This window comes from Adiantum capillus-veneris, chromosome 26 (assembly GCF_014529385.1).
Source record: "Adiantum capillus-veneris isolate H3 chromosome 26, ASM1452938v2, whole genome shotgun sequence".
NCBI lineage: Eukaryota > Viridiplantae > Streptophyta > Polypodiopsida > Polypodiales > Pteridaceae > Adiantum > Adiantum capillus-veneris.
In genome coordinates this window covers 118,493,532-118,565,620 of record NC_140956.1, presented here as the reverse complement: position 1 = coordinate 118,565,620, position 72,089 = coordinate 118,493,532, and the positions used below count along the sequence as shown (strand labels likewise).

General features: G+C 40.7%; 2 protein-coding genes and 2 pseudogenes across 2 annotated transcripts; 3 read left to right on the top strand and 1 right to left on the bottom strand.

The window, feature by feature from the left end:
* Positions 1 to 28,472: 28,472 nt before the first annotated feature.
* LOC147424061 (putative RNA-binding protein C660.15) lies at positions 28,473 to 29,423 on the top strand (annotated as a pseudogene).
* A 1,399-nt stretch (positions 29,424 to 30,822) lies between these two features.
* On the bottom strand, positions 30,823 to 35,295 carry LOC147424060 (uncharacterized; annotated as a pseudogene).
* A 12,508-nt stretch (positions 35,296 to 47,803) lies between these two features.
* On the top strand, positions 47,804 to 53,446 carry LOC147424059 (uncharacterized). Its single transcript, XM_086501586.1, has 7 exons — positions 47,804 to 48,148; positions 48,403 to 48,561; positions 48,953 to 49,085; positions 49,197 to 49,259; positions 49,444 to 50,829; positions 51,823 to 52,251; positions 52,338 to 53,446. Exons 1-7 carry the CDS (start codon positions 47,982 to 47,984, stop codon positions 52,422 to 52,424), a joined length of 2,424 nt encoding a protein of 807 aa, XP_086357712.1. The 5' UTR covers positions 47,804 to 47,981; the 3' UTR covers positions 52,425 to 53,446.
* Positions 53,447 to 58,729: 5,283 nt separating this feature from the next.
* On the top strand, positions 58,730 to 61,097 carry LOC147424058 (uncharacterized). Its single transcript, XM_086501925.1, has one exon. The coding sequence runs from the start codon at positions 58,807 to 58,809 to the stop codon at positions 60,049 to 60,051; it is 1,245 nt and encodes a 414-aa protein (XP_086358051.1). The 5' UTR covers positions 58,730 to 58,806; the 3' UTR covers positions 60,052 to 61,097.
* The last annotated feature ends 10,992 nt before the right edge of the window (positions 61,098 to 72,089 follow it).

The window sequence follows — 72,089 nt, the reverse complement described above, 5'->3', positions numbered from 1 at the left end:
CTTTCACATCCTCCCTCCTATCCCTCCTCTTTGGAGGAAGTGCAACTCTATTCTCCACTCTTTCCATTCTACAATCTCTTACTCCATCAACCCAATAAATCATTTGTAGCACCTCAACAACTTGTAAATACATCATGATCTCTCTCATGGTTATGTTAATGATCATGAAATCATCTTCAAAACTTTCAAGTGTCGCAATTCGTGATGGTTAGCCAGCGTCTGTCCTCCCCTTAAAAGGTGTGCGAGAAATCAAGTAAGTGTTCTATTCTCAATTTACCATTGGTTTGTTTCTCCACACTTATTCAATTGGTCTAAAGAAATTTCTCACTCAAACTCTCTTTTGCTTCATTACATATGCATGTGTCTACCTCTCATGGTGATTTTATTTGTATCACGGCATTGCATAGATGGAGATGAGCTCTCTATGCAAAGTGTGTTAGTTTGATGTAAGTGATTCTCTTGTGTGTTTGAGAGGCAAGTCTTGTGCGCATGATTTTTTGATGAGTGCTTGAGAGAGGAAGAGTTTGGATGTATTATGGGTATTCTTATGGGGAGAAGGTGAATGCTATTCCACAAATTGCATATTTCATTTTGATGCACGGCATTGGGTTGCATAATCGTTGATGGTGTTCAAGTGTCCAAAGTGTATATAGAGTAAGGGGGTTTTCAAAGTGTGTTGCTTGAGTGGGTGAGTGCAAGTGTTATTTTGATTGGTTTCCTTCTCCACTCCCAAAAGAAGGTGGTGCCCCAAGTAGTGTGCGTACCTCTTTACGAACATTTTGTGAGGGTAGGCCCATTGGTTTGGGTTTAGAGGCCCCATTTCAAAAAGCTCGCCCTCAACATCCTTGTGGATACTTAGGGAAAGTGTCTCAAATTTAAGTTCAAACCTTGCCTATGTATGCTATAGTAGAAAGGCTAGCTTAATGACATCCTTGTGGCTACTTAGGGAAAGAGGCTCGAACTTAAGTTTGAGCCTTGCCTACTTATCCTAGTATAGCAAGTCTAACTTAATGACATCCTTGTGGCTACTTAGGGAAAGCGGCTCAAATTTAAGTTCGAACCTTGCCTACATATGCTATTGTACCAAGTGATCATCCTTGTGGCTACGTAGGGAAAGAGGCTTGAGCTTAAGTTTGAACCTTGCCTACATATGTTAATATAGCAAGTCTGCTTTGAACTTAAGTTTGAGCTTCATTTGTATATGTTACTTTAGCACTAGGGTGTAAGGTTAGCCTCACGACATCTGTGTGGCTACCAATGCCAGTACACTCAAACTTAAGTTCAATCCTCACTTGCATATACTAGAGTAGCACCAGCATGTAGGGCTTGTTGCTTCTAAGGGCATAGAAGAACACCTTTAGGCTCGATCTTAAGTTCAAGCCTCAAGTGCATATTCTTTAGCACTAGGTTGCAAGGCTTGAATCATGACATCCTTGTGGCTAGCCTTATTTGCATATGCTATTGTAGCACTAGGGTGTGAGGCTAGACTCATGACATCCTTGTGGCTACTAGAGGCAAGAGGCTTGAGCTTAAGTTCAAGCCTCACCTAGATATGTTAGTATAGCACTATCATGAAAATCTAGATTCACTAAGTCCTTTTAGGATTCATGCAAGAACAGAAAAACACTTAGGATTGAAATTAGGTCTAGCCTCATGGCATCCTTTTGGTTACCAATGACAAGAGGCTCAAACTTAAGTTTGATCCCCACTTGCATATTCGAGTGTAGCACTAGCATGGAAGGCTAGCTTGATGACATATTTGTGGTTATCAAGGGCATAGAATAGCACCTTTAGGCTCGAGCTTAAGTTCGAGCCTCAAGTGCATCAGGGAATAAAAAATCACTTTTAGGCTCAAACTTAAGTTTGAGCTTCCTCTCCATATGCTAATGTAGCACTAGGGTGCATGCCTAGCCTCATGACATCCTTCTGGCTAGAAAAATCATAGAGCTTCACTTTTAGGCTCAAATTTAATGTAGCACTAACTTGAAAGACTACTCTCATGACATCCTTGTGGCTAGCAAGGGTACAAAACAACATCTTTTGGCTCAAACTTAAGTTCGAGCCTCGTCTACACATGCTAGTGTATTTTTTAAAATGTACTATTTAACTTAAACATATGATCCTTGTTTAGGTTCTAATATTGTTCTTTTTGGTTGTTTCGGGAATGGAGGCTTCCAATGTACCAAGTATAGCAGAGCAGGCTGCACAAGTCTTCACACTCGATGTTCTTGGAATGTCCACTCACAAAAGAAGAAGGAGTGAAGTGGTTTGTGGATACCTACGATACAGATGCAAACTACAAAGGTGACATCCATCTATATTTGTCACAAGGTGATATGAAATATGGAGACATGGGGATTGTTGTGGGTGTCAAAGATGATGTGGATGCAACATCAATGCCAGCTATGCATGTAATGTAGTGCTACCTATTGGGAGACCACAAAGGCAAACACATTTTTCTTATCATTGGGTACTTTTCATGTAGCATACATGAATGGTAGAAAACTAGGAAAAGAAAATTCTATTGTAAAATTAGGATTAAAGATCTCCAGCTTCACTAATCAAGAAGACTCAGGTGTGGACTATGTGCAAGACCTAGTGAAGGCAGTGAAACATGCAAAGTGAGTCTTGAGCTTACCAAAGAAGATTGTACCTTCAAAGAGACCAATAGGGGCACTATCTAAGAAAGTTGTGGAGAAGACAAGGAAAGCCATAGTTAGGAGTGCACTTGCAGCATCAAGAGGTGCCCGTGAAAGCACTTCAACACATACAGAGAAGATCACTGCCACCATTAATTTAGAGGATCAAGAAGGTTCACAAGAGAAAGATGCCCAAGGACTCAGAAGAAAAAGAAAGGCAAAGGATGATTCTACTCTTGAGGAAGATTGACAAAAACTAACAAAGAGGAAGATGAAAAAGAGTGCAGAAGAAGAAGAGGTTTTTGAAGAGGAGTTGATGGACATGGAAACTCCATCCGAAGATAACAAGGCACTGACCTCCTTAGAAATCAAGAAGGGATTCTATCCTTTTGGGATTAATGAAGTCTTTAGCATTGACGTGACAAGGTGTTTTCCTGCTCCATCAAACTATGTGTACAGAATATTTAATCTAGATTGGGTCAGGATTTTGACTTTAGACTTCATTCAAGAACCAAACCAAGAGGAGATACTGGCAATTTTGATGCCTTGTGATCCTTCCAAAACAAATCCTCTTGACAAACTTGCCAAAGAGGATGTTTGCAATGTTGATTATTGGATCATCTCTGGACAACACTCCATTAGTGCTGCAAAACATTTGTAGGGTGCAAAAGTTACCCCTCAATTGCGTCAAAAATTCAAATATAGACGATCAAAAATTATTCTCAATTGCCCACCAAAGATCTCTTGTGAAATCTCCAAAGATGCGAATCTATATGTTGCAATGTCAATGCAAAAGGAGCCATTTCTTGACCAACTTATGCAAGCACGAGCACAATGGCATGAAAATGGTTGTCCTTCTAAGCCACCACCTGGTGTCAACCAAACCAAGAAGGACTTTGAGGCTTGGAAGGTACTTGTTTGATTATTTGAAAACATGGATGTGAGTCTTTTTAATCAATATCTATTTGTAAACTAGAGTCTATTATAGGCTCAAGCAAGAGCTTCATGTGCTCATTTAGAACTTAAAGTGAGGTTTTAACTTAAGATTTAGTGTCACTTGCATATGAGGCTATATCACTAACAAGCAAGGCTCGAACTTAAGTTTGAGCCCCACTTACATATACCCATGTATTTTGGACTTTACATAGATGTATGTAAGCATATTAAGAAACAATTCAATCTAGCTAGGCTTGAACTTATTAAGTATGCATCTCAATCCCACAAGTTAGAACCTTGTCAATATTGATGTTGGAATTTTGAATTTTGCAGACCTTTGTTGAGACAACAGATCACACACTTCAAAAGGGATTTGTCAAGACCGACTTGCATTTGCTTCTATGCTATGAGCAGATATGGAAGGATTGGGTCAAGATGATGAGACAATATGCTCGAGGCTTGCTACCAAATACAAAGGGAGAAACAATTGACGAAGATTTTGATGAAAATCCTAAATTTCTAACTATGGAGGGTGGTCAGATTCGACAAGCACCTAGCACAGCAACACTGGCTAGGTGCATTTTAGGCCTCGAGAGTAGAGAAGTTCTTGAACTACAAATGCAATCCTAGACAAAACCATCTTGCTAAAGAAGGGCAAGCATACCCCTCATTGAATGGACATGGATGAGATGGCTTGGAAGATAAAAACAGATCGAGTGTTGAAAGAAGCAATAATATCATTCTTCTTTGACTTGACAAGGGAAAATTTATCTTGGGAACAAGTTTGTGAGAAGTACAAGCTAGGAGAGCATGAGTACAATCAAATGACGAGCTATAGCCAGTACTATGTCAAGAACTCCCTCAACAGAGCAAATAAGACTCCACCCTCACTTCCAAAAAGTGTAGTAACTCTCCTCAATCATCTTCATAGAGCTAATATGGGCATAATATCTCAAGATGAGTCTATTCCATGGAGAATCAAGGGGGTGGGCTTTGATATGGGGAAGATCAAAGACTTTTGCAATACAAGCTTCATGGTACTAAAGAAAAGATCTCTATAGATTTTTTTGCAAATTTGGTACTCAATCTAAACACATTGAATGCACAATACGAATATGTGCCAGTGTGTGATTTCATCAATATTGGAATGCTTGTTGAAGGGGTTTCTAGCGAGTCAACTAAGGTCCATATTGAATATGGAAATATCCAAGCAACAAGAGATGACTCATGGATAGATGGAACTGTGGACTCTGCAATGGTTGCTCTTTTTGTTAGCATGGTTGCTAGGTTTGAGGCTATAGGCAAGGCTCATACAAAAAGAGTCTTTTTCTTAAGCTCTTGTGGCAAGGATCATGAATTTATTGATAGAAACTTCATTGATGGCCTTATCACAGGGTTTTGTCCTAAGCAAAGCTATGTTTTGAAATCTTTTTGTGGTGGAGTTGTGCTGGAGCAAATCTTGTCGAAGAAGAGAAGGGAAATTGCTCTATGTAAAGATGATTTTGAAGCAATGGAGTTAGAATCTCAATGCTCTAGTTTTTTGGAGAGCTATCCGGCCTTGCATGAGTGGTATGGTGCTAGTCAAGCATCACTTGCAAGACAAATAGTGAAGCTGGATGATACAGAAAAAGAAGACCTTAACAATCTTGACATCGATGAGCAACAAAGTAGTGGAGAGGATGTTGATGGAAATGAAGACAATGATAACGTAGACAACACGGATGATAGTGAAGTTCAAGAAGCTACAAATTTTGATCATCAAGGGGGGGGGCGAGACAATGTTGCAGGAATGAGTCCAGTTGTGGATGTTGATTGTGCAAAAGAAAATGTTGAAGATAATGAGGATAATGATGCAGGCAATGAGGATGCACAAGAGGATGATAGAGCCCCTCAAGACATTGTAGTAGCTAGTGAAAAATGTACGAATGCTTCTTAGAGTATTTTTGATACTAGGTTTAATGATGCATGCCATTATCATGTACCAACAGACTCCTAAACTGTAAAAAAAGGCAAGATAGTGTATTGAATTGATCAATTGTGATACTTTAGGTCCTTTAAACACTATTTTCTTAATACTATCTTGTGTCTTTATCTAAAAGTATGTATTTTTAATTTGATTTAATTGTTGTTGATTTAAAAAATCATGGGGGGGTTTCAAACTTGAGTTTGAGCCATCACAAAGCACATGTTTTTAAATAAGTTCCAATTCACAAATCATAGCTAATATATATATGTGTATTAAGAGTAAGAAATTTTGGTTTTGGTGAGACAATAATGAAGCATTACCAAACACTAATGAGGCTCAAAATTAAGTTCAAGCCTAACAAGTAGAGCTAGTGAAGCACTTGTGTATGAACTTCAATCACAAAAGTCCTGGCTGAGTTGTTCTAAGTGAGACTTGAAATTCCATATCCTAGTTAGCCTTTCATATGTTACGTGAAATTCATAATGTCTTTGTACCTAACAAGGCATTGAAATTTAGTTGTAGGCTCGAACTTAAGTTTGAGACTTGCCTCCACATGTTAGTGTAGCACTACCATGTGAGGCCAAGCTCATGAGCACTACCATGTTAGGCCAATCTCAAGAGCATTATGGTACTAGAATCTTCCAGATAGTAATACTTACGGATCATGAAGTAAAAAGGATCATACCTTGAAAAATTCATAGCTAAGAGGTTTTTTGAATAGGCCCTGGATGTGTACAATATAATAATTTTATACATAGTGAATGCGTTGAGACTAGACATGGCTTGAGACTTAAGCGTTACACTTGAATAATAAGCTTAAGGTTAAGATTTAAGCCTTAGGCATGAACTTAAGTTTGAGTCTCACCTCCAAATGTGAAATAGGTAGCATGTTAGGTGAGCATCACGTGATCGTGTGTATGAGTTTAAACGACAAAAGTCCTTGTCATAGAATCCTACCTCAGTACTTTCAAGTGAAGCTCACAATTTCATATCCTATTGTAGCAATTACATATGCTAATAAAGAGTCGTAATCTATAACAAGAAACTGAAGTTTATTTTGCAGGATCGAACTTAAGTTCGAGCCTTTCCTTCGTATGTTAGTGTAGCACTACCATATGAGTCCAGCCTCATGAGCAATGTAGCAAAATAATGTTACAAATAACAAAATACTTATAGATTATGAACAAAAATGGATCATACCTTGAAAAATTCATAGATAAGGGGTTTTATAATTAGGTCTTGAGTGCACATAAAGGTTTTCACATAGTGAATGATAAAGACTAAAAGGGGCTTAGGGATTACATTTTAAACTTGAAACATAAGCAAAAACTTTGAGACTTAAGTTTTAGGCTTGAAACAAAAGCCTAAACTTTGAGACTTAAGCCTTAGCCTGGAGCTTAAGATTAAGCCTCACTTTCAAATGTGCTTTAGGTATCATTCTAGGTGAGCATTTTTGTGTTAATGTGCTAAATGGGGCCTTTCTAACACAAAACGTCTTGGTTAGATGATGGAAATGAAATGGATTCTATGGTTATTGAAAATCTACTAGACTATTTTCTAAATAGGTATAATGACTTCTTTCATCTTTCAAATGAAGACAACAAAATAGAAGCCGAAGATAACATATCTCAAGCAGCACAAGTGCTACCCACCATTGTTGGAGAGCTAGACCCAGTTTCATAAAGGTGATCTTGTAGAGCACAAAAGTGATATTGTAGAACAAAACTCTCAAAAAACTTCAAATGACATGACTAAAGAGAGTGAGAACATGCTACCTATGATTGGAGAGACCCAAATTCATGAAAGCAACATTAGGAATAGTGAAGAGGAGATGGTGGTGGTAGAGCATCAAAGTGATTTTGTTGTGCAAAATTCTCCAAAACCTTCACACGACATTAACAACATGCCTCAAAGAGATGAGGATGCAAAGGGTAGTTAGAAGAAGGGTGAAGCCAATGAAGAGCTCCAAGCGACTCTTGCAATCAAGGACATATAAGAAAAAATTGGCAATGGGACAAGAAAAGCGACACCAAACACAAACAAAGTCCAAAGCATTCAAGAAGTTGGTGAGAAAAACAAAGGTACTTATTTTTCCAATGTGATTAGTATCGATATGTCCCTTTTTGGAAGATAATACAAAATTCTATTATGTTGTCTTTGCAGGTGAAATTGACATTCAAAAGCAAGGACCCAGTGTGCCACAAGTAGACATCAACGTTGAGGAGCTACGTCCTGATGCACAAAAACGTAGGCCACTTGGAAGCTTATATTCTTTTGAGAGAGATTGAGATAAACTAGTCTTTCAATTAGAGAAATGCAATCACTTTTAGGAGACATCATTATAGATGAGTATGGGAGTATGAGATATAAATAAACGTGTGCAATTTACAATTGTGTGCTGCAAATATATGGTCCCTTGTTCTGAGATTTATAAGTGAAAAACCTTAAATTGTTATCATTCTTTTGTATCATATGCAAAAAATATTTCTCATGCAATCATCATGAAGAAACATGCACTCGTTCTTGATCTTAATGGAGTTTTACTTAGCAAAGATGACAAGAGGCATCCATGTACAGATTGTGTCAAAATTGACCTTGGTCACACCACAATTGTTGTTCTCTCGGGTTGTTTTGAATTTTTCAATGAGATATGTCAGTACTTTCATGTTGGTATTTGGTCCACCATGCTACAAAATAATGTTTGCACTTATGTGAACACTCTTGAAAAGCATGCACATAAAAAATATCATTTCTTTATGATATGGGGACAAGAAGATTGCTACATCCATAATCTTTGAAAAGTGTATAGACCAGATAAGCCTAATGTTGAGGCTATGTTTAAGAGTTTGGTATCAGTGAAGGAATTTATGCAGTGCAAAGAACATTGCTCATTGCTGATAGCCCTTTCAAGGGATGTATTAACCCAAAAGATAACTGCTTATATCCTGAAAATTTTCAAGGGAGGTCTGGCTATCTTCTTTGCAATGAGCTTCTACCATACCTTTTAAATCTAAATAATACAGATGACATTCGATCTGTTATTTCACTCAATCGGCTAGGACAATCTCCAATCACATAGGTTCATGACCTATTTACAAAGTTTCAAGACATAATGGAAGAATGGAGCCTGTTCAATGCCCAATTTCTAAGGGAAGAACTTGACAACAATTCAGTCGAAGTGGAAAGCTCATCTTGTGCATCTTCATAGCTACCATTGTGCAATAACAAGTTAAGTTATGTTCAAGAAAGTAGGGGCAAGAAAGTAGTAAACTCCTTAAGCAAGGATCCAGCTATGTTGGCATCCAAGTTTGGTGTGCCACTATTATCTTCAAACCAGCTGAACTTGTTAAAATTGTCTCACAAAACAAAAAATTTGAGTGATCAACATGCTATTGCTTATGCTACTAGCTTGGGGTATGGTTGTGGTCATTTCATTAGAGGAGTTGCAGCAAAAGCATACATATCAAAGCTACAAAAGGCCTACTTAAGCTTATGGGTAGGACTCACTTTAGATTTATAAAAAAATGTAAAAAATGAAATCAAATTGTTATCTAATCTAGCATATTTGTTATTGTAGGTGGAAGAAAATAACCAGTAAGGGCTTGGTGTGCGCGTTGACTCAATCACCTGGAATGTTCACATACATCTAGAGTGGTGGAAATGCGTTAAGAAGATTTTGATCAAAACAATGTGCTGGGCTCTAGTATTCCAGCCAAAACAATGTGTTGGGTCCAATTATTTGAACATGAAACAAATATGTAAACTTTTATATTTCATCAACTAGATGTTATTCAACCTTGGAAAAGAAGTCTCTCTTTTATCTTTGTGGTTGGAGCTCTTTGTACAAGATTTCTTTTATGTTCAAATATGTGGTTGGGCTCTAGTATTCTGACCAAAACAATGTGTTGGGTCCAATTATTGAACAAGATTTCTTTTGTTGTCTTCTCAAGGTTTAAGTCTATATATATCATGGATAAAATAAATAATGCTAGTGCACAGTGTGTTAATTGAAAATAATATCTCTTCCATTGACCATCATGCCTTTTTTTTTTAACAGGAGATTCTGAAGCATATAAATTTGATTTTAAAATGTACAAAGCATTTACTATTGAGGTGGCACATGTCATTGAGGACTCATAGGCCTAGAAGGAAACAAAGAAGAGTATTGATCCTTGAACTCAATGGTGTTTTACTTAAGACCATTGAAATGCAACATGGTATGCCCAGATTGGGAAAAACATATGCATCTCGTTGAAGAGAGTACAAATGTGTGGCATTTTATTTGCAAAGATGCATTCATTTTCCTTGATTTTTGCATGCCATGGTTTGAGGTGTGGATTTGGAGCACTAATAGATTGCAAAGGACTCGTCATATTCTTGAGTTATGCTTTCCACAACACCATCAAAAATTTAATGTCATAGCAGGACAGAAAGCATGCCAAAAGACAGATCTTCTGATTGGATATCGATTTGTATAACACAAGAACTTGGATGTAGCATGGAGAATTTTTCATGATTTGGATGGAAATAATACCTTAATTTTTGACAAGGCCCTTGACAGTGTAACATGGAATATGCGTGGAACCTCCTTGATTTTTCAAAAAATGTGGAATCAATCAATAGAAGAGCTTGAATTTTTTTTGGAGAGAACAATCACTCATGGTTACTTGGTTGGATCTATGCAAGGGACAAACGAGAGTATACTTGTAATATGTTGGTAAATGAAGCAGCTTGTGATAGAGAAACCTTGTACGTATTGGAGCAATACATGAGAAAATGCAAAGTTTAATGATGTATTTATAGTCATTGAGCCTCTTGACATAGTATCAATTCCAAGGATGAGTTGTAAAATACTTGGATCCATGTAAATATGTGAATTGGATTTTATTTTCTATCTTGGTGTTTCTAAACACCACACTATTTTGAGGTCCCTTCAATTCTAAAATTTGTTTTTGATTATTGTAGATTCTTTTCATGAGTGTTGATATAGCCAATTCTTTAACGTTAATGTCTCAAATTTGAGCTAATAAAGAACAGTTTCTACATGAATAATGTTGTACAATGCAAATTGAGTTTAGTGACATGCTTCCCTCATGCTTTTGATGTCATTTTAGTTGATGCATATAAGTATGTATTCAAATACACATATCCCTATATATATGTATTAAGGGGTATATGAAACATAGAGTGTAACCATCATTAGATGATAGCTCAAACTACACAAAAATACTAAGTTTTTAATAGCATTATAAGAAATGGGACTTGAATAATTCCCGAAATTCCTAAATAGGTCTTTTGACCAATAAAGATGAGATCATTATCCTGTGGTCCTGATCTCCATGCACCTCTACACAGAGGTATGCAGAGATCGGGCATGGCTAGAGAATGTGAGGTTGTTAGAGCTAGCGACAAAAAGTAGAAAAACCATAAACGGACTTCAGAAACGAAAAGTCTTCAAAAACGCAAATGGACTTCGACAAACAAAGTAAAATAACGCAATCAAACTCCAATAGCGCACACAGACTTCAAAAACCCTAATATATAGTCATTGATCAATAAAGACGAGATTATTACCCTGTGGTCCCGATTTCCTTGCACTTTTAGACCGAGGTGTGCCGGGATCGGGCATGGCTAGAGAATGTGAGGTTGTCGTGTATTGTCACGTAGTTAGTGGTGTGTACTTATAACAAGAGTGATTTAATTATTTGTTGCATCATTGGTAGATAAATTATGGACGATAGGATGGAGTGTCCTTGTGCGCATTGCAGGCATCAGATCTTTTGAAAACAAAAAGTTCTACAACCAGCACATATGCAATAACAATCTCTTTCTCATAAAGCAACTACAAGACCTGCGTTATCAATCTCATGGTCCGGAGGTAGTAGATCAACCTCTGCAAGTAGATATTGCTCCAACTTCATACTAGAGCAGACGGTTTTCAAATGAACAGCCATCGATTGAGTCCACCCAACCAATACCTGATTCCACATTTCAAGAAGTAGAGATGGAGCAGATATTAGATGCGTTCTTTGACATGGATCCCATCATTGAAAACATAGAAGGTGACAACATTCAAGGGGTGTATGCATGATAAGGTGTACCCACTTTCAGCAGCTTTCCCCACCAAGACAACCAAGAAACAACCTCTTTTTTGCCATTCCTACATAAATTTGACTTGCTTGCACTTACTTTAAAGAGGCAAGATTTGGTAGCCACACAAAGCACATAGTTGCAAACACGATGGAAAGCTCTGATCTTCATTTTTTCACATCTAAATGGTAATTTTATTGTGCAAAGACTAATTTGGTTCAGCCTGTCACACCTTGTCACAGCATTGTGACATTGATGAAGAAATACTTATAATTTTTTATGGGATTTTTTTCTTTACTTACCCTCTTGCACATGAAATGTTCACTTGGAAAGCAGTTTAACTTGATTTATTGATAATGTTTTGGGATCTTTGCATAATTGATATTCATTTTTCTTTAGAATTTTTATTTATAAAAACCTAATGTTTTAACACCGATATCTAATGATGTAGAACTTATTTTGCAAGATCCAACGGTCATTTGATAGATTATGACCCAAGGAATGTGACCATCCAAAATAATTAAACTTCAACGGTTCATTTTTTAAAGATCTACCTTAGAAGATAACAAAGACTGCTAAGAGAACCTTGATATAGTTTTTCTAAAAAATCTAATAAATAATGTACATTGCTACTCATTTTGATTTTCATATATTTCATATTTCGTAGTGTAAGGTTCTCATAGAAAAACATTTGAGTCAATTTGAGCAAGGGAAAGACATGTTCTCATTGTTTTAATTTTTTTCACTTGCACCATTCACTTGAGGTGTGCCTCCTTAGGCTTGGTAAATACTAAACCTAGAAATTTTGACACTTGTCAACCAACCATGGCTTGGTTCTACTCTGATCCCAATCCTAGTTGGCTAGACCACCTCATACAAAGAGGCCGCCACGTTCACCAAAGGTCCATGTCATCAACCCCTCACCTTCCACATCACCATAGTCAACACTTTGACCGTAACACTTGGCTTGCCATGTCACTCTAATTGCCAACTCATCCACCACCCTCCACTGCCACCTTGCATGCCACTTCACCTTAAGTGCCATGCCATCCACCACCTCACATGCCACGTGTAAGTATTGCTTGCATGGCTTGCCACATCACTCGCCACCTGATGAGCCACCAAGCATGCTACATCGCCAACTTTCCAACTCATCACGTCCTTTTTTGCCACCTAATCATTACATGTCACCGTTTTGACATGTCATCATATGACATGGCAAATGAGGGGATCTCATCCGCCACCTCATCTTTCCACCTATGATTCCATGTCATCAATCATCCACATCAGCTTGCCACCACATGGATGACCATGTCGTTCATGCATGGCCACCTCAATAGCCATGCCATTTTTAATTTATATTTTAAAATAATATAAATAAATTAAAAATCAAGATATCTCAACCTAATTTTTAACGTGGTAATTTAAACAAAATATATATATATATATATTTATGTATTTTTTTATTTTTTTAAGTGTAAATCAATAATAAAATTCTATTTATTTGAGATATCATTGGATCACAAAAAGAAATATTTTTTTTAAATAGCTTTTGGTTTACTTATGCACACGGGTTCTGGACCTTCCGTATTGATACAAGCCGCACGTAGCTTGCAGCGGAAAAAACGTCCACCGTGCTCCTTGATCACATACACCGCGGCCAGAGTGGGAGCTTACCGTAGTCGGTGCCTCGGTCCTAGATACGGTCCGCCATCACTCATTGCCTATCGAGGCCCGTCGGCCACCTCGAGCGTGTTGAGCCCCGCTAGATCGGAAAACGGCCCGCAAGTAGCCAACAAGCCCCTCGGTGGAAGGTAGCCTTAATGGCCCTCGCCCGAGGGGGGGTTTTGCATCCCAACGTCCCAAGAGGGGTGTGGGGAACTCGTCGCCTCACCTCACCCATCCTTTGCACTGCGGTCTACCCCGTTCTCGTCTCAACCGAGCAATGTTTCATGGCCATCCGCTCCTGTCTCGTCAGTCTAGGGTGGTAATTATGCCAATTTTTTTGTTTTGGCTTCGCTAAGGGCCCAATGGTAAAAAACTAGCGATTGTGCCACAGTAGACCGGCGAGACGAATTGCATTGCCCATGAAACTTTATAGGGGCAGAGATTTAAGTGCTTTTCTTGCCCCTGCAAAGATTCATGGCCATCCGCTTCTGTCTCGTCGTCTAGGGTGGCACAATCACCAATTTTTTTGTTTTGGCTTTGCTAAGGGCCCAATGTTAAAAACTGGTGATGATGCCCATCGTAGCCCGTCGAGACAGATTGCGATGCCCATGAAACTTTGCAAGGGTAGGGATTAAGTGCTTTTCCCACCCCTACAAAGTTTCATGGCCATCCGCTTTCGTCTTGTCGGTCTAGGGTGGCACTTGTGCCAATTTTTTGTTTTGGCTTCGCTAAGGGCCCAATGGTAAAAAACTGGCGATGGTGCCACTATAGACCATTGAGACGGGAACGTAAGCTTATCTATACGCATGTGGAGCTCATCTAGCAAATTTTCTCACTCTTGCAAAAGTCTCACAACTATTTGATATGGTTTGCATGGTCAAAGCCCATATTATGTGTTAAAATGGAGCGTATGAGCTATACGACCCATTCTAGCGCATAGTATGGTTTGAGACCACCCAAACCATATTGGATAGCCACAAGAATTTATATGGGTTGATATGAGTACTATTTTTTCATCCTTGCAAAATTTCATATCCATCGGATATGGTATGGACGATTAGGACCTATAATATGTGCTAAAATGGGCCGTATGAAACATATGGTCCATTTTAGCACATAGAATGGTTAGGGACCGCCCAAAACATATGGGATATTCACAAGAATTTGTAGGGATGGGGGTGATCACCATTACTTCACCCTTACAATGTTACACAACCATCTAATATGGTATGGGTGGTGAAGGCCCATATTATGCGCTAAAATGGGACGTATGAGCCATATGGTCCATTTTAGCGCATAGTATGGGTCAAGACTGCCCAAACTATTGGATGGCCCCATGACATTGCACGAGTGGGGGAGAGTATAATTTTTTCACCCTTACAAATTTTTCCAGCCATCCAATATGGTATGGGAAGTCAAGGTCCATACTATGTGCTAAAATAAGACATATGACTCATACAACAAATTTTAGCACATAGTATGGGTCGAGATAGCTGAAACCATATTGGATGGCCATAAGAATTTTCATGGATAGGGATGAGTATTATTTCATCACTCTTGCAAATTCTCACAGCTATTCGATATGGTTTGTGTGGTCAAAGCCCATACTATGCGCTAAAATGGACCGTATGAACCATACGACGTCCTATTCTAGCGCATAATATGATTTGAGACCACCTAAACCATATTGAATGGCCAAAAGAATTTATAAGGGTGGGTATGATAACTAATTTTCCATCCTTGCAAAGTTTCATAGACATTCGATATGATATGGACGATTAGGACCCATAATATGTGTTAAAATGGGTTGTACAAGACATATGGTCCATTTTAGCACATAATATGGTTAGGGACCACCCGAAACATATTGGATGGCCACAAGACGCTCCAAGGATGGGGGTGATCACTAGTAATTCACCCTTGCAATGCTACACAACCATCTGATATGGTATGGACGATTAAAGCCCATATTATGCGCTAAAATGGGACTTATTGTTGGAGCTATATATGGCTCACTCTACTCAACTTAGTCTCACCTATATATTTGTATCTTGTCCTCAATATGAATCATTCTTTGGGAGCGTATATGGTGTGTCTCTTGTCTCGTCTCTCTCTTTCTCTCTACATCTCAACATGGTATCAGAGCAGTAACGATCATGCGCCGATTCAATTCATGGTGACAAAACAGTATGTGTATGCGATTTGCATGTAAGATTCAAAAATTGCTACAAATTTTATTTTTGAGCATTGATTCTTGTTAATTGTGGTTGTTTTGTGTTAAGAAGAATATGATTAGTGTTTTGTGTGACGTTTATTGCTAATCAATCTAATCGTTGATTACGTTTTCTTGTTCATGACACCCTGAACTTCATCTCAATTTTTCTCGCTGTTCTGCTCAAAATTTGGAGAAACGGGAAAAGCGCAATGGCACTTTTCATCCAAAACTTGTTCGTCTCCTCGAGCTCTTCGATTTGAGTTCTAGGTTTGCGTCAATCGGAGTTCCCAGCAGAAAGTTATGCTGTTTTTACTGCAATTGAGCTTGACGCAGCTTTCTTCGTCCTACTTCTTCGTGAAGCGTCCACGATCGTTTTTCTTATTTTGGCGTTAACTTTTTCGAGAAGATTTAGCTTTTTGCTATTCATATTGTGTCCGTCAATCTTGCGTCTCACGCCACTCTATTTTGAGGACTCTTTTATTATTAACGTCTCCTTTACCCTGCCGTTTTTGGGTGACGTCTCTTACATTTTTGGAAGTTCCTTGAGCATCCTTCTTACGTTTATCGTTGACAGAACGCAGTCCTCATATCTCTCTCATTCTCAATTGCGGCCTTCACCATATATGGTGTGCAAATTCTGCGATCTTATCTTATACGTCTTCTCGCAACAAGATATGGCTATGAATATTCTCGTCAACGGCTTTCCTTCTGGCCAGCGTTCTGTTCCTCCTTTCCAAGGTCAAGGTTTTCCAGGCTGGAAAGCAAAGATGTTGTTAATTCTTGAAGGCGATGAACTCTCCGATGTTGTTCTTGGAAATCGTGTTTGTCCGCCTCAGCCTGTTGATACGGATAATGATAACGTGCTTATCACTGAAGGACCTATATTTGAAGATTAGAATGTTGCCTATACGGATTGGCAACGACGTGATAAAGCAACTCGTCGGTATATTCTTTCTGCTCTTACTGATTCCCTTTTGCTTGATATGTACGAACTGCCTACTTCCCACGACGTATGGAAGTACCTTATTGCAAACTTTCAGAAGAAATCTGTCACAGAAATACTTTATTTGAGAGGGTTGCTTAACAAGTTACAATATGAAGTTGGTACTGCCATGACGGGACATATTGAATCTTTCAAATCTATTATTAATCAACTTGCTGCTGCCGGTGATCCTGTTCCACAAAAGCAACTGATTACACTTCTCCTTGATACAGTGAAGGACTCTTCTTATGATAACATTGTTACTATTCTCTCTAATAAAGATGGTCTTGATTTCGACCAAGCGTGCATGTCTTTAATTGAATACTCTCAACGTCAAGAACGTCGTAATGCTAGTCATGAAACAGCTATGATTTCACACGAGGAGACTGAGTCACAACAGATGGAACGGGCTTTTTATGCTCGAAGGCGTCCATTTCAACGAGGAAACCGCAGAGGTGGCCGTCGCGGTAATATTTTCTCTCGTCTCAAATTTCCTAATAAGCAATGTTCTTACTGCAACAGAAATGGCCATACTGAAGATGATTGTTGGGCACGTCAATATGATGAAGAACACAATATTACCACAAAACAACCACGTTTATCTAGAGACTCTTCTTCTTCTTGTTGTGAATATTGTGGACGATCTGATCATCCCACTCATATGTGCTATAAGCGTCGATTCGACACAGATCGGAATAGAGCATATGCTACTGAACATCGAAACAACATTGTACCAGAAACAAGCTGCGTCCTATGTTCAGTTGCTCCAGACAAAATACTTCATGTACACGATGGATCACTTTTTATTGTCGATTCTGGTGCTACAGGAAATATGACATATCAGTCTAAGTGGCTTCATAACTATCATCCACTGCCAGTTCAACGTGTTGTTTATCTTGCCGATGATACTACTTGTCAAGTAAAGGGTATTGGAGACTTATATCTTGGTACCTTATCTTCTTCCACTCGAATTTTGCGAGGAGTATTACATGTACCAGATCTTCAACGTAATCTTCTTTCAGTTGCTAGACTTGTTGATCTTGGTCTGTTTGTTGGATTTGATCATACCAAATGCCGAATTGAGAAAGATGGACAGACTATAGCCACTGCTCCTCGAAATGGTAATTTGTTTGAACTCTCTCTCAACGATGCTGTAGCAAATGTTGTCACTGCTCCAGGTGATCATGATTGCAAAGTATGGCATCACCGTTTTGTTCATGCTGATTTCTCAAAACTCCTTGATCTTCAACGTCGTGATCTTGTTCATGGCATGGATCTTAAAGCCCATCCTCATATGGGAATTTGTGAATTTTGTGCTCTTGGGAAACACAATCGCAAACCCTTTCCTCTTTCAAATACAACTCATTCTCATGACATATTGGATCTTGTTCATACTGATATATGTGGACCTCTACCTTCTTCGAGATCACAATATCGCTACTTCATTACTTTCATTGATGATTTCTCAAGGTATACGACTGTATTTCTACTTAGACAAAAATCTGAAGCCTTATCTGTTTTCAAACAATTCCACAAGGCTGCGGAACTTCAAACTGGTCGTCGCCTTAAGAAGCTTCGTAGTGACAATGGAGGCGAATATGTTTCTCGAGAGTTTGTGAGTTACTGTGCTGACAGTGGAATTCATCATGAACACACTATTCCATATTCGCCTCAACAGAACGGTGTTGCTGAACGAAAGAATCGCGCTATTCTCAATGCTGTAAGATGTATGCTGATTCATTCTGGCTTATCTCGTGTTTTTTGGGCTGAAGCTACTTTGACAGCAGTATTTATTCAGAATCATCTTCCTACTACTGCACGGAGCATGGACAGGTGACATTCCTTCTGTATCTCATTTTCGAACCTTTGGATGTATTGCTTATATTCATGTTCCCAAAGAAACACGAACAAAGCTTGATGCTCCTGGTCTTAAAGTTATTTTTATTGGATATTCTGACACTTCCAAAGGCTACAAATTCTATGACCCTTCCTCCAAGAAAGTAATTGTGAATCGTGATGCTACTTTTAACGAACAGCTTATGGGAGGCTCATGGTCCATGGATGATTCTGATGATACTAAATCATTGCTTCAAGGTTTTCGATTTCTTTCAGAAGATGAAACTCTTCCTATAGAGCAACTTTCCTCTTCACAACCATCCATTCCGAATGTCGCCAATGATGATATTGATATTTTTGTTGATCTGCCTATTGATTTTGAACATGGCTCATGTCATGTTTATGATGACGATATTGCTGATAATGCTTTTTCTACTTCCGAAGATCCAGTTACTTATGATGAAGCTATTTCTTCACCACAAAAGGATCAATGGCAAGAGGCTATGGAAGCAGAGTACGATTCTCTTATCTCTAAAGGTACATGGATACTAACTGAATTACCTCCTGGTCGTACAGCTATTAAATGTAAGTGGGTGTATAAGACAAAAGTAAAAGCAGATGGATCTTTTGACAAGTTCAAGGCGCGTTTAGTTGCAAAAGGTTATTCCCAAGTAGCTGGTGTTGATTATCAAGAGACTTTTTCACCAGTTGTTCGCATTACAAGTGTTCGAGTTTTATTGGCATTTGCTGTTCAATTTGATTTAGAAGCTCATCAAATGGATGTGCGAACTGCTTTTCTTAATGGTGACTTGGAAGAGGAAATTTATATGGAACAACCAGAAGGGTTTGTTATTCCAGGTAAAGAAGACCTTGTTGCTCAACTCCATAAGGCACTATATAGTCTCAAACAAGCTTCGCGAGCCTGGTATACAAAATTTGATCTTTTTCTCACCTCTAAAGGATTCATCTCTTGCTCGTCAGACCCCAACTTATACATAAAACGCCAAGGTAGCAGTTTTGTGATTCTTGCTCTTTATGTGGATGATACCATCCTTGTTTCCAATGATTTGGGATTTCTTAAGCAAGTGAAAAAGTTATTGTCTTCTGCATTTGATATGGTGGATCTTGGAGAGATTCACTCGTGTCTTGGCATTCAAATCCAACGGAACCGTACAAAAGGTATTTTATTCCTTCGACAGTCAAAGTTTATTGCAGATACTATTCAAAAATTTGGTATGGAATCTGCACATTCAGCCAACACACCTTGTCTTGCAAGCTCTACAAAGAACACTTCTGACAATGGCGGTCAACTTGTCACAAATCAACCTTATGCTAACTTGATTGGATGTCTTCAGTTTGTTGGCATGAACACTCGTCCTGATATTTTGTTTGCTGCTAATTATCTTGGACAACATCTTGCATGTCCTTCTCTTAAGCATTGGTCTGCTGCAAAGCGTGTGTTGAAATACTTGAAAGGCACTACAGATTTTGGTTTAGTCTATCGACGACAACTCACATCAGATTCTATGCAATCTCTTTCTCTTTTGGGTTACACAGATGCAGACTGGGCAAGCTCACATTTATCTATGCGATCTACTAGTGGAAATTGCTTCTTTATAAATGGTTGTCTTGTTTCTTGGACTAGCAAGAAACAACGTTGTGTTGCAGTTTCTACGACTGAGTCAGAATATGTTGCGGCATCACTTGCAGCTCGTGAGTTGATTTGGCTTCGACAAATGCTAGTTGATATTGGTCACTCTCCTCTTTCTAGCACACCCTTGCGGTGTGACAACCAAAGTGCTATTAGTCTTGCAAAAGACTATGTTCAATATAATAAGTCAAAGCACATTGCTGTCCATTATCATTATGTCAGGTATGAAGTACGCAAAGGAACCATTATGGTTGAACACTGTCCAAGTGACCAGATGATTGCAGACATTTTGACTAAAGGCCTCAACGAGTCACGTTTCATCCTCTTGCGCTCGGAGCTTGGAGTTGCTTCGACCTCACTCTTTCTAGATTAGCTTCTTTGCTATTGTAATAGCTTTGTACATATGACATTGTAATCTTTTAGGTACCATGCACTATGCACACTCCACATTTGCACATTGTGATCTCTAAGTCACTTGAATATTTGTACATAGATGCACAATTCACTTTCACATCATCATCGCTGGTTCATATTTTCACATTGTATAGGGGCTTGGGTTTTTCCCTTGAACTCCCCAAGGGTTTTTTCATCCAAAGCTAGAGACCTTTGTTTGAGTGGGGGTGTTGGAGCTATATATGGCTCACTCTACTCAACTTAGTCTCACCTATATATTTGTATCTTGTCCTCAATATGAATCATTCTTTGGGAGCGTATATGGTGTGTCTCTTGTCTCGTCTCTCTCTTTCTCTCTACATCTCAACACTTATGAGCCGTACAACCCAGTTTAGTGCATAGTATGGGTCGGGATTGCCCAAACTATATTGGATGGCCACAAGACTTTGCACGTGGGGAAGAGTATAATTTTTCCATCCTTGCAAATTTTTTCAGCCATCTGATATGGTATGGGCAGTCAAGGCCCATACTATGTGCTAAAATGAGATATATGGCTCATACAACAAATTTTTAGCACATAGTATGGATCGAGACCTCTCAAACCATATTGGATGGCCTTAAAACTTTGCATGGATTGGGTTAAGTACTATTTTCTCACTTGTGAAAAGTCTCATAGCTATTCGATATGGTTTGGGTGGTCAAAGCCCATACTATGGGATAAAATGAACCATACGACCCATTCTTGTGCATAGTTTGGTTCGAGACCACCCAAACTATATTTGATTGCCAAAATATGTTGCATGGGTGGGGAGTGAGCTCTATTCTGCCATCCCTAAAAATGTCTCATAACCATCCGATATGGTATGGGCTATGAAGGCCCATAATATGTGCTAAGTGACTTTGATTTTGACCTACAAAAACTATAGAGCCTGTTAGCCCTCCGGGCTTTTTCATTTTCCCTGCAGGCCCCGTCAGGATTTTTCATTTTCTCGGCGGGCCCGTCGGGTATTTGCAGTAGCCCGACAGGCCCACCAAAAAAATGAAAAAGCCCGGCAGGTGTAATTATATATAGTAAATAGTGTGCTAACCGCAGTCTTTTAGCTAGGCAAATCCTTGGGGAGTGTATCCAAGTGCCGAGTATAGTCATCTCCTCATGAATTGACCTAAGGTTACAGAGTCACAGTTCTTTTTTTTGGGCAGAGCCTGATTCTTAATTCGATAACCACTTCTAAAAAAATTTAATTCGTTTACCGACATAAAGGTACGAAACCAAAACAACTGAAAACTTGGAGGATCATGCTCATTGCGAAGAAGCCATTGGTCCAAATGAGGGATGTAATTGATTTTAGAAGATGAGCATATGTAAATGACGAGTCGATAGTCAAGGGTCAGATGTCCTCTACTAGTGTACTGGGCATATAAAGATCCTTGAAGTCTTGCATTTGAGTTGATTTACACTTGTCACTCCATAATATAAGGGTTAAAATAGCTTTTATATATTGAATCGGTTGCATGGGTGGGCTACAATCCTTCACTAGGTACAAGTAGTCCTCAATTGAGTGATTATATTGAAGATTTATTTGCGTTAGTTCATGCATTGGTTTATACAGAGAGTGCATTATGTATTACGATAGATTATTAGTGCATGAAATGACCAATCATATATTTTATTTCTTTCGTTTTTTTTTTTGTAGCAAATGAAATTAGATGTGTCTTATTGTTTGCAAATCAAAGTGGATATATAAATAATTATTATAATAATAATTGCATAGAGAGATTCATAGCATTGTTATAGTTATTATGCCATGCATAGACTACATTGCAATGTGTATGGTTGCTCACAATATAGGTGTCGATATGTGGATTGTCTAGCGTGCATTGAAAATCTCATATTCTGCATCATGGTTACTTTCATATTGAATGGTTTTTAAATTATAATATATATTGAAAATTAAAAAAATGTTTCAAAAACTGAACATATTGTCCTTTTATCTTCAGTTTTAATTTAAAAGCAATGGAGCAAAATGTGGGCACAAGTGGTATGAAGAAGCCAAAGAATAAAAAATCTCCTGGCAAAGAGTGGGATTATGCTCACAACATATGCGGCCGATAGATGGAGTGGCAATGTAGATTTTGTCACACAACAAAAGTAGGCGGTGCACCACGTATTAGGGATCATTTTCTGGGTAGCGCTAAAAACAATTATAAGAAATGTGAACATTCTCAGGCACTTGCAGTTGCAAAGCATTTGAGAGAAGAGCTCGCCAAAAAGGGTGGCAAGAGACAATAGATATATAGCTCTGTGCTTTCGAGTCAAGAGTTCCCAGAGACAAATGTTAACTCCGCAGTTCCTATAGTGACGCCAACTAACCTTAGAGAACAACCTGCACAAGGAGAGGAAATTCCATGCAGTGTTTCTTTTAAACGTCACAATGAAGATGGACTTCGTAAAATGTGTCAAAAATCATTACATCAAAGCTTTCGAGTGTAGTCTCTAGAAGAAGCACAAACTGCACTCGCCAAAGCAATATTCTTTACTGAAAGTGCTTTGGTCATGGTAGACAACAATCATTGGAACGCTGCTTGGAAGAAAATCGGTGAGTTTGGTCCAGGATTTTCAGCTCCTTCTTATCACACAATAAGAAATGTTTGCTTGGACAAATGTTACATCGAACTCAAAGAGCATGTTGGCAAAATATTTCGCTTTTAGGATGTATGATTAATGTGAGTGATGGCTGGTCAAATGTTCAGAGAAGACCGCTGATCAATGTAATGCTGGTTTGTCCAAGGGGAGAAACGTTTATAAAGGTTCTTGTGCAATTAAAAGTGACAAATACATTTCTGAGGTCTTGATTAATGTAATTAAAGAAATAGGTGCTGAATATGTCGTTCAACTAGTCATGGACAATGCAAAGAATTGTAAAAACGCTAGTAAATTAATAAAAATTTTCTTTCCACACATTTTTTTCAATGGTTGTAATACGCACAGCTTGAACTTCGTGCTGAAAGATTGATACACTAGCGAAGAAACCACACAGTTCGCCAAAATAATTGATATATCACGTCAGGTTGTGAAATTTATCTTGAAACGACAAAGAGTGCTTAATTTGTATAGGATGCGCATGTCAGTGATGCTAAAACTTCCTGCTTAAACTTAGTTCTGCACACAGTTTTATACCTTGGAATCACTTCTATGTAATAAATGTGTTGTGATTGACACATTCAATTGCGCGGCCTTTGATGAATGGCAGCTTGAGCAGAAAGAAAAAGTGAAAGATAAAATTACATGTCTACGTGGCAATGTAAACAAGGTTGCTTGGTGGAGGAGTGTAATGGATGCATACCATGTAATGATGCCCGTTATGTTCGCGATCTGCAATATTGATCAAAGGGTGCCAAACTTGGGCAAAGTATGGATGACATGGTGGTCAGTCCAACAGAGTCTTGAAAATCCTAAAGAGCTGAAAGAGTCTGTAGTAGAGAAGGAGTGGCGATTACCATTCTCTGGCAAACAGCAAAAAAATTTGGCTAAGTATTTTCATGCAAGGTGGAAGAGCGCTCATAGTCCACTCCATAGCGTGGCTTACATGCTCGATCCAGAGTATTGGAATTTAGATCTAATAACCAATACAGAGGTGGTAGGCGAGAATCTACGTCAAGTGGAAATGTCACACTTAGTACCCAATGAGTGTTGTTATCTATCTTTTTCTTTAAGTAGTTATTGATTAATTACTTAATTACAATTTTTAAAAAAGTTAATTAGTAGAGAATAGCTACTTACTTTCAATTTATAGAGCATGATTTTAGACGTAGTTGTAGTTTGATTAACTTAATGAAAGAGTTTCAAATTTGTATCAAGGAGGCGGTAGCAAACAATTATAAGTATATGTAGTCATTAATGAAGAGGATTAAATAGAGATTAGAAACTAATAGCATGAGATTGAAGATTGAATTTTGAGATGCATTTAGAATTGAAAAAGGACAATAGATTAGAGAAGAGGAAAAGATTAGTATTTGAGAGGAGAGTAGAAGTTTAGGACCTGTGAATGTAATCTCAGAAGACAAGTTACAATGGTTAGTAGAATGAAATTTTGATTGATGCATGTTTACAAGAGATAAGAGGAAGCGAGGGAGTGATTAAAAGGAGGCAAGGGAGATTACACAGAGAGATTAGAAGATATTAGGGAGTGATTAAGAGGAGTTGAGGGTAATTACACAGAAAGATTAGAAGACAATATCTCTCTTTCATACACACACACACACACACGAGAGAGAGAGAGAGAGAGAGAGAGAGAGAGAGAGAGAGAGAGAGAGAGAGAGACAAAGAGGTGCACATGGATAAGCCTTTCAAATTTGAAATTCAAATTTCAAATTTGGACACCACTGCTATATCAGATCTTCACCTGCAATCAAAAAGAGAAAGACATGCATACACACACACACACACACACACACACACACACATACACATTTAATGTAGAGCATTTTGGGAGTGCCAATAGCTACATGGAGGAGAGGGAGATGGGAAAGTAAAGAACTGTACCTATCACGTCGTCATCGGTTTTTTCACAGTCTGCAAAAAATTACAAACCCTATTTTAATGTAGAAGAGAGAGAAGAAAGAGAGAGAGAGAGAGAGAGAGAGAATGAATTAGTGTAGAGGTGTGAGAAAGAGAATTGTGGGGCCGAGAGCAGATGCGCAGAGGGCAAGGAGACGCGGGACTAAAGAATCTCACCCGTCGCGTCGTCGTCAAATTCGTCACCATCTGTAGAAAAATCCAAACCTATTATAATATAGAACGCTTCAAAGGCATTAAAAAGTCTCTAAAAGAGTTTCCCACCAACCCTACCAAGGTTAGATTTGTAAAGTCACATGTGTGGACCAAAACTAATGGTTTTCATAATGGTTAAAAGAAGTGGAAAAAAAAACTTTTCACGAAAATTTGCATAACTTTCACATACAGAGTCCGATTGCAAAAAAATTTTAATGAGCCTGTAGCTTGAGAGCGGCTTTACACTTTTGTGAATAAACCCTATTCAGAATACCTGTTGTTACACAATAGGGACCCGCCTCCACCAACCCTCTTGATTAACCAATTTCGTGGCACCTTTTTGCATGTAAAATTGTCCTGCTACAACACGGAAAACACCAAGACTATAGTCACCAAGACTTGATTTACACATAAAAAACTGAGGAAAAAACTTCATTGTATTTTAAATGTCCATCAAGGCTCAATTTTCATAGCATAATCTCCAAGGCCACCTATACTCAAACTAATGTCCTATCCTAAAAGAAAACTATATGACTAACTAGGCTTGAACTTAAGTTTGAGCCACTCATGCAACTACTTTAAAGCCTCACCTTCTTGTAAGCTCTGACTCTTTTGATAGGTCATTCAAGGAAACTTAGGTTTGATGTAAAGCTCATCATTACCCTTACAACTCTTTAAATGTATAATGTAGCTCAAACTTCAATTTGAGTCTCCTTCCAAATTCAAGGCTACTTGAACATAGCTTGGGTTTTTTCTCACACCTCTTGTTGCTTGTAGATTTCTAACACTTGAATATGCATCTATGCTCAAACTTGAGTTTAAGACTTCTACCAAATTCCATGGGTGCCTCCATGTAACTTTGGCTCCATCTTGCAACCCGTGTGACAAGTATATATTTCTAACACTTGGATGTACATTTAGGCTCAAACTTGAGATCGAGCCACCTACAAAATTCCATGCTTGCCTCTATGAAACTTTGGCTTTGTGAAAATCTTTTTAGCTAGGTATTTTGTAAAGATTCCAGAAGATTCAAAAAAATGTGGAGGGTTACAAAAAACCTTGCATTTGAAACCAAACTTAGTCATAGAACTGTGCGCCGAAAACTTAAACATTACAGATGGGCTTGTAAATAGAGCCGATGGACTTTACAAAAGCCATTCAGAAGCATCAAACGAAAAAAAAAATTGGATTCAGTTTTACAACGTCAGAGTAGGTCAACGTACAAGATTTGAGAACCAACATCTGTTCACAGAATTTATATCGAGAAAATGGACTCCGATAAGAAAAATCACAAGAGAGTTCCAAGTCGGAAAAAATCTGTTGAATGTCGTATCAAGAACACAGTATCCTGTTCAACATGCATCAGGTCGAACTATTCATAGATCTCAAGGATTAACACTTCACACATTGGTCTTCGATGCTTCGAAAGTAAAAAGCCATGGACTGATATACACAACGTTGTCACGCATTAAAAATCCTGAAAACTTGTTTCTCCTCTCCAGAATTAACTCGAAGCAAATAAAAACAGATGAGATAGTGTTACAAGAAATAGAACGCCAAAAACAAAAATCAACATGGAAAATCGTAAACAGAAACTTAAGAGACTACACAGAGAACAATATCATTATTCAATCTTTAAACACAGTGTCCATGTCTGCGCATTACAGTGACATTATAAAAGATACAAGCCTTATGTCATCAGACATTCTGTGCATCCAAGAAAAACACACAGAAAAACCAAGAAACACATTTCCCGAATTTGATTGTATATCCTCTGAAGGACGAACAGGTGTTCTCATGCTGCACAAGAATAAGTATCACTTTGTTGACACAAATATATTAATATCAGACGGAATTTCATTGACCATGTTCATTGTAAGCAATAATAAATTAAACATCGTATCATTATACAGACATCCTTCATTGAAACTCTCGTCCCTTTGGCAAGCACTGGATAAAATTTTGCACGCATTGGATATGACCACAGAAACCATTATTACAGGAGATTTCAATATAGATGCAAACAATAGCAATAGTTATTACATCTCTCTACAACATTACATGGCACTTTATAGATTCAGACAAATAATCAAAGAACCAACAACAATAAATTACTCAACGTTGGATCACATTTGGATCAACTCAAGAGCAAACGAATTCTCATGCGGGACAAAATATTGTTATTGGTCTGATCATTCCATCACTTACATTATCTTGCCAGTGGCACATGGCAGGACCTTGTGAAGTTTTCCTTCACTTCTCGGCTTCTTGTTATGTGGATTGAGTTGAGGTATGACTTTGTGCAACACATGTCGTGGGAAGGCTAGATGCGTTTTCTTATATGAGCTATTGCTAATTGCGGTGCCGGCTTCGATGCTTCCTTCTGCGTGAAGCCTACTGATGAAAGGGTATGAATTCATTTTGTTCATGGGCCTCCTAAAAGCCACTAAAATTTTTGTCGTTTCTTCTGTGTAAGCACGCCCATAAAGTAACGCATTTTGTATTGTCTTCTCTTGCTTTGATGATAAGGCTTTCTGCCATTGTATTTATGTATAGCAGAAAAGCTTCTCACCAAGGATGAGCTTAAGATAATGGCAGCTCTATAATGCGCCGTTTCTTTTATAGTTAACGGGTGTAAGTTGTTCTTTCATTCTTTTAAGTGGTATGTTTGGTAATGATGCATCCCCGGGTGTTTTTCAACGTACCTACCACAATCTCTTCTATTGATTGTTACCTTTTATCAAATCATTTGATATGTTGGAAAGTGGGAGTTGATGTCAGGTTCCTCGATTTGTTGCTGCCTAGGGCAAGTGTTGTGTGGTGCTCATTTGTTGTTGTGTGATTCTTTCCAAGTGTTCAGCAAGAAGACACTCGTCATTTTTGCCAGCAGTCACATCCACCTTTGACTAGTTCTCCTGGTAAAATCAATTTTCCTATTCTTGTCAATTTTTTTGCAAGGCATCTTTCTTCTTGTAGAAGTTTCGGGAATCCTGTTGAGAATGGCCTTCCTCCACCTATCCATCACTCCCTAGGGACTTCTGTGACCAAAAAGCTCACCAGGCTTCCCTATTCCTTCACCCTCAAGTCGTGTGCGAGTTGGAACATTTGGTAGTCGCCTTGGCCAATACAATTCAGATGGATGCACGTTTGCATTGCTGGTCTTGGAAGATTGGACCTTCCATCTCATCATGCTTACTTGTTACCTGAGTTCAGTAATGATGGAGTGCTTTTCTATAGCTCCGCCACACCCATGCAAATACAATGGGCAACCCATGGGACTGTTGGCACAATGTAGATTTAAGGCTTCCAAGAGCTCACAGTTTTGATGTTTCCCTGTTTGAACATGCGCCTGGAGGTAGTGCATTCTGGAGTGATATTACAGCAGACATTAACTTTCTTAGATCCATCTATGGGCTCTTGATAATGCACAAGATATGTGATGGTCTTTGAACTTTCATTATTTTTTGTTATATCTATGTTGGTGTATGTGCGTGTTGCAGCACTTGGGATGCCAAATGGGGGTTTCCTTTAACGATTAATTCAGCTTCTTCTTGGAGTTGTTTCCTAATGGGGCCATGGTTTCTTTATGGCAATGCTAGCCCTTGCCAGCAAAGTGTCGCATCAAGTGGATGGTCAAACACTCCCAGTCAATTCTAATTATAACTCCATGGGTAGGGGAGTGGCAACCCTTTGGTGGATATACAGAAAATCTTCGTTTTATCAAGATCTTTGTGGGGGGCCTGTCACCTTCTGTAGGGTCAGGTAGACATTTTCAAATTCGAGTTGTGGTTGATTGCGTCCATTTTCTAGTCGCTTTTAATTTGGAGGGAAAACACCGCAATACTGAGATGATTTGAAGGATTGTTTTGAAGCTAAATTTGGACCAGTCGAGGAAGCTATAGTCATGAGTACTCAGACTAGTGGCCACTTCCAATCTAGAGGATTTGGATTTGTTACATTTGTTAAAGAAGCATCATGCATTGCTACAGTCAGACAGCGTTATCTGATCATATATGGCAAAAGAGTGTTCTGAGTCTATTTTGAGTTCATTAAGAGGAAATTTATGTCTTTTGAATTGCAGAAGAGTATGTTCTGAGTCTATACTGAGCCCATCAAGAAGAAATTTACCTCTTTTGAACATTCAAATTCTGTTTTTCTTATACCTTTTTTGTTGGTTTCTGACCAATTAATCGCTACCATTCTAGAGGTAGAAATCAAAGCTGCCTTACAGCCCCCCAAAACAGCAATTGAGGACATGCTTGACATCCACTCCTAGACTGCTCTCACCTGCGCAGGGTACAACCAAGGCTGCATCAATTGTAGTATCATGTGAAAGGGCCAGACATTTATTGTACTTAAAGGTGAAGTTGTTGCCTCTAGAAATGACACTATGAATACTTCTTTGAGCCATCCAAGTCCATGCCACCAACCATGGCTACCTGTGCTCAAAAAGTAGCTACCTACATTTTTATTTGCAGCTTCTACTCGGAAACATGGGGGAGAACTTTACCCATACTGTCATCAGTGAAGGCTGACTTTAGAGCTACATGTGGTATGGAGCTTGATCACGCAGCTGAGCGATGCCGTTTCAAAGTTAAGAGATTTTTTGCACAGTGCCAGAATTATGTAGAATGAAAATCGTCGTTGTTGGAATTAAGAGGGCCTGCAACCCACCTTGTCCTACAAGTTCGCCAACAGCAAAATCTGATTCCCAAACCTTCCCAAACCATGATAGCCACAAAAATATTAGCACCCTCTTTAGTGCATGCGGGCTGCACGTACGTTGCTGCTGCTTCCTAAAATATTACTACTTTGGCAGGGGATGATACTAGCTGTGTACAGAAGACCTCTGAAAATAATGTGCCTATTACAACCCAACCAGTAATAAACAACAGGGGGGCCAGCCATAGTGTTAAGTATTAACACTTGCGATTTCTCCACAGGGTCCTCTGCATATAATGGCCAGAAAAGAGCCCCATCATACCCTTAGAGAGAAGGTGCCAACAGTGGAAGTCTGCAAGACATGGGAGCAAGAAATTTCAGGAAATAACCCAGCACTGCGATATTCACAACCACAACTTGCAAATGCTCTCATGACACATCACAAGGAACTTTGGACGCATTTCTATATAGCAAAAAAAATATAATTACTAGGCAACTTACTAGATTGAATACACATATCTAGTAAGAGTGCAAACTAGTAATAATGAGAATACTCCTATATGGTTGTAAGCATAATATTATAGCTATATGGGAGTTTTAAGTAACCATATAGCAATATTTCTTACTAGTTTGACTCGGATTCTCCTATATGGCTGTAGCCATAATATTATAGCTATATGGGAGTTTTAACTAACCATATAGTAAGAAATTCTTCTTTCATCTACATAGTTGTAACCACACAATGCTATCTATGTAGTTGTATTATAATAATCCACATAAATAATCAATTTAACATAGCATATACAAAATAGCACATACTTTTTGACTAAAAGAGATAAAGATTAAATAGAAAACTAAAAATGATCACTTTCATATAGATGTCTCTCAAAAATTCTTACAAAGTCCATCATACAACCATTAGTCTTTATCATTAGCTACTTCTACATCCTTCAAAGAAAGAGAGCCAATCTTTTCAAGTCTTACAATCATCATGCCTTCTAATAAAAGCCAAGCTACCAAATCTTCACACATAGTAGAAGAGCTAGTTTCACACGTTTTTCTACAAAAAAAGGAGTTTGTTTTTTTTAAAGCCATGTAAGTAGGCTTCACAAATGGATACACTTCTTCCACTCTTCTAACCCCAAACCATTTCATCAGAATGGTTTCTTGATCTTCTCTAGTGAGTTTGCGTGCCTACACAATAAAGAGTTAAATTAGAGAATATGGTTGCAATCTTTTCGAGAGTAAGCATAAGATATATTTGTAAGATTGAAAACAAACCTGCACTTCCAAGGTAGCCTTCTCATTAGAAACAAAAACATCTTTCTCAACATCCTAAAAAGAGAGACAAGACACATTACTTTAGATTTATTACCATAGTATAAGTGTTTAGAGCCATCAACAAAAAACAAAACAGCTACCTTTGACTTTTGAATCCTCTTAGCTTTTGACCCTTCTTTTTTTTTTTGAAGGAGTTCAGCAAGCTTAGTTGTAGCCTAAGACATAACCCAAGCTTACTTTAATGACATTTATTTAACAAGTTTACAATTAGCATTAGTTTAATAGTATAATTTGAATACCTTCCGTTTTCGAGTACTCTTTCTAGAATGCTCTTCATCGCACCCTTTAGATGCAATTTTTTCAACTTTATTTAACTTATCCGATATCTACCAACACAAAAAACACAACTTGATATTTTTTACATCTCTAAAAATGTTACACAATGGGAAAAAAACATGAACAAAATCTCACCGGCTTCTCGATTGAAGTTTCATGAGACTTATCACCAGCAGACAAAGACATTGAATCCACATCTCCTAGTGCACTAGAAAAGATATTTTCTTTCATAAAATTTTGATACTCCTAAGCCAACATTTTCACATAAATAAATCATCATGTAGATATGAAATGAGAGAGAGCAAAAGAAGTAGCATGATCTTCATATACCTCATATGCAGCCATATGATTTTCATCATTGTCCCAAGATATTTCTGGAATGTATACATCAGGTTCTTTCTGAATACATAAGACATACACAAAACTTTAAAAAATCTTTAAAAAGATCGGCATTACACTTGTATAAAGAATAGTATATATCAATTACTAGTGTGGATTCTGAGATGTCTTTATCGCCCTCTACCACATCTACAAAGTTCTCATCATAACTTTGCTTGGAAGCATCCTCGTCCTAATAAAAATTACTCAATAAGAAACTTAATATCAAAACTCTTAAAAATCATTCTATACTATTACCTTTGATGATAATTCTGTCTCTTTCTCTACACCATCATTGTCAAGCTCTTGAACATCATGAGTATCCTTAAAAATGTAACATAACTCAAGAATAAGATAAACATCTACATAGCATATGATTTGAAAGCAAAATAAAAAGATAATACAAAAACTTATACCATTATAGCGCCTTTGCAAGCCTTTTGTTTGGTCCACTTTCTTTTGGACGCCAATGACTTTATACACCAATTGTAAATGTCGGACTCTTTCCACAAATATTCCACACCATATACTTTCACTGGCTTTAGCTCACCCATCTTCTCTCGGATGATACTCAAAACCATATCTTTACCCTTGCTATTATGTCTCAAATCTGCAATTGGCCCTACCTTTGCAAACCACCCTCGCACCATCCCATAATTTGCACACAACACTCTATACTGACCATGATCCTCTTTTTTAAGAAATTCTCTAGCATACAACTTATTGTGCTCTCTATGTTTAGGAGGAGGAGCTCTAAAGACTTGATCATATATGATCGGATCATATGGAAGAGAACTAGTTGAGTTACCAACAACCCTTTTGTTACCCAAAGAGTGATGTTCCCTCCAAGCGTCGAGTAGTTTCACAGTCTCCTCATGAGGAAGTGAAACTAGTTGCTGAAAAATTGACTGTGGAAGATCCATGCGAGCCCTACAAGAGTAGTCGACATATGCAGATAAGATAGACTCCAAAAAGTTTCAATTTGTGCCACTTGAGATATAACTCGAACAATACAAAAAGTTAAGATGAAAATAAATCATAGAGAGAACAATGCTCAAACATATAATAAAATTCAAACCACAAAATCATTTAATTCTCTAATAGCAAAAGCCTTATGTGATCAAGTACTTTATGAATGTCTTTTTCTCATGTCCTTGACTTATGGACATCTCCATAAAATAGGGATCCATCGATCACTTTCTCCAAGATTTATAACTTTTTTACGTTTTAGTACAATCCAATCTTTGATTAAAAGAACACAAGAATCCCAATCTCTCCATGTGTTTTCCTCCTCATGAACTTTCCATATATGAGGATCACTTGCATCAGATTTCAAAATAGCAAGCTTTGTGATTTTGCTGTCACATTGTACACATCTTACAACAGCATGCTTGAATTGTATTGTACCATTGTTTTCTAAACGGACTTTGACAATGTCATCATGCTCCAACCACAAGGGTACATTCCCACAATTGCCTTCCATTAGTAGCTTAGCCCTCTGCTTTAGGTCCTTAACTTCATATGCAATCAATCTTTGGCTCCTCGGTAATGGCAATGGGATAAATTTATGAAGCAAAGAATAGATAGGCCGCACACTATCCCAAGTAAATGGAAGCGGTGTTTTCTGAAGAATGCTCATTCCAGTCATTGTATCTATGACTAGTTCCTCTGAATAATTGTCTCCTGTAATACATTGTTTGTAGTAAGTTGCACCAAAAAACATCATTGCTTTCCCATCAAGCTGCATGGAGAAGAAAGAGGTTATGCGAGCTTTCCAATGACCTCTCTCCTCAGACAAGGTGTCTAACGCGTCCACCTTTACAACTACATCATTGCCAATCTTGAAAAGTTCTCCTTTATAGAAGACTTTGTCATATGTTTGCACATCACCAAATGAAAAGATTTCATCATCGATGTTCCAAAAGCTCCTTAAGTAGGTAACCTCCTCAGATGTTGGAACCCTATAATTACCCCTCCTCTTTGATATTGCAATACCCTTCATAAGAATGTTATCAGTACAAGATGCTCTCTTGCCATACTTTAAGATGTCGTTCCACAACGATCTTGCCTTTCCAATAGAAGTAACGTTGAATAGTCCATCAAGATGTGAAGTGCAGCACTCAATGGAGGCCCCGATTGCACAATCAGCTGCAGTAGTTTGACCCAATACACTATGCAATTGTTGTAGGACTCTATCACAAGGTAGCAGGGCATCTTTATCATGTTGGATTGCTTGGAATACTTTTGTGAAAAACATTCTCAGATAGAATTGTACAAAAGATGCTTCATCATTTATGCTATTTGTTTTGATAGCACTGTACGCTTTCACTAAACGTTCGAACATATAGCACCAATATATGTCATGTAGTCCATGCCGCAAAATATCCTCAAGTAGTTCCCCACTTCCAGCTACATGCTCCAAGGGTGATGAGTTTGCTCCTGAGTATTCCTCCTTTCGGATTCTCCAAGATTGCATCAAGGATTTGATAACCTGAATGTCAGTAGCCGACATTCCATGTTCTCGACTGTAGCCATAAAAGCTATGTGCTATGTCCACCAACAAGATTCCTAAAGTTTGCATCTCATGCGGAATACCATCTACGACTCTTAGAATATATGGTAGACACCACTGCATAAACTTTTGATTCTCTTCCGCCTTGAAGGATTCATAATAGACACTTGGTGAGTTTGGCCACCGACCATAGCGAATAGATGCTAGTGCCAATTTTGTAACAGTCAAAGTGGCTTCATCAATATTTTTCTTCACTGAAGAATCTAGATGTTGGTGCCAATTTTGTAACAGTCAAAGTGGCTTCATCAATATTTTTCTTCACTGAAGAATCTGCATTCTGGAATAAGTGTGCAATATACTTCTTGAAAACATTTAGAGACAAGGTGTGCATTACATCAAAAACCAAGTCAAGAGAGGCGTCAAATCCATATAAGTCAAAGAGTCTCCAAAGTATTGACTCCCCTGATAAACCAGCTTTCTTCCAAATCTCATCCTTCTCAGCAAAAGTACAACACCTCTTTGCCTCAGCTATGGCATGAACCATCTCGTTTGTTGTTCTTGCAACTGGTGGGTATCTGACTTGTAAGCGATTTTCATTGTAAATATACCTCCCTTCTAGTCCAGGCCTATCTCTTGCAAGTGATGCATGTGGCTTATCTCTCCTGCAGAACTCTTGTCCCCCATTTTTGAACAAGCCAATCTTGCATTGGGCCGGATGGTCTCCGGTAACCATCATAACCATAATTCGTATCTTACAGAATTTAGATTCCACCCTCGTATCATCAAAGATGTTTTCTAGTGGATACTCATATAATACATCCACTCCATCAATATACAGTGATTCCAACTCATCCACTAATGGTTTCAGAAATGATCCGAAGACATCTCCGGAAGACTTAATAATCTTTTTGCAGCTTTGTGGAATAAACAAGACTGGCATGATATCCATAGAGTTTTGTTTTCCAGCATTGAGCACCATAATCTCCACAACCCCACAACTTTTTTGTGTGGTTCTTGAAATTTGAAACCCGTCCCAATGCAACAAGAGAGCTATATTTCTAGGGTCACCCTGATTATGCACACCAACAATCAGAGTAAGTAAGGACATTCAGTGTATATTTTGCTAAGAAAAAGAGGAAGATAGACATCATTACCTTGCACAACCTTTTCTCACATTCGATTTCTTCCTTGCATTCGGAGCAGATAAAAGTGTACACTGCTCGATCAGCATCCCATGCATCTTCAAGTTTTTGAGAGCGTTTGTCAAAGGGAAAAGTCGTGTAAGACTTCTTACATCCAGGTGTAGAGCAAACAACTGGCAGCTCATATGTTGACAATGGGTCCCAAAAGTTCTTCACTCCTTGGAATTTTGTTCCATCCCAAAATTCCTTTATATGCCTTCCCGTAGAAAATGCATCTCCCTTACACCATTGATTTTTATGGCGCCACAAACTCAATAGCTCATGACAAAAGGTTCTACTCCTTGTAAGAAGCTTCAGTTGAGGTCCTATTGGAATATAATCAAAAGCAAGCATTGACTTTCTTGGCTTTGTGCATACTCTGCACTTTTCACAGCAAGTAATACAGTCACGTTTAAGCTTTTTGGAGTTTGAAGCACCTGAACAGGCACACCTTAGAACCTCTCCTACAAAGTTGTCCTCTATACTTGGGTATAGAAGTTCTGGTGTGTGCTTTGCTCCATTACTTCCTGTACAAATACGATAACGAGAGGCAGTCACCATCCCCAAACCTTTCAACATTGTTTGTAATTGATCCCAGCACGCGGGTACTTGTACCCCTCCAAGCTCACCTTCCCATGTCTTTGGCAACTGAACCAACAATTTAGCTAGGCTTCTTTTCGAAGAGTAGTTCTTTACCCTAGCTCCACCAAGGTCACCAAACAGAAGACGTAGCATTTGATCTTGAACACCTATCGGCATTTTATGTTCATCCCATAAACTTTGAAGTTCTACTATTCTCTCTATTAGTTCAAAGAGAACATTAGATGTCCCTTCCTCATTTTCCTCCCTACTATCTTGCACGCTAGCATCAGCCTGTAAATGGTCGTCACCATCTGCATGATGGTCACCATTTGAATCTTCCATTTTCTCTTCCTCCACGTTGAGACCTTCACTCCAGGAAGGTGCTACATGTGGCACATCTAAACCAAAATGGAGCTTCAAGCTTCCAAATCTCTTTGAAAGAATTTGGTGTCGATAAAGGGTTGAAGTATGCACAAACCGCCCGCCATAGCAATAGAAAGAACAATTGCAGAAAGCCTTCCTTCCATCACTATTGGACTCTTCAGTTCTTTCTACATGTCGATCTTCTGTTCGTTCTGTGATGTTATGTGTGACATCCAAATCAATGTCACTTTGTACCCTTCTACGCTTGGTCACAGAAGGATGTAGCTTTCCTAATGAGTCTTGATTTTGATGAAAATAAAAGGTCCGTTTTGACACCAACTCCCAACCGTTAATAGAGTGTGAACACTTATAATTACACGCGCACTTCCAAGAAGTTATTGTGCCCATGACTGCAGACCAAATATAAATATACGTGTGAACTTTTGTACAAATCAAAGAACGTACAACATAAACACCTTTAAATGAGTACATTAGTGATCAAATATTATTAAGAGATGCTGAAATAGTCATCCATTTTGCAAGGAGAGTACATAGTAAACTTAATAAGGTGGTTGTGCAGTGGGATATGGTGGAGGCAGTCGATACAAAATAATTTTTCTTCTAGGAATAATATGTCCTATCACTTTCGCTCTGTCCATCAAGGTGACCATAGACATGGTCTCCTCGTTTGAGCGGTATACTACCTTGTAGCGGTCAACAAGTCCTAGCTTCCTCTTGAGAGTCAAAAGCTTTACATTTACATCCCATGCCATTACATCGTCAATGAAAATGGTTAAAACATTCCATTTTCTCCCAGACCTTCCAAACAATAGATATTGGTCTTCGGGCCAAGCACTATCCTGCCCAAACTCATGAAATAAGATTTGTGACTGCAAGTCTACAAATTCTCTGCGTTTCTCTATAGGATATTCTCGCACTTCACTTATACTTTCACTATCAATGTCATCACATAGTGTTTGCTCACTTTGACCAGCCATCTGTAGTGGATACCACAAGCAACACTGGCTAGTCAGAGTGACACCCCTTTCAACTTGAAAGCTTAATCTTACCCCTCTCAATTTACAATTCACATTAAATAATTCACATCAAGCTATATTCTCAAGACCTAATGTAAGCTAAATACAGCTAGACATGAATACTACTACAAACCTACAAAGCAGAGGCTTAAAATAATCAAAGAAGTACAATGTAAAATGAATATATTTTTGTAGCAAATACAACTCTTTAGGGTCGTTAGGGAAGACCCTTTAGGGTCTCGCGCTACAAACAAGAGTACAAACAAAGACTCTAGAGTGCAATGCTAAATTGAATTGATAAATTTATACCATTCCCAACTATGGCACCAACCACCATTTCCAAATGAACTTTCAATACCAATAGCATTTACATTCCAATTCTAATTTCAATACCAGCAGCATTTACATTCCCTCAATACAATCGTAAATGCAAATAAAAGGTGCACACTTTGTAGAATATTGTGATAAAGGCTTCATTTTTTTGACATAAAAACCGACATGATTCGATGCTTGAAATTACCAATTTGTGCCATTCCTCTGTTTGGCTAAGAAATGTATTTTCTTTGGTGGAAATTTACAAAGCTCGAAAAAAACCTAGGTTTAGTGTAATCCCACCTACCAATTTTGAGATTTACCTCTGAATTTTATATTTGAAAGTGAGAAAACCTACAAAATTTGGAAAAATTTACTGTAATTTGGTATAAAAACCTTCAAATTGTGTTGTTTCACATATGTAGGTTTGGCAAGGTTTTGAAAAAATGTTTTTTTCGAGCACTGGTAAAAAATTGGAAATAAATACCTGGCTGGTAATGGAAACTTGTTAAGGCGGCACTGATCCAGAGACGATGCTTAGCTTCCAATTCGGTCCGCCACCAATTGCGCCGCACAACTAACCGAAGACGCGCACAATTCGTTCAGCTAGCTGCTGCAAAAGGCGGTCATAGCTGATGTTTTAGGGCGGCAAACCACCGTATAACTCTTTGCAACTTCGCGCGGACAAGCTGACGAGCTGTACGGACTTCTTTGATTTGATGTCGCAGGAATAACCTCCTACAGACGATTTATATTGCAGTCGAATGCAGTATCCAGCTAATTAGCTAGCAAGAGCTTACAGCAGGTGGGCACGCAGCTTTATATTATGCAGCTCATATGATCATGAGTCGGGCCCTGTGCAGCGGCGCGCAGCTGGCTTTTGGACGCTCAGCTGCTGCTGGCAGAGGGCGCTCTTAGCAGATGTTTCAAAGAAGCGAACCACTATACTCTTTGCAGCTTCGCACGGACCACCTGACGATTACGGCCTTCTTTGATTTGACGTTGCGGGAATAACCTTGTAGAGAGGAAATAATATATTGCAGTTCAATATAGATAAATAGCTAGGAAGTGAATATTAAAAGGCAGCTTATTAATACAACATGTAGTGGGCACGCAAGTCGGGCTGCACTGTAGCGCTAGCTAGCGGTTTGATTGAGCGAGAAGCAGCACGCGATCTTAGCAAAGGCAGTAGGAGGACCTTCGAAATGGGGGTCCTCGAAGATGGTGTGGAGAGTGCACGTGGGCTTCCAAGAGCGGCAAGGGGTGCCAACCTTTGGGGCCAATATGGTGTCATTGTTTACAGGTTTTCTCAAGTGCAGTAAGAGTAAAGAAATACCACAAGAGGTGCCAACATTTCGAGCCAACAGGGTGTCATTATTTACTTGACACAAGCGAGGGTGATGTAAAGGCTTACAAGAAAGGAGTGACAGCCAACACAACAGACACCAGGTGCTACGAGCAACAAAGGGAAGGCAGGGCAGGGGCAGTCAAGGCTGTGTCGGTCAGACAATGCTAGCTGGCCAGGATGGGGTAGCAACAGGTTGAGCAGCTTGTATAAAGCTGAACAAATATGCCTGCCTTCACATAGTGTCTCTCTCATGAGTCCGTCCTATTTTAGTAGCCACTTCTCTTCTTTTGCGTTTTTCTCTCTTTGTTGCCCTCCTCTTGGTGTCATATTTCCTTATTGCACTCCACACTTTGACACAAAAATATTTGGCAAGTTGCGCACAATTCCATAGTGTGGACCATTTTATTTGTGGACGGTGGTCTAAACCTGTCTGAGCCAGAGTCCATGACACATGGAGAACACGTGCTTTCTATTAGGATGGATAAGCTAACGTTTTTGGATTTATGTTCTAGCCAATTGTGTCATATTGTAGCTTTGCAACAAGCACACAAGCTTTTCAATTAGAAGGATTCTGATCTGATGCAGCATTTGCTCAGAGTAATGTAGAACCTATTGACATGCATGAATGCAAGAAAAAAATGACTTGAAAAACAGACTCTGTAGAAAATACTCTCTCTCTCTCTCTCTCTCTCTCTCTCTCTCTCTCTCTCTCTCTCTCTCTCTCTCTCTCTCTCTCTCTCTCTCTCTCTCTCTCTCTCTCTCTCTCTCTCTCTCTCTCTCTCTCTCTCTCTCTCTCTCTCTCTCTCTCTCTCTCTCTCTCTCTCTCTCGGAGTGAGAGAGAGTGACTATGCGTCAAAAAACTTACTGCTGGAAATTTGTTGCAGATCGAGTGGGGACGACGTGGGCTTGCAGAACGTCGCTTTTGGGATTCTTTTATGTGGTGAACCTATGTTGGCGTAATCATCTTCCAGTGGATGTACTCGTTATTGCTGCACAAAGCAAACAACATTAGCCTGTTTTACTTGGTCACGTCCTGAGAACTCAGACAAGTCTAGTTTTGCAAACTCGAACTGGTCTGACCATATATAGGTCCTGGCAGCAGAAAGCTTCTAGGTGTGGTGTTCAAGTGATCAGCCCTGCCGACGTTCTGGATATGCACTTGGAGACTGCAACGAGGCAATTACAGAAACACAGCCATGTGACGTTTCCATGGACAATGGAAGTAGTTATTGCTTAACAACATACACTGTGTGTCAGAACTTGCGAAGATGGTGTATTTGCGAAGAACTTGCGAATTTGCAGCTCGTGGACGTATCCTTCTGCATCCCTTCTCTTGACCTCCCTTTTACTCTTCCCTCCAAGCTGTTGTGTACCTTCGCCGGCTTTTCTGCAAGCAGCATCCGCATTCCCTGCAATATCATTCTCATTAGAGATGTTATCAGCACACAGTAAACTTGGGTTCTGTATCAAAGCAATAATCAATTGGTGGGCGGGCTGCGCGCGTGCAGTGCTAAGTAACTAACATACTACCTGTTTCTCCAACGTGCCAACATCTTCGACGTCGACTGGGAGGGCAGCGAATGAGTCTGGAGCTTGAGCAGCAGCTCGCACAGCTAGCTGTCGATTGGCGCGGTGCAGCTCGACTGCTAAATGCAGGGCGCCATGGATGCAGCTAGCTTCGGTTGCAATTAGCAAAGCGGTACTGAGGTTTCCCGCGTGCAGAAAGATGTGCTGGCGATAGCGATAGGGTAGAGAGAGAGAGAGAGAGAGAGAGAGAGAGAGAGAGAGAGAGAGAGAGAGAGAGAATGAATGAAATGAAATAAAATGTTAATACATCTGGCCTCTTCAAAAGGTCCTTTTTTTAATATTTATGGATCTAATCCAATGCCTTGGTATAAAAAAAACTGACATAAAGTGAGACTAAAATCATCATCATCAATGCCCGAGGACACCGGCATCGGGTCAATGTCCGCCAATGCAAATAGTCGTACTGAGCTCTGAAGTGCTCTAAAGGAATCAGTGATCTCCCTCTATTCAAGATGTAAACTACCACTCAATTCAGGTGTGAACGTGGGCCTTCTACTACGAATGGGTGCATTCACCTCTTCGAGCTGTGATCTTACACTTTGGGGCTTGTCAAAGTTGGGTAACTATGGTACACAATTGTGATCTTCGATACAACCCACACATGAGCTAGGCACGAAGATGGCTTTCTATATAGCGCGTCTTCTCCAGCTTGCGAAGGACAACGTTGTGACAAGACACCAGCTTCGATACAACGGAGTACCAACAGAGGCCAGGACACGTCCCGTTAACTATAAGATATGAGGCCGCTTCCATTGCTTGTTCAGAGAGGGATTTGGACCACTCTCTAGAGTCATGGGGAATGAGGACTAGAGATAATAATCGATGCCTGGGATTTTTTTTTGCTCGAGCTGCGCACGCACAGAAAGAGCCTGACAAGAGGAGAAGCTAGTGAGTGTCAAGGCGGATCACAGACTTCTTTAGAGCGGGCACTAAACCATCGGAGCAGATACTACCACAGCAGATCCCACATTCTCCTCACACCAGAGGCACATTGATAAACCAAGCGACAGAGCTAGGATTAAGATCCAGACGCCCACGACTGGCAGAGGACTACACAGCATCGAGGGAGGCCGCATCAAAGAATCAAGATCACTATGGCTCGACATGCACGATGCCCGATCATACTATTGACCATGGAGGAGGTTGATGAGATATCTGAGTGAAATATTTGAGCTTTGGGAGTGCTATCATGTCGGCAAGCATCTGAAGTACTGTCCAGGTTGATGATCTATGAAATATTACCACGGTTTGAAAGATCTTTGATACTCCTTTCTGGGTCTGTCCGGCTTGCTGCTACGCGGGCATACTACGCAGAATGAAAATGGTGTGAATCTTGAGAATTAGGCATGGGACCTGTTGTATATCATTTCCATGAACATTGAAGGATGGTCGAGGGCACAGGGTTGTTGAATCTCCATGTGCTATACTTGGAGCGGCATAATGCTGGTCATAACTAGTTGCACTTGCAGAAACAAGCTGAGTAAGGTAGTTGAAGTTGGACATACTATTCATCTAGCCACTGGGTCTTGTTGCACACAAAGCTGCTATGATTGCTACACGGGGAAGGCACAGAGGCTTCACTGCAAAAGAAAGTCGATGCCAATATGCCGATGAGGCAAACAGTGACATTGTCGACCTTCTATCGCTAGAATGAATAGGGAGGAGCTTTGGCCTAGAGACTCTATGCTACTGAAGAATGCGCTCACCATGTCAACGAGGTAGTCTTTTCTTCATGGCTCTTTGCTTTCATGTGAACAGGTATAAGGTGCCAGTACAATAGCTAGTTGGGCACATGCAACAATTAATGCATTCCAAGAGGTGACATTCCAAGCACTTTTTGTGCTTTCTCAAGCGCACCACATTAAGCATACATGTCGACCAAGACGGTGCAAGGCACGACATCTTTTATCTTGCAAAGAGCCACATGCCTTCAAGATGCATGCGTAGGTGATTGCATCGAAACATAGGCCCTCGCTTCGCATCTGCTGACATTGTGAACAGAACACCTGATAGGGAGCATGATAGATTTGAAAGTCGTCAACGCCTGTGATCGATGTGTGATTAAAAAATCTTGCAACATGTGATGCTTGTGTAGGTGATTGCATCTATGCATGCATAGGTGATTGCAACATGAGAGAGGCCCTCACCTTGCATCTAAATTTTGACTGCAACGATTAGAAAAGCGCGACAGAGCCACATGCCTTCTAGATGCCTGTGCGTAGGTGATTGCAGCTGGAGAGAGGCCCTCACTTTGCATCTGGATTTTGACTTCCAGGCCATAGCAGCTAATTAATCTCCTAATAAGTTGCTTAAGCGTAGGGTAAATGCACACTATTTTGGAGCACAGAAGAAAAGCATAGAAAGAGAAGGGTAATCTGTAGACCCACATCCAGCAATGCTTGTTACTTCCTTTAGCTAGTACTAGCTAGAAAAAAGTCACAGCCTCTTGTAGCAATTACTCCTGTGAATATGTGTGTGGAAATTATAACATGCTGTGATGATGGATTTGGTTGAAAGGAGGAGCGTCAAAAAGATGTTACTCGCTTTATAGCCTTCTCTCTCTCTCTCTCTCTCTCTCTCTCTCTCTCTCTCTCTCTCTCTCTCTCTCTCTCTCTCTCTCTCTCTCAAACAGTGGCCAGAGACAAACCTGCAAACAAAGCTCCGAGCTAACAAAGTAATGAAGCTTTTGAATAATGCTTAGATCTTAATTTGAGCGTAACACAAAAAAGAACTAATGGTTTAGTCCCCACATTTTTAAAGAGTAGCCACGTGGGTTAATGAGAGCGCAGTGCTGTGATTTTACCTTGTACGCTAACAAAGTAATGAATCTTTTGAATAATGCTCTAGATCTTAATTTGAGCGTGACACAAAAATGAACTAATGGTTTAGTCCCCACATTTGTAGACGAGGTCTAGATGAGTAGCTTGAAGTTTGCATGTACAATGGAGACTTGAGGTAGATCTACTTGTGCATCACATTGATGGAAAGAACCTCTAAAATATAATGTGGATGTGTGGAATAGCATGTCGAAAAGTGAAAGGATTTTTCAATGAACAAGAGAAACCTCATGAGCCACAATAACATCACAAACAGCTTATTAAGGAGCCACAAACACAACACTAAGGTTTCTAGACCCAATAAAAAGGTGAAGTTGACCACATGCTATCGAAGTGTCTATTTGGTCAATAGAGAGTATCATCACAAGATAGCAAGATGGAACAAATCATACCCATATGGAGAAACCTCTTTCTCATTGTAGAAAATATTTAGTTAAATTCATCAGCGTCCTTGTGATCGTTTATGTACTCTCTCTTTCACCCTCAGTTTGATATAGAACAGAGCTTGTTACGCTTACCATACTAATGTGTTGAAGCCTATGTACTTCTTGAGATAAAAGAAGGGATAAAGTTTGCAAAGTGTAACTCCAAATATTAGTAAGGATGTCTGGTATCTTGCATTTAGTAAATGAATAAAATGCTTTTGTGAATCCCTAACAAAGGGTTCAAATAACTAGCAATGACATTCGAATAGAAAACATGACAGTTCATGTTTTTGTAATAGAAAAAATCAGCACTTGATAAGATCTTCTAGAGTCATAGCATTACAATAATCCACTGTTTTTTTGCATGAATTATTTAAGATATGTACTTGAAAAGGTGCAAATTATCTTGATGTTTTCTTTATGATTAATGGTGGTTTTTTTGTGTGTTTAGATAGTTTAACGTGTCAAATAAGAGTTACCTTGCAGGGACCCTTTTGAAAATGAAACCTAAATCGGTGTTCTAGTAACAATTTGGTGTTATTCAAAGGGTATGAGTATTCAAAGTAAGCCAATAAAAGCTCAAAGCTCATGTCATAATAATCAATATCTAATTCTCCTAAATGATTTTCTCATATTAAACTGATCATTTAATGTGGGGAAGGCCAGGGGAGAAAAAGCTAGAATATTGGTTAAGCTAGCAGACCGGCCACAGTAGGGATCGAAAGGAGGGAAAATAGGGATCCAAAGGGGGGGCCATCTGCAAAAGAGCCATGTGCAACAATGGGCTGAAAAGACCCTAAGGTTCAGCCCATTAAGACTTCCAAAATGCTAAGGTTCCAAAATTCAAAGGTTGTGTCCAAAGGTCAACCCTAGGGAAAATTGGATGCTTTGTGTGTGCCCTAAAAGTCTTTGCACATCCCTACATGGGAGGGGGCGAGCCCTAAAGGTAGGGGATGAGAGAGAAAGCCACACACACACACAGGCTCCCTTTACACAAAGGGAATGAGGGACACATGTCAGCTCCCTAGGCCAGATGCCCACAAGGTGTGCCCAATTTCTATTGGATGACCCTTGAAGTGGACCAATGAGAATTAAGCTAGAGTAAATCTAGTTTAATTAATTTAAAAACATTTAATAAAAGAAACCAATGAGAATTAAGTCTCCTAGAAGACTATTGGGCAGTCTCCCAAGGGGTCCAATGAGCATTCAGGAGCCCCATGGCTTGCCTGATTCCTATTGGCCAGGAGTCAAAGGGGTCCAATGAGAGTTTAGTTTAATTATTTAATTACCTAAAGCTCTCACAAAAGGGGAAAGGGGGACACATGTCAGAAGGCTATCACTTATGCTGCTTAATTGTAATTGGCTTGACTTGGGGAGGGCCAATGAGGCTTCAGCAAGAGCAATTAGCAAGAGGGCTCGCCCAAGAGAGAGAGAGGGGGCTGATTTTTGCAAGGCATTATCACACACACACTCACACAAGCTCATGTGTGAAGAAAGAGAAGACTATCTCTTCCCAAGCTTTAATGGAGAACTCATCACCTACTCCAAGCTTGTGAGATAGAAGCCTACATCAACACTCTCTTGGCATGTGGATGCAAATCCAACCAAGAGCCAAGCTTCAATGCATGTTCATCTCCTCTACCAAGCTAATTACTAAGCTAAGCTATGCTACATATGAGTGATTATGTGAGGAGACGTACATCTTTCTCGTAAGATACTTCTTCTTCCTCTCAATCTACTCTCATACCCTGCTAGCTCTCACCATCTTTGAAGGTGTGTGAGGTCTTGGGTCTGAAACGGGGATAATTCAAGTTGTGTTTGTTAAGTGTTTTGCTAAGTGCATGAAGTTTCCATCTTCATTGCACTAGCTAGTCTTGAAGGAACACAAAGAATTGTATTGTACAATGTCTCTCTTGATGGGAGAAACCATAATACAAAGCCTTTTGGAGGGGGGACCGGCTCCATGAAAATCCAGTCCTCAACTATTGTCAAAAGCTTAATTTCTCTCTCTTTTGAAAGTATTGTCGATCTATCTAACTAGGTGTTATGCTTTTTGTTGCTCTCTCCACCCAAGCACTCTTGTAATTTTCATTAGGAATCTATTCTAATGAAATGCCCACTATGTTCATGCTAATTTCCGCTACACATAATTTATTAGGCCATTAAATGTTACAGCTCAACTCTCATTTTTAAAAATGGGACTTGAATAAGTCCCAAAATTCCTAAATTGGTGTTATCAACTAAGCTTGTTGAAAACTTTGAAGAAATCTAGGTTTTAAATATACCTCCACATTGATATTTTGACCTTGTATTCTAGCATAATCTGGAAGATGTAAATATTTTGATTTAATAAATTTATAACTTGATGCTAGTGGCCCAAGCTTGTGAAGAAGTTAATGAGACTTTTGAATAATCAACACAACGTGGACTGTACTTGTAGGGTATCCAACTTACATTTGAATTGGATGTTTTTTTCGTATAGATTGTGATCTAGTTTGTGTTAAGAATTGTATCATTAATATTATTTGGATGAATATAACATAAATTATTCAAAAAATTTACAATAATCTCCATCATTCTGTAATATCTTTTCCTCTCTAAGGACAATGTGTGCAGTTGTGGTACTTGCATATCAATGATAGAGTGTGAGATGTAAAATGTTTTGATCCCTTTCCTTTTATAGCTTCGTCTACAACTATGAGACTTTATTTTGTTTTCTTATTTGTATTAGTAACAAATATATCAATTAAGAAACTTATTGATATCGAACGAGTAACCATGATATTTCTCAATAATTAGTTGTTTAACTATGCTTAATGAATTTTTACTAAAATGAAATTAGGGACAGACAAACTTACTACAATTACTTGATCCATTGTAAGTGATAAATAACTAGATGAAACACCCTTTTCTATATAGGAGTTTATAAACTACCAGATGAGGATGCCAAAGAGCTGGCTACTATATAGGAGTTCATAACTTACTAGATGAACTTACTAGATAAGGACGTCCAAGAATAGATTTCTATATAGGAGTTTATGACTTACTATATGAACTTACTAGATCAACATGTCCAAGAGCAAGTTGCTATATAGGAGTTTGTGATTTGCTAGATGAATTAGAAAATTGCTAGCTTCGTTGCTAGATTAAATGTGAAAACTCCTACTTGTAACTAGGAATTATTGAGCATATACTTTAACTTGCTATCTAGAAACACGTCCAAAGCTCCTTGTGCATGATTCCTCACATCTTGACACTCCTGCAACCCAACCTCCCCAGCAACAGAATTTACTCTCTTTTGTTGATGTTTATCATAAGCCATGCATGCAATCCGCATAGTTCAAATAACATTTTGAACTAGCAATTTCAATTTGTACTTTAAGGCAGTGCCCTCGTCTACTGTAGACGACCTTGTTATGAGAAGAGGGACATTTGGGTCTTGGCAAGTCTAAAACGCTGACTTTGTAAAACTTTGTTGGGGAAGGAATGGAAAACGTTTTTTTTAATAAGGTTGTAGTATATAGGCTAAAGGAGGACCGAATAAGGTCACATGTGAGTAAATAAGCCAAACGACGGGGAAAAGCAGTGACGTAAGAGAGTTCATAATAGAGACACTTGGAGGGCCGGGATTCGAGGAGAAGCGACAAGACCTGAAGGGGCTGACTCGGGCAGAGCAGCGCGTGACGCTGTTTGGGTATTCCCGGCGGCCAAGCGCATCTCTCCCGCGCTTCTCCTTGTTCTCTATATATCAGCTCCACGCCCACATTTTAAAAGGGACCTTCGATCTGCGCTTTCTCTCTGATCTCTCTCTCTCTCTCATACACACTCTTCGTACCCTTTTCCCATTTCTGCAAACTTCCGAGAAACCCACTATCTCTTTCTTATCTATTCTGCATGTAGAGCGCATTGTAATTAGATAATCCCAATCATGTAGCTCAGAAATTGGCTAGCAGCTTCATGTCTGCTTCATATTATATATAAAATATTACGTATATGGATCCCTTCAACCAGCAGCATGATTCCCCTGTTGGTCCGGACGATCATCATCTTGCAACGGCCAGCTTTGATCTCCCATTGATCATCTCTGCTCAGCAGCTCCTCCAACAAATTGGGTGGACCTATTACACAGTTTGGAAAGAAGTGCACTCTCCACTTCCAGGGTCTTTATTATCTATCCTCGCAGCATATATGTCAGCACTTACGAATCAAATTACTAATGCTGTGTATAGAAATTAGTAATTATCTGGCTCGAAGTCAGTCTCCAACTAACTACCTCTAATTGATCAATGCTTCCAACACACACGCCTAGCTTAGCAAGTTCATCTTTAATGCTGATGGGAAGTTAGAACTCTTGCGTTGCTGCTATATATGTTATATAATTTAATGCCGGGGCCGGCTGTCTGGCTGTCTGCAGGCTTGCGTGGAGTAGAGGAGACGTGAACGAAGCATTCGCTGGCACCAATACAGCCGTGGAGCATAATTATCAACAGGTGATGAGGAGCCAAGATTACGAAATGGGACTAGTCTTGCAGAGATTTTACCAACAGTGCCGCTTGCTGCCCCTGGGATTAGGGTACGTGATATCTTTGTCTTTGCAGCTAGTGATCAGTTACTTCAAAGAAAATTCCTGTAATTGGTGCGGATATTAATCGAGCACTAGAACTTTTGATCACAAAACAAAACACCAAGCATACAATTAATTAAAAAGAGTGGCTGCATCTCACGTGCTTGTTTAATTGCATATTTCCTTTATTAATTTGGGGAGTTCCGAGGATTAACGCAATGTTAACTTCTCTCCCATATATTGCAGCCAATCACTTTTGAGAGCCCGCCGGCCCACACCGAGTACGTGGGAACCTGCAATTAGCTATGACACCACTCAATGAATTAGTTACATCTGCAGCAGAATGATTTAGTGACATCTGCAAGTACTGATCAAGTATATTTGGTGATGCATAATGCAGGATTGCTGGAAGAGCAACAAGAAGCAGGCAGCATCAATGGGCTTCAGGAAATGAGCTCTTGCAACAAATAAATGATTTTAGTAGCTATAATCATCAACCAGCTCCCCTTGCCTTGCAAACTCATGGATTTCAGGTGAGCTACTAGTACTGACTCTAGAACTTCAATCAACCAGAATTTGTTCATCACTGAAGTGGTCTTCATGACTCCTAATTAAGGGACTTTTGTCTCCTGTTCTGTAAGCAGACCATAGTTTGTGTACCGTTGCAAAAGAATGCTGGAGTCTTGGAGATAGGCACCACAGAGCTGGTAAGTGCAATATGGTCAAATTTAAGATTCAAAAGTGGCTATGTCAACGTTAGTATATTAAGTGGGCATGGCCACATCATGAAAGATGCATCATTGGTCCACAGTACAATAGTACGTCATGGCAATTGACATGCTAGCGACGTCCTAATCTTTTGCTTAGATTCTAATTTAAACTCCTCAATAGGTTCCAGAGAGTGGTGGTAGTACTTCTATGCTACCCCAATATTTATTGGAGTTCACAAATACAATTGATACCCAGCTGATCGACGGTGGCAGATCAGGGTCGAGGCCGGCCTCATTGCCTTCAAACAATTGTAGACAGTATTCTGGAATTTCTGGAGAGGCAGAGTTGAAGCAGAATACTACAGCACTGGGTTATCCATTAATAAACCCAATGCAAATATACAGAAGTACAGCTATGGCCAGAGAACCAAGCCTCGCATTAAGTTCCTACCTCTCTTCTTCCTCGCTAAGCTCCTCATCACCTTCTTTGGAACAAACGATGAGTCCTAGCCCTGCAACTCAACCTTCTTTCAGTAATTATAATGATGAAATGCTTAGGACTCCTACCAGCTGTGATCTACAAGCTGCACCAATGAGCATGGTAACTAGCTTTAATCAGCTTGACATTCTCAATCAAACAGGCAACCCACACACATTATATGGTAGCTCTGTCTCTATTATGCCAAGTTTGAGCTTGGAAGTTCATGATCATAATGTACATGATCCAGCGGCACCGTCTTCTTTCTATCGTAATCAACAGCTTCTCTTTCATGACAGCCCTACCTTCAGCTACTTCTCATCATCAAGAAATGTCATGGATGTTACGCCGTGTCGGCCTCCCTTAATGCCTTTTCTGAGCGACTACATGCCTCAACAGCCCTTGATCAGAGATCAATTTCATATTAGTCACCAGCTAGGTATTGAATCATCTGACCAGAATGCTGGTAATGCAATCGAGGAGGTAAAGGATGGTTCCAGTGCAAGAGAGCAGATGAGTTCTGTGGGTCTTGGAGCGGACATACTTGGCACTGATAAAAGAAGCAACAGAGACTTGATAATGCAAATGCAGGGATCAACAAGTAATATTGTCAACCCAGCTGGATCAGATGCAGTGAATCTCAATCAGATTCCTTTTCATGCTGTAGACAACCCCAGACCAGGTTGGCCTCAGAGCAAATTTGTGTTTAGGGCTTTTCAGCCGTGGATTTTGACGGTACAGCCTAGAATGAAGAAGCCCAACCAGCTAGTGAGATCAAATATCAATACAAACAAATACAGTGTGAAGCAGATATTGCGAATTCGCTTGCCCCAGGTCGCAAACATGATGAATGCGGAAGGGGCTGCTGCGGGATCAGCTGCTAATTTTGTGTTGATGAGACGACAATTAGAAGCAGAAGCATCATTACAGAATCACTTAGCAGGTAGTGTTAATGTGGAAGCAGCAACACATGATCAGAGTAATGAAGCAGCATCTGCCAAGCAGCACATGTTTGCAGAGCGAAATCGCAGACGCAAACAAGGGGACTGCATTTCCCTTCTCCGCACTCTCGTCCCCAACATTACCAAGGTAATTGACTGGCTCGCATAACTCTATACCGGGCTTATTCACATTCTAGGTGAGCTTTTGAGCAAGCCATTATATATCACAAAAAGATTTAGAAATTTTCTCATGTAGGAAAACGGAGTCTTTTTCAGTGTTTTTCATACAATGCATAACATCATGAGCTACTGCTCTAGAGGCACCACGGGGGCAGGGGACCACCGGTCCCCCCCACCAGGCCGGCAGTCCCCTACCCCCAATCATACCTAGCTAGGCCCTCACAGAAGCTCATGATGTTGAGGTAAGTCACAATATGGGATTAATTATTGTGAGAATTTGTCCAAAAATTATTGTGTTATATTGCAAAACTTACAAGCTTGACCAAAAGCCTAAGTAGTTATAATTATTAAAGGCTTTGATTTATATTCACTCATCAGGCTTGTCCACAGCCTTAATAGCCTGAGCGTCCGGCTCGCATTTGTTTGGCATACCTGGTTTGCCAACAAGCAAAAGTAGGTTGTACACAGCTAATCATCAGCTTTCCTAGAGGCTATTAATTTTGACCTTGTGACAAGCTATATGCAAAAAATGCATCTATACTGATTTGTGCTCACTGCTTTCACTATAGGAATTTCCACAAGCCCAAATAGCCTCTCAACTACACCAAACTTGCTTAGAGGCTATAATTTGACCTTGTGAACAAGCCATATTGTGAGCAAGCCAGTGATGCTACCTTAAACACCCTAGTGATAATTATAAAGCCAGAGCAAAAATATGCTCGTAAAAGCAAGAGGGCACACATGATCAAGCTCTATCAAAAAACAGATAATACATTATGCCAGACTAATAATTTGAAGCATTAAATGAAGTTGTCTTTTGATCATAATTGCAAAGAGATGCAAAATCGTTCATAACCCTTACTATATTGAAGCTATAAAGTTCTGCATAAGATCAGAGCCTTGAATTTTCAGATTATGCACATTTTCTCTAACAGTTTGTTTTACCTACATGGATTTACAGAGAGATAAGGTAACAATCCTTGAACGTACGATCGAGTATCTCAAAGAAGTCCAAAGCCTTGTCCATGATCTTCAACGACAGAACGATTCATTGCAAAAGAGCAACACTAAGGACCTTGGGAATACAACGGGAGGCCATCAATCTAGTTCACAAAACATAGATATTGCTACTACAGAAAAACTGGCCCATTCTACTAGCTTATTCAAACCACATGCAAGCTGTGAGTTCTATCATTCCTCTCAAGACAAACAAGTCCATCCTCATTTTGAGCTAGGTTTCAGCATTGAGCTTAGAGATGTAGACGCAAATGCAGCCATCATCAACATTGTAACAGCCCTTGATCAGAAAAAACTACAATGTATTGATCTTAAAATGGAGCTTGATCAAAACTCCAACTACTTGCTTGCAAAGATCGTGGCACAACATAAGGTAAACTTCCTCAGTAAGTACTTGTTTGTTGTGGATCTAAGCCTCCATATATATTCACATGGCTTTCTAAAATTTCTAAGATGCAGGACGGAGAGAACAACACCCCAACCTCAGCGGAGATCCATGATATAAAACAATGGTGGGCATATCATGTTGATCGAATATCCAAATAGTGTAAGGTCCAAATGATGTAGTCACATGAAATACGATCGAGGTAAAAGTGATTCTAGCCCACATTGAAGCCATTGAAGGAGAAAGAGTTCTCTTATGTAGATTTGATTTGGGTATCAGTCTATGGCTAGTATTGCCACATATATTTTAGCCATGGATTACTTGTGATCGACAGAGTGCAGTAACAATTTTCAAAATCAGTTCTCTAATATCAAAGTTTTCTGGACTTCTGACATAGATTTTGTTGGCACACAATAGTAAAATGATATTTGCGACAAACTTTGCTCAAATGAAGTGAGATTCATATGGTCTTTGCCTCTGTCTCTCGTCTCTCTCTACACAGACACAAAATGTCATGTGGGAAATCATTTTGATGAAAAAAAGGAACATCTCGAATCTTATAGCTTTGGTTACCAGTACATGCGCGGCAAGGTGGCAAACATTCTTTAAGATTCAAACATGTGAATCAAGTATAGCAATCTAAAAACAAACCTTAAATCTTGGATTGGATTGGATTAATTCTCGAGTCAAATTTTTTCACGATGGACTCTCAAAGAGCAATCTCTAGTAACTATGGTGGTAAAAGAATGTTGTGTGAAAACTGGTGGCCACTTCTTGTGAGATTATTTCCCCAAAGAACTAAATACTAAAGATGTGACATACGGCCAAGCTGGCTTGAATTAAGATCAAGAGCCTGAAGATGGGAGAAAATATTAGGGATTGCACCAATCAGAATGTTGCTCTACAATAACGGCTTTAAAAGCCGGGTTAGACTTCCACCCAAGAATGCATCGCCGAAAAGCTCCACAATTGAAGTAAGGTTGGTGCAGCTTCCTAGCTAACTAAGGAGGAATAGGCCCTGCAAGATAATTTCCCACAATAACAAGGCTTTTAGTCTGGGAAGATGCCAAGAGGTGGGGATAGATCAACCCACCAGAGCATTGTGGAAAGTGCAATGCACTTTACACCTAAGCGGAGTTCAAACCTCACCACATACACCTTATCCCTACAACAGCTAGATTGCTTATCCAAGCCTATAAAAGGAACTCCTCTCTGTATTGTTCTATAGCAGTTGTATGCAATTCAAATTTGAATTTCCTCCTCTACTTGGTGTCAACTCCCCCTTCCCTTCTCTCTCACACCTCTCTCTCTTCTCTACCTCCATCTCTTTGTCTATTCTCTCCTTCTCTACTCTTTCACTCTATCTTCTATATATCACTCAAGTTCACAAGGTATCAAAGCTTTAGAACTTGAGCTCATAAGTACTCTACGAGCCTTCTCTCGAAGCAACGGCCTATTTTACGCCCATTTCTCACATCCAAGGTTTACTCGGCTAGCATGACTAGCGCCTCGTCACCTATGGTTGCAACCACCAAGTCAAGGTACTTCACCATTGACAAGCTCAATGGGAACAATTACAATGTGTGGAAGCTGAGAATGGAGCTACATTTGAAGCAACTTGGCCTCTGGAAGATTGTTTTTGGAGATGAAACAAGACCAAGTGAAGACGAGTACGCCTCCGACATGGAGCTACACTCGGCATGGGATTCAAGGGACATTATGGCTCAAATGGAGATTATACTCCATTGTGAGGATAGGCAAGTCCAAATGGTGCGAACTCTATCCACCTCTAAGGCTATTTGGGAGTTTTTCAACAACAGTTATGAGCACACTGACCTTGTTTACCAAGTCTCCCTGATCAAGAGGCTTGTGAACAATACTATGCAAGAAGGCCAATCTGCGGTCAAGTTTCTTGACAATTGGCAGCCACTGTTAGATGAAGTTCTCATCTCTGGAATGGAGATTTCAGAGAAATTTCAATGTATGCTTCTATTGGCGGCTTTACCCGCAAGCTGGAGAGCCTTTGTTACTACTCAAGCCCTATCCCAGATGCAATTGCAAGGCCTTGTATCCAAAATCCATCAAGAAGAAGCTTTGAGAGACAGTCTAATGGCTCTACTCCAGTCGCTCTAGCCACTCATATCAATTTCAGAAAAGGTGGTCCTAACCACCATTACAACAATTCAAGGCAGTTGCATAAAGGTGGTTCTAACCGCCCTAGAAATGCGCCTTATGGTCAAGTTCAATGCCACAACTACAAGAAGTTCGGACACATTGCAAAGGACGGCAGATCCAAAACCAAGCATCATGGTGGTAATCATGGAGGATTCAACGGACATAAAGCAAATGAAAGCTATCATCACAAAGCTCATGCTCATTTCACCAATATTTCAAGCTATGATGGTGATACACACCCTACTTCTATACAACTTTTTGCTGCAAGCTTCAGCTCCTCTAAACCACATCACAACTCTTCTATCTGGTATCTAGACACTGGAGCTACACATCACATGACATATCATTTTGATTGGCTTGCACACTACACTCCTCTTCAACACCCACTTGAAGTCCTCATGGGGGATAGCAACATTCAACATGCTCAAGGATATGGCACTGTTGCCATTACCCTACCAAATGGCACTATAGCTCACTTAGACAAGGTATACTATGTACCTGGTCTAAAGCAGAATCTCATCTCAGTAGGAGAGCTCACCTCCAAGGGCATTACAGTTTCTTTCACGCATGATAAGTGCATCCTGCATACAATTGACACAATTCACAAGCCTTTCTCTATATCCTGCCCCAAGGAAGGACGCTTGTATCCTCTCGACTCCAGCAAAGTCCAAGCCAAAGCACTTTCAACAGTCATCAATTCTCATAAGCAAGAGGAGACACTTACTTGGCACTACAGGCTAGGTCATGTCTCGCAACAAGCACTCAAAGATATGCAGCTGAAGGAGCTAGTGGTAGGTTTGCCAACCACAATTACACCAATTACATTTTGTGAAGCATGCGTATTGGGCAAAGCTAAGCATTTCAAGTTTCCAAGGTCAAAGTCCCATACAGCTCAACCTCTTGAGCTTATCGACTCGGATTTGTACGGCCCAATGCAGACACAATCACTCACTCGCAACAAATACTTCTTAATCTTCATCGACGACTATACAAGGTACACTCATGTCTATTTCTTGCCAGATAAAGCTGCAACATTTATCAAATTTCAGGCTTTCAAAGCTGTCGTGGAGACACAACTGGATCGCAAAATCAAGGCACTGAGGACAGACAATGGTGGGGAATACAAAAGCAATGAATTTCAACAATATTGTGTATCAAATGGTATTCCACAGGAATTTACAATTCCGGATCACCCTCAGCAAAATGGAATCGCCGAGCGCAAGAATCGCCCTTTAGTCAAAGCTGCTCGCTCAATGCTAGCCCTCGCTCGACTTCCTTTTTCTTTCTGGGAAGAAGTCATAGCTACCGCCACCTACATTCAGAATCGAGTCCTCTCATCCGTCAATCCACACAAACTGCTTACCAGCTATGGTTCAACCACCCGCCCAACATAACCCATCTCAAGATCTTTGGTTCCCCTACATATCCCTTGCTCACCAGTCCTTAACCCAAATTTTCTCCTAAGAGCATCCACACTCTCTTATGCGGATACGGCGACACTCATGGCGTTAAGGCATATCATCTTTACGATTCGAAAACCAATAAGTTTTTGTTCTCAAGGTCAGTGGTATTCTGTGAATTTCTTCTCTTTAATCATCCCGGCGATGCTCCGCCCTCATCGACCACCGAGCCCTTTCTGCCTACCCCAGATACACTATCCGGTAAGTACCCTACGGCTACTACATTTAACAACTCTGTGAACCATGGTGTGAATACATCCTTAACCACTTTAATTCAAACTCAACATCTCAGGAGCTGAAAATCGCAAGCTGCCAATTGCTCACAGCTTGCGCATAATCAAAAACGCCAACCCCACACCCAGCAGGTAGCGCTACTGGCTCCCCATCCACTTGCGCCAATTCATGGCATGCACACACACACACACACAGTCTCTTCCTCCATCAAAAAAACTACAAGAAGGCCACACACACACACCATTTTAGTCCTCTGTATCATGCCATTCCTCTCCTAATGAGCTCCACTTCTCAAGCTCCATTGCACCATCTCCTGCTCCAAGCATAATCAGCCCCTTACCTCATTCCAAAACGTCCCTAAACAGCCCTCATTTCAGCCCCTCAGCTTCTCCTTCCTCGCCTCGCTTCCTCGCCTCTAAGCATGGCACAAACACCTATTGTCGTATCATCCTCCTACTCAAGCCCGCCTACTTCTACTACTCATAGAAAAACCATCACTCCCATCACCATTTCTTCCTCTTCCTCAGCCCTCAAAGCATTCAATCATCATTCTATTCAACCCTCCGGATCAGCCCCAATGGATGATGAAGGGATATCACCTCCCCTTCGCCCTCGACACCGCTCTCTCGAAGCCATCTACGAAGCAACTTCCTCTCCTCATCCTTGCTTCAAGAAGAAGAAGACCTCTCCATCAACATCCCTGACCCGCTCGAAGAGAACACACTCTCAATCGAAGACGTCATTGCCTCTCCCGAAGGCGAACAATGGATTGAAGCCATGAAGGAAGAGCTTCAAGCACATGAAGAAGCTCAAACTTGGACTATCACGCCAAGGCCTGACGACGCCAATGTCATTGGTTGCCGATGGATTCTCAAGAAGAAGCATCGCCCCAACGGTTCTGTTGAACGCTACAAAGCCAGGCTTATCGCGAAGGGCTATACGCAACAACATGGTACAGATTTCACTGATACTTACTCTCCCGTCATGGGTATCACATCATTTTACATACTTGTTGCATTAGCCGCTTTCTTTGATATTCCTCTTCATCACATTGGCATTCGCATTGCCTTTTTACATGGATGGTTAGATGAAGTCATTCATATGGCTCAACCGCCCTACTTCTATTGTGATGATCCCACTATCTATGTATGCAAGCTACATAAGCCTATATACAGTCTCAAGCAGTCTGCACGACAATGGTTCAAGCGCTTGCATGCTTTTCTTATCAAATGGGGATGGGTTCAATGCACTTCTGACCCAAACTTATTCTATCATACTCTCTTTCATGGATGGGCAATCATTGGTGTCTATGTCGATGATATTCCTATCATTGCTAGTGATGAGATATATGTCTCACATGTTGTGGAAATGTTCAAGGAGGAATTCCCAGCCCATGACAACGGCCCTATGACCTACTTCTTGGGCATAGAGGTCAACAGGGATCCAAATGGCAAATTCATCAAGCTTTCACAGCGGAAATACATTGAAGACATATTAGGTGAGTATGGTCTTCTCTCTTCTAGTGCACAACTCTCTACACCACTACTTGTCAAGCATAAATTATTCACTTCTCTGCCACCATCTCTATGTCAAGCTTATTCTATGATGATACTTATTCTATGTCAAGCTTTCCCTACGCTCGCTTAATCGGCCAGCAAAGGTACCTCATATCATGCACAAGACTTGACATTAGCTTTACAGGTCATGTATTATCTCGCCATACGAAGGCACCTCACAAATGCCATGGTCTTGCCCTGCCAAGAGATCACTGCGCTACTTGCACCACACTCGCGATCATTCTCTCACCTATTATAGTCAACACCATTCATCACCACTGCAACTCAAAGGTTTTGTTGATGCCGACTGGGCTGGGCAAGACCCGAATATGCATAGCATCTCTGGGCATGTATTTCTTCTTGCAGGTGGTGCTATTTCTTGGCGAAGCAAGCACCAGACTTCACTTGCTCTATCATCTGTCGAGGCAGAGTATATAGCAGCATCCCTCGCTGGTCGTGAAGCATTGTGGCTTCACCAACTCCTAGAAGAACTGCCGATTCCATGTACCACGCCGCCAATCATTCTACATTGCGACAATCAATCAGCAATTGCAATGGCGAAGAGTCCTCAGCTTACCGAGCGCACAAAGCACATAAAGCTCGCATAGCACTTCATCAAGGAGCTAGTAGAAGATAACTTCATCCACCTCAAATACATCTCTACCACAGAGAATGTCACTGATTTCCTTACCAAAGCAATTCCTCCTTAAAAACACATTCTTTGCTCAGCAAGAGCCGGTTTGGAAGCTCCCTAGCTTCATCTTCAACAACACTCATTGTATTTCAGCATGGTTTTTATTCTTGTATTCGCATTTGAGGGGGGATCTCCTGACAAATGCTCTATGCTTTTTGTTATGATTACGGTTTGAGAGGGGATGTGGAAAGTGCAATGCACTTTACACCTATTGGAATAAATAAATAATCCAGCTGTCATGCCTCGTGACACCAAGAGGCATCACACCTCTTCAAATCACACCCACTCTGTTTCTATATGAAGAACCCTGTTGTAACCAGATCAATACACGCGAATCAATGCAACTACTTAACCACCTATCTCTGCGTCTCTCTCTCTCTCTCTCTCTGTCTTCTTCTCTGAATACACACTAATGTAATTAAACATGCTTCCCTGTGCCTCTGACAGTGGACGTCCTCCTCGGCCATCCTATCAACATGGTATCAATCGCCGGTATTCTCCTCTCCATGCTGATGACGCTGCCCCTTCTTGCCCATACCCTGAATGCTCGCAAGATCCTATTGGCCCCTGGCAAGCAGGTTCAGCGCGTCATCCTAAAGCACCATGCCCAACTTCCAGCCCTTTCGGCCCTACCATTCCTGCGTGCACTATCCGAGCGGCGCTTAATCTTGCGCCTAGCCGCACCCTGCCAAATGCCTGTGCAGATGACTCCTCAACCTGCAGAGCCCAGCCAGCCCCACGACTTGCCTCTTTCAATGCTGCTCTGGCTGAGCCTAACCAAGGAACCAATCAAGGCCTCCTTCATGCGCCTAATATAGCCAACTCTTTCGAATTGAAGAACCTGAAGAAAGAGGCCGCCTCCCAAACTTCGGCTCCTGAAGATGCCCAATACTCACAAGGCAGCCCCCTCTTCTGCAAATGTCTTGAAGCTTCTGCGCTTGGCACCGAAGCCTTCTCAAACATGCCCTGCCTCTGCCTTGATTCACACAAGTGTCAATATGCTGCGGCCCTCTCTAGAGGTGATTTTCAAACGCCTGCAAATGACTCTGCAGTCAAGGTCTTGCCGACTAGTGCAGATGACATTGTTCCTAATTTACCGGTCGAGGTCTTGCCGATTGATGCAGACGCAGTTGTTCCTACTGCAGCCCATGATGAGGAAGTAATTATAACCACCTTCCTTGGATCCCTGATGGAGCCCCTACATCCAACAGATGGAGTCGACCTTGCTGCCGCACTTGCTGCTGCTGAAATAAAGGCAGAATCTAATGCAGACACCATTGAAGAAGATGATGAACGACGTCTAACATGCTGCTGCCACGAGCCAGATCCTGCTGTTTTACCCCTTTTGGCAGCCGATGTCCAATTCCGGCTCTTGCATGAACCTGTTCCTGCTACCATGCATGTAGCGGCTACTCCAGCAGATGATATTAATGACCCACAACTTGCAATCGACCACCCTGCACCTGTTGAAGAATCCACTTTGATACCTCAATTTGTGCCAGCAAAGATATTATCAATGTTTGCAGACGATGGCCTACAAGGTTCCCGTCTCTTGGTTAACTTCTTGGGTCTGATCATCCCAACTCTTTGGCAGCGGTCTCTCATGTTCCATGGGCTTTCTATCCCATCTGCAGGGTTGATGATGCGGATCGAGATGAAGATCCAGTAATCGCAGCACAGTGTTTCCCACGTTTGATGGAAGTTCTCAGTAGAGCTCCTTCTCTTTATACATTGGACATTTCTCGGGCTTATGATGCTGTGCCTTTTCATGCTGAGAACCTCTCTTCTCCTTAAGCCGTTTCCACTTCTTTCCCTGCTCGGTCCCATGCCAGCATTGTTTGTGAGTACTGCAATTGCAACACACATAAATTCCCTTTCAATATTTCATGCTGTTCACGTGGTATTAAACCTCATTATGATGGCGATTCAAATGGAGCACCCTTTTGGCAAGCTACTCCCAGAGCTGCAATTGACAATGAAGCAGAAGCTGCCCAAATTTTGGTGTTTCTTGATGTCTTGCAAAACTTGATTTATGCTCCTTATCCTATGGTCAAGGTTCTACCCTTTTCAATGATGCAATCATTGCAATGTTTGAGAACAGCCCAAGCCCAAATGAAATCCTACAGCACCAACTCACAAAGCCATTTTGAAGGCTCACTTGGTGCAAATGGAGCAGTCCTAACACATGCAGATGACATTGTTAAAGAAATGGTGGCAACATGCGTTCTCTTGCTTCTAACCCTTCCTGTTTCCGCACATTCAACAAGTTTCAGTCGAAAGGGGGGAAAGCTACATGAGTCGACCTCAACTTGTCTCATATAAGATGGAATACCAAATTGATGTTGATTCTCGTGTGAGATTCAAGATGAAACCTCGCCATCAAATGTTCACCTTCAACTCTTTCATGATTGATCCTGGTTGATGAAGAGTCTATGCTCACTTTCAAGCTAGACTAGTATTTTATTTTGTGCACCTCCATCCCTTGATGAAAAAAAAAAAAACAGAAAGCACTTTCCAACCCATCTAGGCACTTCTCATGCACAATAAACTCTCTCGGCATTGAGCTGAGGATGGATGTTGGAATAAATAAATAATCCAGCTGTCATGCCTCGTGACACCAAGAGGCATCACACCTCTTCAAATCACACCCACTCAGTTTCTATATGAAGAACCCCCTTGTAACCAGATCAATACACGCGAATCAATGCAACTACTTAACCACCTATCTCTACGTCTCTCTCTCTCTCTCTCTCTCTGTCTTCTTCTCTGAATACACACTAATGTAATCAAACATGCTTCCCTGTGCCTTTGACTGTCAACAACACCTAAGCGGAGTTCAAACCTCACCACGTACACCTTATCCCTACAACAGCTAGATTGCTTATCCAAGCCTATAAAAGGAACTCCTCTATGTATTGTTCTATAGCAGTTGTTGTATGCAATTCAAATTTGAATTTCCCCCTCTACTTGTTGTCAACTCCCCCTTCCCTTCTCTCTCACACCTCTCTCTCTTCTCTACCTCCATATCTCTCTCTATTCTCTCCTTCTCTACTCTCTCACTCTATCTTCTATATATCACTCAAGTTCACAATTCCTACACACACTCGATTGGAAAAGAGATGGCAATGAGTGTATGATTTGTACCCATGCAAGTCTAATGGACAAATCAACGACTCTTCATGAACGCCCTTGGACAGGTTCGATACTCGTTCTGTGTGTAGAGAAGTGGGGGCGCCCTGCCCTCCAGCAACCGCGCCTAGCTAATTAGTATGTAGAGCCTCCGGACTAGGGGATTAAGCTCATGAGATTAACAGTGAGAAACTGAGAACCCATTATCCTACGTAACAAAGTGTCTAAATTTCAGCTTGTGCTCTTGAATTCTTGGCTTGTACAATAAATACACCTTGCAAGGTGAGCAGAAGCAGCAGCACTTGCCTATAATAGCTAGGCCTGCCTCACAGAAATATTTGAAGAGTACAAAATATAGTAGAGACGTACCTGGCTCGATCACGCAGAGAAGCGATGTAGAGATGGAGGCTCTGTGGCAGAATATACTGCGCTAGCCTTGTGGCTCTCTGCATTGTGATGCATGTTATTGAGGAGCTGCACCTGATCGCAGTGATCGGTGTCTGTGCGCCTGCGCACGTACTGAAGAAACGTACAGGACTGGACTCTAGAGAGTCAAGAGTCAAGGAGACAGAGACGAGACAGAGAGAGAGAGGGGCATCAACTCTCAAGAAGGCCATTTCATTTCATGCCTCAAATTTCAAAGGGTCAGTGCAGCGCCGTGAAAATAAGGGAGTACTTTTTAGGGCAAATTACCTTAAAAGACGTTAAAGATTAGGTTATATGTAGACTGAAGAAGAGTGGGAGTACTCTCGGGGTTGCGCGACCAAGGTAAGTTTGCAATGTACGACTAGCAAGTGACTTTATTTATAAACGTTTGAACGGCCACTCATAATCTTTGTTCGTTGTAGTATAAGTCATACACAGCAGCATGGTGTAAAGGTCGACATTTTAGGGTGGAACGAATCGACAAAAAGCGTTTTACTCAAGATTGTGGAATCATGGCAAAATTTGAACAGTTTAGTCGACGACGTTCCTCTGATGCAGATCCTGTGGTGGCGGAACTCACTTACTTCGGCACGCTGCAAGAGATTTTGAGGATCGATTACAGAGGATTTTTTGTCGACTTGTTCGACGTGCAATGGTTCAAGATAATCATGGAGGGTCGCAACGCTACTGTGCGTAGAGGAGAGTCTGATTTTCTTGAGGTGGATTCTACTAAGAAATGGACTGACCTAAGAGACACTTTCGTACTACCCGAGCATTGTGAACAAGTAAGTATGTAAATAGTTAACATCCCCCTTTTACAAGTTATGTGCTTGAAAGCTCTCATGTAATTTATGTGGCTCTGGCAGGTAATATTTCATCCTACAAAGTCTACATCAAACTGGTGGTACGTCATAGAGGTAGCCCCTCGTAGTGCAAGGACGTATGAAGGCTACCATGTGCCAATCACAACGGCATCAATGGAGGAGATCAGAGAAGATGCTCAATCAGAAGCCGCTGCGGTGGTGCCAGACGAGCATCAAGATGCTACTACTCTATATGGGGTGCATGTAGAGGAGCTACAAAATGAAACAGAGGATATGTGTTTAAACGGAGAGCAGGAAGTTATGCTGAGTTATGCGAGGATGAGAGAGAGATCTCTTAAAGCCACAAATATTGTATTTGAACAATTTTGCTCCGTGTTGTAAAAACTCTGGCTCTCTAAGTACCTTCCATGGTGTATAACGCTCTTTTCTACTCGCGCTCACATCTTTTGATTGAAAATTCTGAGTCTGCGTCATTGTATTTATATGCGTCATTACGTCATTGTATTCAATGGTCTTTGCGTCATTGTATTTATATGCGTCATTACGTCATTGTATTTAATGGTCTTTGCGTCATTGTCTACTCTATTCATTCAATATTAAGTTTAAATATTCGTGTGTTTAATGCAGGTATGGATGATGAGGAGTTTCTTTCTTCTTTGTCACCGCAGCAGAGACAGTGGTACGTGGAGCGTCATCGCTCTGGCGCATCATCGCGCGTTCCTACTCCATCCGCATCTCCCTCTCTTTCGAAGCATTCGGCGCACTCCGAAGCTTCGGCGTCGACGAGACGAGCTTCACACTCGTCTAGACACCGGCGCTCTAGTGGTGGCGGTGGCGGTTGTTGTGGGGATTCCGCCACCGATGCCTCCACACCGCCTCGTGTTCGACGAGGCTCTTTACCCTCCCCTTCTTTGCCCGCCCCCACACCAGCCACAACATCGCCATCTACGCCAGGTTTTGCACGGCTCACTGTTCCCAGAAGCTACACACCTCTACCTACTCCGCCAGGAGCCACCCCACTCGACACTCCTCGCTTCGGGGCCCAGACGCCGGTGGAGACACCTGACGTCCGTACCCCCATCGACACGCCGCTAGAGACCCCTGCCGAGACACCTAGGTTCACGCGTCACCGGCCAGAGGGCTTGTCTTACTCCATCGACTTCAGCGGCGGCATCATCATGGATGATGACGGCAAGAAGGTGATCTCGCGCATGCGTGGTCTTTGCTCTCAGCTGTTTAGACACTACATACTAAACAAATGGAGTGAAGTACCAAGTGATTTAAAAAACAGAGTCATCAGCATACTTCATGATGAGTTTCCCGTTCCAACACGGGATCAGCGCTTCAATGAAGACCTGATGAAGATTCGAATGCGCGAATACTGCAAACACAAGCGTTCCGAAGTGCAAAAAGCAATCAAGAATGGGTGGAACAGGCCAGATTGGCTAGCCAAAGAAGATTGGAAGAATGCGAAGAAAGCAGCGCGCGAGAATCCCGACAAGTGGAAGCAACAAAAGGATGCAGCCAGAGCGCGAGTAGAGGCAGGGAGCTCGCACCACTTGGGGAGCGGTGGATGGGCATCATTTGAGGCCGATTTTGCAAGTGTTTTCACATTCCTCTTTATGTTCGATAGTTTAGGGTTTATGAGTTTTTTAATTCTAACATAATGAAATCTTTGTATGTTTTGACAGTGGTCGATGACAGGACGTGATCCCACATCGTACGAGCGCGAGTACGCAGGCAGGAAGGGCTTAAACGCCCTGATGGACATTCTCAGTTCTCGCGGCGGCATGGTTAGTATTAGGGTTTACTCTTTTTTATTTTTTGTATTGTTTTATATATGTCGTTATATGTTTATACTTACTGAAAGCTGTCTTATTGTCTTTTTTTGCAGAATCCGACAGATACGCCGCTTGGACGCGATGAGACGTCTGACTAGACGACGTCAGTTTAGCCGTAGCTAGATAGCATTAGTTTAGGGTTTCTCATAGCTTATGTATCATGAGACGGATTTTATACGTCTTTTTGAACCATGTATATTATTACATTTGTCACCGCAGTTCCTTTTGCCAATCAATTCTTTATGCCTATGATGTTGTACAATTGTCATTATTACATTTGCCAATCAATTCATTTTGCCTATGATGTGTACAATTGTCAATTTTGCAAACAATGCGTCTTGTGGGTGACTATTTTGGGTCTATTATCTACCGTTGCACTTTTTTTAAAAAGTGAATCAAGTACAATATGGTTGATGGGTGGCAGGGCATTCAATGCCCTGCCACCAAAAAAAAATTCTCTCAGGCGTCGCTATTTATGGCTCTGTAGCGTCGCTATAACCGTCGCTATGAGCGTCTCTATATAGCGACGCTTATAGCGACGCATATAGCAACGGTTATAGCGACGCTCTCGTAGCGACGCTATTAGCGACGGTTTTAGCGACGCCGGGGGTTATAAAAACCCAATGTATTTCCCTCGCTAACAGCGTCACAAGAGCACACAACCTCTTGTAGTGATCGGCGGTGGAATCCCCACAACAACCGCCACCGCCACCACTAGAGCGCCGGTGTCTAGACGAGTGTGAAGATCGTCTCGTCGACGCCGAAGCTTCGGAGCGCGCGGAATGCTCCGAAAGAGAGGGAGATGCGGATGGAGTAGGAACGCGCGATGATGCGCCAGAGCGATGATGCTCCACGTACCACTGTCTCTGCTGCGGTGACAAAGAAGAAAGAAACTCCTCATCATCCATACCTGCATTAAACACACGAATATTTAAACTTAATATTGAATGAATAGAGTAGACAATGACGCAAAGACCATTAAATACAATGACGTAATGACGCATATAAATACAATGACGCAATGAATTGAGTGATAGAAGAGGCAAGTCGAAAACTTAGAATTTTCAATCAAAAGATGTGAGCGTGAGTAGAAAAGAGCGTTATACACCATGGAAGGTACTTAGAGAGCCAGAGCTTTTACAACACGGAGCAAAATTGTTCAAATACAATATTTGTGGCTTTAAGAGATCTCTCTCTCATCCTCGCATAACTCAGCATAACTTCCTATATCTATATAGAGCTCTCCGTTTAAACACATATCCTCTGTTTCATTTTGTAGCTCCTCTGCATGCACCCCATATAGAGTAGTAGCATCTTGATGCTCGTCTGGCACCACCGCAGCGGCTTCTGATTGAGCATCTTCTCTGATCTCCTCCATTGATGTCGTTGTGATTGGCACATGGTAGCCTTCATACGTCCTTGCACTACGAGGGGCTACCTCTATGACGTACCACCAGTTTGATGTAGACTTTGTAGGATGAAATATTACCTGCCAGAGCCACATAACTTACATGCGAGCTTTCAAGCACATAACTTGTAAAAGGGGGATGTTAACTATTTACATACTTACTTGTTCACAATGCTCTGGTAGTACGAAAGTGTCTCTTAGGTCAGTCCATTTCTTAGTAGAATCCACCTCAAGAAAACCAGACTCTCCTCTACGCACAGTAGCGTTGCGACCCTCCATGATTATCTTGAACCATTGCACGTCGAACAAGTCGACAAAAAATCCTCTGTAATCGATCCTCAAAATCTCTTGCAGCGTGCCGAAGTAAGTGAGTTCCGCCACCACAGGATCTGCATCAGAGGAACGTCGTCGACTAAACTGTTCAAATTTTGCCATGATTCCACAATCTTGAGTAAAACGCTTTTTGTCGATCCGTTCCACCCTAAAATGTCGACCTTTACACCATGCTGCTGTGTATGACTTATACTACAACGAACAAAGATTATGAGTGGCCGTTCAAACGTTTAGAAATAAAGTCACTATCATGTCGTACATTGCAAACTTACCTTGGTCGCGCAACCCCGAGAGTACTCCCACTCTTCCTCAGTCACTTCGTCACCGCATTGTTGTGCGCTTTTCAATTGGTTGTGCAACCATCTTAAGCTCATGAAGGTTGGTAGGCTCTCCAGACCCGTCGGATAGTGCATCAGTGGTCGTCTTCCCCGTCTCCACTCGATTCGTGCCCTTTGTCGCTCTTCCTTTGCATCCTCATATTGTGAAATCCACTTTTGCATCACTGGATTGTGAAGCATGCAAAATCGGTTGATTTTAGCCTCTAGATCTTCCGTCATCTTCTTCTCAACACCGAGATTGCACATGAGAATCCCAGATATGCGCTCATCATCTATGGTTCGCCATAGCGTGTCCCGGGCTTTATCAAATCCGTCTAGCCACTCTCCAATGTACACTAGGGACTCTGATACCAACCAACCTTCTGCCATGCTACCCTCCGGACGTGCCTTTTGACGCACATATCCCTTAAGCGTTTTCATAAAACATTCTAAGAAGAACATCCATCTGGAATGAACTGTGCCAGCTATTTCCACCTCATCAACTATGTGAACAAGAAGATGCACCTGAATGGTTAGCATGGTAGTAGGAAAATGTTTCTCAAACATGCACACAAGCTCCGCAGAATTTAGTTTGGCGAATGGTATGGAGTCTACGTTGATCTCCTTTTGTGAGATCCATTGCACCAGCTTTGTAAGTTTGTAGATTGTGTTACGGATGTCGAGAGACAAACATCCCTCAATGGCAACCGGTAAAATAAACTGTAAAGTATGTGCAGCAATGATATTAAAGTCCACATTTTATGCAATGATATTAAAGTCCACTATGAACGTACCTGACACATTTTATGCCAATCGTGTGACTTCAAACGGGTAAGCTTTCCTTCTTTAGTAAAACACGTTCGGAGCGAGTGCATTACGCCAGTGGGGGTCCGCAAGGATCGAATGGTCTCTTTTACTTAGCGTTCTTGGGCTCCTGTGAAAATCCATGGTGCTTTAGGGAGTTTTATCGATCCATCAGACGCTGTTTGCGGCCAATATTGCTCCATACGATCCACATTTCTAAGGTCAACTCTGGCTCCCAAAGTATCTTTCTTGCCGGTCAGATGGTCCCATAGTAGATTACCCACATTCTTGAATATGTGCATTGGATCGAGCAAGTGATTGATCATGAGTCGGGGCCAGTATGGTAACTCGTACCATAGAGATAGTCTCTTCATCCCTGGAGGCAATCCGTCATCGCACATCTCCTTCTGCTCTAACCATGCTTGTGCAGACATCCTTGGTAGCTCTCTTCCCAAAAAGCCGTCGCGTAACACATGATTCTCTGGAAGATACGCTTGATGACCTTCGTAGATTTGCTTCTTCAGTGAGGGCGCCCTACGTGCATTCAGTCTAGGTCCACATGTGACACATGCTCTGTATCCGCTTGTTTGAAGCCCTGCATGTATACACATGATAATAGATCAACTATGGGAAAAAACAAGATTTACAGTGTCTGAGTGAGGAGTGTCAATAGATCACCTGAGCATTTTGTTAGCCCGGGATAGTCATGCATGGTCCACATTAGAATGCCTCTGATCAAAGCATTCCGTCGTCCTGTGTGTCGGCTCATATCCACCACCTCTATGCCAATCCACAATTGTTGTAGCTCTTCCAATAGTGGACGAAGATACACATCCATATTCTCCACTTTATATCGCCCTGGCACAATCAAGCTTAGCCATAGGTGCCCTTTCTTCGTCGTCAACCACGGGGGAATGTTGTAGTTGACGATGACAACGAGCCATACACTGTAAGATGTTGATCTTTGACCAAATGGATTTACGCCATCCATAGCCAAGCCTAAGCGCAAATTTCGAGCTTCCTTGGCAAAATCCGACCATGTTCCATCTATATATTTCCAGGCTGCGCAATCTGCAGGAATTCGTAGCACACCATCCGAAGATTTATTCTCCTCATGCCATGATGCTAGGGCGGCCATGGACTTACATTCGAAGAAATGCTTGATGCGAGGAAGCAGAGGGAAATGTCGCAAAACCTTTTGTGGAATTTTTGTCCCGTGGAGATCTACTCGATATCTTTCGGAATCACATTTCGGACACTTCTCCATGTCTATGTCTTCCCCTCTTAAAAGAATGCAGTCATTAGGACAAGCGTGGATAGAATTGTAATCCATCCCCAAGTTTCGCAAAATCTTTCTTGCTTCATCTCGGGAATCTGGCATCACATTGTCAGCTGGTAGTATGTGCTCTTTAAGCAATCTACACAACATAAAAATACGATACAGTCGTGTAAAAATCTATGAGATCATTATACATTTAGAGTTTTATTAAAGTAAACTAATTGTAATAGATCACCTGCAAAGCGTTGTGACGCTAGTGTCACTCCATCCAAACTTTGCCTGCATGTTGAGAAGAACCAGGAGTGCTTTCAATCTAGACATACGTGCTCCATTATACAATGGCGTATCGGCTTCACTTTTCATATCATCATAGATAAGCCTTTCTGAATCCATGATCGTCTCGATCATTTCATCAATCTCGGGCTCAAACATTGCCTCGTTGGGAATGTGCTCTGCATGATCATCCCCCGAGCTGTCAGAGGCTACATCTTGTGGCCTCACATATGCTGCTTGACCAAAGCGCCTGCGAACACGTCTATTGGGTTGCAAGATTGCTGCTTGTTGGCCAGCGTCAGAGTCCGACGAGCTATAATTGGCAACAACTCGATCTATAATAGATGGATCGAACTCGCCAAATTCGCGAACGTGCTGCAAAGAAACACGTCTTGTCCGTCGCACAGCATGCTTGCATTGATTACAAGGACATAAGACCCTCGTTGAGAGATAGGTGTTTCGGTTGGACGGTCCCACATCCTCGTCACTACTCATAATGAGGATAAAAAACTTATAACCTGGACAACAAATTTAATATTCTATTGGCATTCTTCGTCTTATCTCTCTCTCTCTCTCTCTCTCTCTCTCTCTCTCTCTCTCTCTCTCTCTCTCTCTTTACCTCACATTCTCTAGTCATGTCCAATCCCCGCACACCTCGGTCTAGAGGTGCACGGAGATCAGAACCACCGGGTTATAATCTCGTCTTTATTGGTCAATACCTATATTTGTGGGTACAAGAAATCTACACACCCACGTCTACATGATACTGCATGTAGTGGACAAAACCCCTTTGCCTCTTCTCTAGCTGTAGCACTTCACAGCATCTTAACATCTTTTCACAGTAGATCTTTTCACTGTTCGTCTAACTCTAAACCCTAAACCGTAAGTAATTCTTGCGTGGACTCGATCTAACGTAAATAAGTGTAAATCTAACTAAAAATAAACCTAAACACTACAAGAGGCTATTCATATTAGCGACGCTCAAAAAAAAAATTCCCGGCGTCGCTATGAGCGTCGCAAATTTCTTTGTTAATTTGCGACGCTCATAGCGACGCCGGCTGGGCTAAAAAAATAACGGAGCGCGCCCAAAAACTCAGATCTCAGATCTGAGTTTTTCGGTGCCCTCAAGCAAGGAGTAGGTAACGCTCTCCCTCTCTCTCTCTCTCTCTCTCTCTCTCTCTCTCTCTCTCTCTCTCTCTTTTTCTTCTCCACACACACACACACACACACACATGAGGAGAGGAAGGAGAGCCAGGTATGCTCCTTCCCTCTCCTGATTCTCATGTTCCCTTCCCCTCTTTCTCTCTCCCTCTCTCTCTCTCTCACACACACACATACACACACACACATAGTGTTTTTGAAAGAGAGAGAGAGAGAGAGAGAGAGTACAAACATAAACAAAAACGCACACACACATACATAAACAAAGAATGCACACACACATTGAGAGAGGAAAAGAGAGAGAGAGCATGCATAAACAAAAAACGCACGCATTGAGAGAGGAAAAGAGAGAGAGAACATGCATAAACAAAAAATACACACATTGAGCGAGGAAAAGAGAGAGAAAACATGCATACGATCCAAAAAAACGCACACACATTGAGAGAGAAAGAGAGAGAAACTAATTTAACGTCGTAGGAAACTAATTAAAATTAAAAGACCTAAAGATCTAGCCGACGAGGAGTTGAACTCAAGACCTATTATTCAAGAGGGAAATGGCATAATCAATCTATCATACTTGGCATGGGTGATAGAAAGGTTATACCATTTATCTCTTTTTATTGGCACACACATCCACACACGCGCACACACACAAGAAGAAGAGAGTTATAACGTCGTAGGAAACTATCTTAAAAGACGTTAAAGATTAGGTTATATGTAGACTTACATTAAATTAGATTTAGGTTTATTTTTAACTAGATTTACGTTTATTTACGCTAGATTTAGATTTACGTTATATTAGATTAGATTTAGGTCTTCATAGACTGCGATGCCTGCATAAAGCGGGTGAAGAAAGCCCTCAATGGAATATAGGGTATTGCTGCCATCACTCATGGTGGGCTCCGTCGATCCAAAAGTACTGGTGAAATGTCTTCAGAAGATAGGGAAGAAGGTGGATCTTCAGGGCGGCAAGAGTCACTACATCCCCGACACAATGACCATCTAGACAACCTCTAGTCATTCAACAGCAACTTCAAAGTTAGTAACAAGAGCAAGAACGGTCTAAAGGGCCAATTGCTGTCGTCAGATGTGGATGGAGATGAGGCAGCGTCACCGCCGGAAGTTAACTCTCACATCTTTAGTGATGAGAATGCCAACTCTTGCCGAGTTATGTGAAAAATTATGTGTTAAATCAGTTTTAAGGTTCTTATAATCCCTGTTAGTTTAGTTCTTTGTTTTTAATATAACATAATTTACGTTAGATTTAGATTTATGTTATATTAAATTAGACTTAGGTTTATTTAGGTTTACCCACACACACACACACACACACACACAAGAAGAAGAGAGTTTTAACGTCGTAGGAAACTATCCCAAAAGACGTTAAAGATTAGGTTAGATGTAGACTTACGTTAAATTAGATTTAGGTTTATTTTTAGTTAGATTTATGCTTATTTACGTTAGATCGAGTCCACGCAAGAATTACTTACGGTTTAGGGTTTAGGGTTAGACGAACAGTGAAAAGATCTACTGTGAAAAGATGTTAAGATGCTGTGAAGTGCTACAGCTAGAGAAGAGGCAAAGGGGTTTTGTCCACTACATGCAGTATCATGTAGACGTGGGTGTGTAGATTTCTTGTACCCACAAATATAGGTATTGACCAATAAAGACGAGATTATAACCCGGTGGTTCTGATCTCCGTGCACCTCTAGACCGAGGTGTGCGGGGATTGGACATGACTAGAGAATGTGAGGTAAAGAGAGAGAGAGAGAGAGAGAGAGAGAGAGAGAGAGAGAGAGATAAGACGAAGAATGCCAATAGAATATTAAATTTGTTGTCCAGGTTATAAGTTTTTTATCCTCATTATGAGTAGTGACGAGGATGTGGGACCGTCCAACCGAAACACCTATCT

Coding starts and splice junctions, on each gene's coding strand:
- LOC147424059 (XM_086501586.1), top strand. CDS start 47,982: ATGGATCCCTTCAACCAGCAGCATGATTCCCCTGTTGGTCCGGACGAT. Junction 48,149..48,402: donor GTGCACTCTCCACTTCCAGG/GTCTTTATTATC, acceptor GGCTGTCTGCAG/GCTTGCGTGGAGTAGAGGAG. Junction 52,252..52,337: donor AGATCGTGGCACAACATAAG/GTAAACTTCCTC, acceptor TCTAAGATGCAG/GACGGAGAGAACAACACCCC.
- LOC147424058 (XM_086501925.1), top strand. CDS start 58,807: ATGCTTCCCTGTGCCTCTGACAGTGGACGTCCTCCTCGGCCATCCTAT.